At 36.5% G+C, this 72,089-nt stretch overlaps 4 protein-coding genes and 1 non-coding gene across 5 annotated transcripts; 3 read left to right on the forward strand and 2 right to left on the reverse strand.

Moving 5' to 3' along the window:
* The first annotated feature begins 705 nt into the window (after positions 1 to 705).
* LOC132600957 (small nucleolar RNA R71) lies at positions 706 to 811 on the forward strand. Its single transcript, XR_009567411.1, has one exon. It is a non-coding gene; the product is annotated as a small nucleolar RNA R71 (small nucleolar RNA).
* A 24,942-nt stretch (positions 812 to 25,753) lies between these two features.
* Positions 25,754 to 26,453, forward strand: LOC132644904 (ubiquitin-ribosomal protein eS31 fusion protein). The gene has a single exon (XM_060361568.1). The coding sequence runs from the start codon at positions 25,834 to 25,836 to the stop codon at positions 26,302 to 26,304; it is 471 nt and encodes a 156-aa protein (XP_060217551.1). The 5' UTR covers positions 25,754 to 25,833; the 3' UTR covers positions 26,305 to 26,453.
* Positions 26,454 to 37,787: 11,334 nt separating this feature from the next.
* On the reverse strand, positions 37,788 to 38,719 carry LOC132644230 (uncharacterized). The gene is made up of 2 exons (XM_060360807.1): positions 37,983 to 38,719; positions 37,788 to 37,803 (listed from the first exon to the last, which is right to left on the reverse strand). The coding sequence occupies exons 1-2, from the start codon at positions 38,717 to 38,719 to the stop codon at positions 37,788 to 37,790; spliced, it is 753 nt and encodes a 250-aa protein (XP_060216790.1).
* A 7,112-nt stretch (positions 38,720 to 45,831) lies between these two features.
* Positions 45,832 to 49,064, forward strand: LOC132644906 (uncharacterized). The gene is made up of 7 exons (XM_060361571.1): positions 45,832 to 46,181; positions 46,332 to 46,431; positions 47,753 to 47,848; positions 47,956 to 48,008; positions 48,246 to 48,294; positions 48,539 to 48,586; positions 48,783 to 49,064. Exons 1-7 carry the CDS (start codon positions 45,910 to 45,912, stop codon positions 48,873 to 48,875), a joined length of 711 nt encoding a protein of 236 aa, XP_060217554.1. The 5' UTR covers positions 45,832 to 45,909; the 3' UTR covers positions 48,876 to 49,064.
* A 633-nt stretch (positions 49,065 to 49,697) lies between these two features.
* On the reverse strand, positions 49,698 to 54,888 carry LOC132644905 (probable protein phosphatase 2C 2). Its single transcript, XM_060361569.1, has 4 exons — positions 54,545 to 54,888; positions 51,628 to 51,801; positions 51,308 to 51,543; positions 49,698 to 50,565 (listed from the first exon to the last, which is right to left on the reverse strand). The coding sequence occupies exons 1-4, from the start codon at positions 54,620 to 54,622 to the stop codon at positions 49,995 to 49,997; spliced, it is 1,059 nt and encodes a 352-aa protein (XP_060217552.1). The 5' UTR covers positions 54,623 to 54,888; the 3' UTR covers positions 49,698 to 49,994.
* Between the last annotated feature and the right edge of the window lie 17,201 nt (positions 54,889 to 72,089).

The raw sequence follows: 72,089 nt of genomic DNA on the forward strand, positions 1-72,089 counted from the left end.
CCAGATAAAGTCCTTTCAGACTTTGATTGATTAGCCAGAATCTTCTCAAGCATTGCTTCAACTTTTGAACTACTCTGCTCTGTCGACTGCCCTTTTGGTGGTATATAAGGATTGGAACTCTTGTTCCCAAAATTGTTGCTGTTGTTGTAGCTCCCTTGGTTCGCACCACCATAGTTATTGTTGTAGTTCCCAGAGTTGTTGTAAGCACCTTGACCTTGCTGAGGTCTCCATTGATTCTGATTTTGATAGCCACCTTGGTAATTCTGTCTTTGATAACTCCCTTGAGAGTTATTAACATAATTGGCATCTTCAACCTGCATGGGTGGCCCATCAAGGAATGGACCATCATGAGCATGGTACATCCCTTTTGGCAAAACTACATCATCCTCACAAACATTTGCTTTTTTGATCTGAGATTCATCGAACTTCTTCGTCAGCAAGGAAATATTTGTTGCAAGATCTGCCAATGTTTGCTGGGTATCCTGATTTTCCTTCACTATATTCTGGAGCATAGCACTACCATATGGTACCACTTCAGCATTGTTTGAGTGCCAAGCCTGATTATGAGTTGTCAGCTTGTTAAGTATGGTGGTCACTCGTCGAAAGGTCTTGTTCATAAAACACCCATCAGCTGCATTGTTAGCTACTGACTGTGTCACTGGATCTAACCCTATGTAGAACTTCTCCATCAATATATTTTCCGGAAAACCATGATTAGGGCTCTTCTGCAAATACTCTTTGAACCTCTCCCAGGCTTCATATAGTTGTTCCCCCGGTCGCTGCTTGAATTCATAAATCTTGTCGCGAATCTCAGCCTTCTTGCTAGGGGGGTACCACTTTGTAAGAAAAACAGCTACCATTTCTGCCCATCAAGTAATCGAATTTCGGGGCAGCTTCTCGAACCATGTTCTTGCCTCCCCAGCTAAGTAATACTTGAATAACCTCAACCGAATAACATCTTGTGGAACATTGTTCTGGATGTGATTAGCACACACATCCACAAAATTCTGCAAATGACGTTGAGGGTCATTCTCGGTAGAGTTCCGAAAGTATCCCTCAAGTTTCAACAGCTCGTATAAAGATGAGTCAATTTTCACTGTAGCAACTCCAAATCGAGGTTGAACAATAGCAGATGCATAGTCCTTCTCTTGAACAAGTTCAGCAAAAATATTCTCATCATCAGATTCATTCGCCTGATTGTTCAACCGATTCACTTGATTACCAGCACGCTGATTCTGCTGATTTTGATTCACGTTCACCTAGTTTACACAGAGTAGAAAACAAGGTGTGATGGGATAAGCAAAAGACTTTAATCAAAGCAAACCCTATTTAGTAATTTCAAAACCGTATTCCCCGGCAACGGCGCTAAAATTTGATACGCTCAAATTACACCTATTATTGGTATAACGCGGACGTTGTCAAATATAGTAACCCAACAAGGTTGGGGTCGAATCCCATAGGGAATATGGTGTGAAACGGTTACTAAAGTCGTAAATGCTAAGTTCTAGGTCTAATATCTTAATCCGATTATGATGGTAAAAGTTGGGTTTTGTCTATGACTAATTTCTAAACTATTGTTTTGGTGGAAATTTATGGTAAGAGAAACTAAGGTTGTGTCCCCGTTAGATAGAGTGTATGATCATGGGTATTGATCTTGATATACTTCTAATGGATCATTATATGAATGCACTTAATCTCTATGTGAATCTCTATTATTTTCCAATAAATAAAGATTATATTTTTCTATGATTTTCCCAAATATAAGAAAGTGATTATGAAGAACGATTAATCATGCCAAGTAAATTCCTCTTATTCCTGAGTGAATTTATTAAACAAAGTTTAAAGCTTTGAGTTCTTGTTAATTATTCTTACCAACCCTAATTATTTTTCGAAATAAATTAAGGTTTATGGCTTTAATCAATGTTTGCAACCATTAATTATGAATGAAGAATGAAGAATAATCAAACCCTAATAATCCATTATGTGTATATCAATCACAACACCCAATCACAAAACACCCATCATTGGGTTCACAACCCTAGTAAGGGAATTTAGCTACTCATGACAAAGAACAAGAAATAAGAAATTGAAGAATTCATAAATGCTTACTTTGGAATAAAAAGAAGGAATTGGTAATACTTGAATTGATGTTTGAATCTTCAAAAACTAGAGAGAAGTTTTTGTTCTAAGTCAAGAGACAAAAATATAATGAATGATGAATATTAAAACCCTACAATGACTATTTATAGGTTTTGAAATTACATAAGTTACAGATTTTGCACTTCAGTCCCGTCATGATGAAATACGGTCCGTAAATCACTTTACGGACCGTAAAATTGGTTTACGCCCCGTCGTCTTCTCAACTGTGTGGAACTTAACCTTCCAAAATACGGACCGTAAAGTGGTTTACGGTCCGTAAATTTCTTGGTCATCTTTCACTTTGCTAATCTCAGACTTTCTGCCAGACGCTTGAATGACTAAATACGTGATGGAATACGGACCGTAAACTGAAATACGGTCCGTAAACTGAGCTCGTAAATCACCATCTTCTCAGCTTGACTTTCTGTTTCTGAAATCCTTTAATACAACCACGGAATACGCCCCGTACTGTAGAATACGAGCCGTAAACCTCAATTTACGACCTGGTTCTGCACTTCAACTGCGATTGTGCCAAATCTGTTCCTTTACCTGAAAAACACTAAGAAACACGTAAAATCACATCGACTTGCTTAACAACAAGTAAAACTTATAGCCGAAAAGTATCGATTTTGGCGTAAAAATCACGCCACATCACTTAACACTTGTTAAGAGTATTCCTTAACCTTATAAGGGTTCCATGACCTCTCCGAGCTTACGTTAGTTTACTCACGACCCAAACTACGCGAAAATTTTCGAGGTGTAACATTCTCCCCCCCCCCCCCCTCCCCAAAAAAAACATTACTTCTCAAATGTTAAATCTCAGAGATCTTATGGAAGTTTCGGTAGAGCTTCCTCTGTAGCTATAGTACTACCAACCTGAAGGTTATAATGTCTCAATCTAGATCTCCTTTAGTAATGAAGACAAATGCTGATACTTGGATCTCGTATTTTTCTTAACTTCTCAAGTCATCTCTTCTACCTTCTGTCACGACCCGACTAGGGGGGGCCGCGACGAGCACCCGATGCTGTCCCACCCGGGCTCCCCCTTGACATACTTTCACATAACATCTAGGTGAGCCATAAATCAAATCATGCATTCTAGTCATCCATCATACTAGTCCCATTAGACGACAATATTTCTTATATCATCATAGGCATCTATGCCACATCAATGTACATAGGCCGACGAGGCCAACAAAATGATATACAAAATATAGGCCGACAAGGCCAAACACATCTAACCACATACACACATCTACGAGCCTCTAAGAAGAGTATAACATATCACATGAGCGGGACAGGACCCCGCTATGCCCATAATTATGTACACAAAAGAATAAGAACCCAAAAGCTACGGCTCCGAATGAAATGGAGCTCTGCTATGTAATCTCTGAGAAAGCAGCTAAGGATCAAGTCTGTCTCGCTGTGCACCTACGGGCATGACGCAACGTCCACAAATAAAAGGACGTCAGTATGGAGAATGTACTGAGTATGTAAAGCACGATCAATATCGATATAGAAGCATAATGAACAATCAATTAGCACAAGATGGGAAACAGTAATATCATCGTCACAGGCACTTACTTACCTCACATAGGAACCTTTCATTTCTAATGCGTATTTGTGTACATAGCTCCATATCCGTACCCGTAACCATTTACATATCCTTACTCACATTCGTATCGTTTACATCATATACATAATATATTCGTACTCATGTAGATGTCATATACGTAGCATATATATATACAAATATAGCATGCCCGACCACGAGGGTTCGGTGTTTCATACATACTTGGCCAACCAAGGCTCAAGGTCATACATACCTGGCCCTACCAAGGCATCAGGGTTATCTGTACCTTCTGCAGAAGTGCGCGCGTGTTTCATAATCATATACATACTCTATACATATTCATATACATACATTCTACCCGGCATCATAAGGTCGGGGTCTTATTATAGCCCTTCATAGGAACACGTACATACAATAGCCCGTAGGCACCTTTAACATCATATTATTCTCATCATCATTACTATCATTATCACTATTATAGTCATTCATCACGTCTATCTTTCTAGGCGTACTCGTCATACGAGGGATCTAGTACAATCATAGTGTATCGCGGATCGTGAGCTTACTAGCTCGGAAGATCAAATCACTTGAAGAAATCATAGTGTTGTAGAAGATTTAGACGTTTGGTCAAAGAACCATGCCTTATGAAAGAATGGTTAGCCTTACATACCTTTCCGATCAACTATTCTATACTTGCACGTCCTCCTCCGAAGCTCGCGTGTCTACCTTCATTAAGGTCATACTATCGTTAGAGTCGACAACTAGCATATATGACTAAAGCTAGAGAAAATCGGACAACATCTCCTTTATTTATACAACATTCCTCCATATCGTAATTTAACTCTCAAACGTCAACAATACATTCACAACACCATAACAATGACCATTAATCATTTACATTAGCCCCATTATCTAGATTTCTCAATTCGCTCCCAATTCACCCATATTTATGGTCATATCACCCGACTTCGTCCATTCATATACAATGCCTATTTTCATGATCTTAACATCATTTATAACACATTCATATCACAACACAACAAGAGTCACAATTCAATTCAAACTATTTTCTCAAAATGTCACTATTCATCATTCATGACCCCTTTTTCTATACTCATCTAATGTCCAAGCATTTTAACTCTCAAATACCTTAAACAACATATAAATACCATAAATCTTACCTTATATGTTGTAGGAACGAGCCTTGGTCGAAATACTCCACTTGAGCAAAAACCCTAGTTTTCCTTCAATGAGATTTCTTGACTTGAATGATCTTAATGGGTTTCCTTACACTTGATTCACTTGATTTGTGTTGTTGATGACTAATAATCCTTGAAATATTATGGAATAAATGTAGAGAGATGTTTTAGAGAGAAGGGGGTGTCATGTGGAAATGAAATAATAAACTTGGTCCCTTATTTAATAACCCAAAATCTGATCTTAAGTGAGCAGCACAGTGGTCGTAAACTTGGTTTACGGTCCGTATTCCAGTTTACGGACCGTCCTTCGTGGTCGTATTTAATCATAACAGAACCAGAAACTCAGGCTGAGACATGGTGATTTACGATCACGGTTTACGGGCCGTAAACCACTTTACGGTCCGTATTTCAGGTCGTATTTAACCATTTGATCATTTGGCAGAAAGTTGAAGTTTTAGAAGCCAAAATACGACATGGCAGTTTACGGGCCGTATACCACTTTACGGTCCGTATTTCATTTTACGTGCAACTGGCCAAAATGCAGATCTGCAACTTTCCACATTTTCAGAGCCTATAATTATTCATTATGGAGCATAACCTATCTCTTATTGTCATTGCCTTCGGAATCTTACTTAGGGTCGTCAAATATTATTTCTTACTCATGAAAATATCGGGTACTCGTACTCCTCACTAGTTCATTCACTTGCGTACCAACGGAAAATTTTCCGATGTGTAACACCTTCACATTCTTTCATCGTACTATTACCAAGGCTACATCTCTAGTTTTTAATCCACCATCCTATAACTTTGGTGATCTGAGAGGGTAGTAGGGACTTCCTCATACGATAATTGTTTTATACTCTAAATATTATCTATTGGTACAACTATGGGGGGATTTCTCAATACACTTGCGAAGCATATACATGTAAAAGAGTGAATATACAAATTTCAATTTTGAGGGTAAATCTAGTAGGTCCTTCGACTATCATTTTGCGAAGTCTAAGATATCCAAGGGTCATACTTACCTTCCTTATTACTTTTCGTAAACTTCTTCAGGATGAGATTCCAAATTTCAAACAATCTGACATTCTCCCATTCTTATAGAACTTCAAATGAGCCATATGGATATTTGAAGGATGACTAATACCATATGCAAATTCAATCCATACTAATTGATCATCCTAAGTTTCTTCAAGGTTCTAATTTACATGCTCATGACATATCCTTGTTATACCCCATTTTAACCGGGTTGATTTAGGAGTACAACATATTGGTGATTCCTATTTATTTTTGTTTTAAGGAGTCGCCACCTAATTAATTTAACGGTGAATTAGGACACCTAGAGGTTAACTAAGGCAAAGTTAAAACTAAACCTCAATTAATAGTCTACTTAACCAGTATGATTCTAGGTAAGGGCTCTATATTATCCTAAAGGGAAGGGGTTAGGCATCCTTTAGAATCCGTTAACTTACGGTTATCCGACCAAACTTAGGTTAATTAGTATAGACTAAACGCAAATATAATATTAAGAAAATAATTTGTAAATTATTCCTAAGGTTTTAAAAGAAGAAAAAAAGATGTAATAATGCTATTTAAAATGATACTTATAGATATTGCTGGGGCTTTAAATGAGAAATATTAGCTAGAACAAGACTGATAGAAAATATGATAATTTACATAGAAAGGAGATTTCAAAGGCCGTTTAGCAAAAGAAGATTTGAAATGCTAAATAACACTTAAAGATATGTTGATATGATTTTAAATACTAATACTATTTTTTAAATAAAACTTGCAAAAGATAGTTTGCATATGAGTAATAATTTTTAATAGAAGACTTAGCAAATTAAACTTTGAATAAAATAGTGTGATATGAATATGACTATGTAGAAAAATCTAGACTATTTTTTATAAATGGGAAGCAAAAGGAAGTGAGTTTTCTTTCTCTTTTAATTATCTTTTATTGACTATGCTTAATGCATGATTGATTCAAACTTGCAGATTTATTTATGAATATACTAGAGTTTATATTTAAGTATTAACAATGCTTTGAAATGTCTATGATAGTAAAATATGATTCCCTTTATTTGAAATATATAGTCATGCCATTTTGCAAATCTATTATTCCCAATAAAAATAAATATTAGACATTATAAATAATTTTAACATAAAAAAAGAGAATAAAACTTATGGAGTTAATTTTAGTCTTCCTAACTACCCACTATTAAAACTAAACCTAATAATTTCACTAAGGTTTATCTAAATTAAGAAAATAAAACAAAATAAAGAATTAGTCATGCAATACAAATTAAATGCACAAAAATAAAATAGAAGGGGCAAATAAGTTAAATGGGCTCAGCCCATTTAGGACTGCTGGACCAAGCTGCTGTTGGGCTTCAGCCCAGAAATTTCAGTGCATTGCTGTGGGTTGTCGCTGTTATATGGACCTCAGCCCATAATGTTTTGTATATGCTTGCTGCGGACAGGAGAAGGCTGGACAGAGAGAGGAGTCATGTTGGGCTTTTAGCCCAACACCGAATGCGGAGGGAAAACAAGTCCCGCGGACTCGTGTTCGATGATCATGCATAAACGAAAGAAAAGGATTAGTATCTAATCGACAAAGATGTAAAAAATATAAATTCAACAGGTCGGCCATGAAAAGAATAAAAATTCAAAACAGATGAGCGTATATTCTGTGTATATCTAATGTATTTCAGCGAAAGTATACCAGCAATATACACACGTATATACGATTCAAGCACGACAAATTACGATCTAAGCGAGATAATACTCAGACATGGAATAGAACCTCGGACAACCACGTATCACGCGTCTTAATTAAAATAGTTTCGGCGTATATAAATATCTGCAGTTTCGTAGCCTATGATAATACTTAAATCCGCATTTCAGTTTCATTACTTACAGGGGTAAACAAACAGAACACAAAGCATTTTATGTCATAAATGGGGAGACAGCAGTTATGAACAGACTGTTTTTTTTAATTCAAACAGAGCTGTACCAAAAAATGCCCAGGACTGAGAATATGGTCGTGTTCAAACTGATAAAAATCCAAAGTAAGGTAGGGGAATTCATGGGCATCTCATATAGTTCAAGAATATTAGGTGAAAAAGACTAGGCTGAGTTAGACTATCGATTATACCAAACAACATGCAACCTTAAACAGAAACAACATCGCATGCTTAATGACTGAACTGCCTCCATACTAAGTGAATAAGTTATAAACATGCTAACCAGTTACCAGCATGCACTAATTAATCAATAGATACACATGAGAACTAAAGGCTGAAACTGAAAGAAGAGGCATTGGAGATCACTATACGACAACAAATAGATCTCTTTTTCTACCAAGGCATATGCGTTTTTTCGCAATTTACACAGTTTATACATTAGCAGGCAAAATAATGTATCCATTTATATTTCTTGATTATGCCACAAAGAGATTGACTTCTAATACATAATGAAAAAGATGAACGAGAGTTTGACACTATTTTTATTTCTCACACAGCTTAAACAAATACATCTTAGGAGAACAATGTGACTTAAAGCTAGCATGACACTATTTTTATTTCTCACACAGCTTAAACAAATACATCTTAGGAGAACAATGTGACTTAAAGCTAGCACGAACAATCGTATTCAGTTTCTACTCATTATCCCTTCTAAACAAAACAAACTTACTCTGAAACTTAGGACCCCAAACTTACGTGGCTTCATATTTTGGATTAACATGGTAGTGAAGTTTAAAGCCTAAACACACAAAATAACTGTATAGTCAAATCAAACAACTTATGCTCATTATTAGATTTAAATAGGCAGAAGACAGAACGTAAGAGAATAACTAAATCCAGGCAACATAATTAGAGAAGATAATAAAACATGAACACCACAAAACTAAAAACAAATAACACAATGAAATTAAAACAGAATCGTAAAATTAAAGAAGATGGAGGGGAAATGGCTGACCTTCTTCGGGTGCAGCGAAATGGGTGCGAAGCCTTCGATATACTCTCGAACACTTCAAATCTACTTCAAAACACTAAAAAAAAAAAACCCGAATTTGTATACCCTTCGAATCTAGACAGATGCTAAGGACAAAACAGAACAAAATGGTGTGGATTTTGACTTGATATCCAGCAATACAGCTAAAGAATTAATCTCGTCTATGGGATTTCTTTTGATTTTCAGGGCTTTAATTTTCGGGGCCTTTTTTTTTTCAAATAAAACCTGTCCTTCTCCACGATTTTTGGGGTTCAGAAACTCGTTTTGTAAGGGGATCCCTCTGATTCCCGAACCGTCCCATAATTAACAGAAAACTATTATTTATATCCCGAATTAGGGTTTTCGTTTGTATATAAAAAACTAAAAAGAGGAGCGTTGGGGGGAGACGACGGACAGGCGTGGGGGGGACAAAGCGGAGTGGGGTTGGCAGTGGTAACGTGGGGAACAAAGGGGAGTGGGGCGGCAGAGCGTGGGGGACAAGGGTGAGTGGAGTGGCAGTGGCGTGGAGAGGAGAGACGAGGGAAAGAGAGAAGGGATCGAAGAAGGGAGAAAGGAGAAAGGGGTGCGCGGCGGGTGAAGGAGAAGGAGAAAGAGATTAGGGTTGAAAAAATATAAGGGGATGGGTATGGACCGGGTCGGGTAACTTGGGTAATGGGCTGGGCCAAATTAAAAGAATGGGCTGGTCCAAAATGTTGGTTAATTATTCGGGCTGGGGTGAATTAAGTTGGGCTGGTAAATTAAAATGGTGCTAGGTAAATTAAAATGTGGACTGGTTTCGTGAATTGGTCCGAAAATAGTATGAATTGCTTGGGCTACTGCGTTTAAATAAAAGACCTATTTAAATAACTTGTGTTAAAATATTACTTAATATAAGATATGCAATCATTAGTGCTTAAAATGGCGTTGTAATAGCCGTGCAATAATATTTCGAGAACCCACAGTAAACGAACACTATTATTTAATTATACGAAGATAAATGCAGTGTGTGTGCGTAAGCTGGTAAAATGCCGAAATGATAAAATTGTGAATTATAATAATAATAACAATAATAATAATAATAATAATGGCTAGTAAATGTAGTAGAGTAATGAAACGCCGGTATTGATAAGAGGCTAATAATTATAGTAAAAATAAATGTATATTTTTTAATATTTCTAAAAATATTAGAAGCGTAAATAGGTATTACGGAGGAGAGGCGGGACAAAATTGGGTGTCAACAATCCTTAGACGTCAAAAAGTGTGCTTTACTTACCCACTTATCTTAAGGCGGGAAAGAATACTGGAGTAATCTATGTTCTTTAGGTTTCTCTATATATACTGATCCTCATGTGCTAGTAGAGAACTGAACATCTTAATCGGGTAACTAAAGCAACTAGATAATCGAATAATTCCATGCTGATTATTTCTTGAATATTCTATGCCTGGAATTCTCATATCATCATCATACACATTTGTATCATCAAATAATCGCGTTCCTCCGAATAGTTCATTTTCATTTTAGTCTTTCTCAATTGATAACTCCACTTCTTTCCATCGACAAGATGTTACTAGATTCTGGCTTGAATACTTTTGCCTTTAAGGCTTCCCCGTACAATGCTTTCCTAGCTGTTTTGTGATGTTGAACTTTGTATCCACATAACTAGCTCGCGGTGGCTATTTCACTTAACTTTTATCTTAGTCTACTATCTACTTTGAAGACCATCATACTCAATCCTTCTTTAATTCTTCATTTTTGAACTTCCTATTACACTCTTATCTTGAAATTCTGAGTAATTTCCTCCTTAGTGTACTCCCTTTCAATCTTTACTTAGTCATGCACATGACTGACTGGTTATGTTTATCATCAAATCGTTCTTACATCTTATCATCCTTTATTATCATATTTCCATCTTTTAATAAGGCCTACTTCTGATCCAATACTTGTTTGTCTCATCTTCTCCCCTTAGGGTGTTAGCCCATTATTTTATATTTAACATCCCATTAGTTCTCCTTTTTCTTGTAAGTACATACTCTCAGCGACTCCGCAACTAATCTTAGTTGTGACTATTCATCGTCTGACTTTATCTAGTCAGTTAGACATATTTGTAATGAGTCATATATTCTCGTAGACGTACTGATCCTGGATAGGCCTAATCTTTCCTTAAAAGGATCTTCATAGTTTCTTTACTGTTCTTCCAAAATCACCTTTCTCCTATTACTCACTTTCCCATTTCATCATCGTGATGGTATTTAGCGCAAATTTTTATTCTTAAAATTTGCCTTGATTGTTAATATTTCTCCTTTTCTTTGCTACATAAGCACTCGGTGTTTAGACAAGCCTCTCTTAAACTACAACTTCATCTCATTAATGAAGGGCACGTCTTATATCAACTTACGACTTCAAACTCATTCATCTACCATCATACAACTAATTTCTTCAAAGCATCATTCATATCCTTCATTAGCTATTCAGCATTGTATTACTAACTAAATAATCTTGTGACAAAAGAGCTTTTGAAAGAGAATTTTTCTGTACCTTAGTCCTACCTTTGTCTTATATTCACATCTCCTTATACTCGTACTGCCATACAACATCCCTGCCAATGTATTTTATATGATAAAAGGCCCTTGTCGATATATGGTTAGTAACGTACATCGTTCTCTTATCTTTTCCACCCCTTTGTACTCTTAAATTATTAGCATATTTATACTCAAGGGTCATATTTAAATATATACTTATCCCCTTCCACTTCTTACTTTGAGAAGAAGTTACAACTCCCATCTAATCATACTGACGTCTCATTAATGAAACATTTTGAAAGGTTTAATCGACTCAAGTCTCGCCTCAATCCGGCCAACAATATAAGGAGTAACATATAACAATATAGAACCCGGATCAATCAATGCATACCCATCATAAGAAAATACTGACAATGTACCTGTAACAACATCGGGTGAAGACTCCAAGTCCTGTCGACCAGTCAATGCGTAAATACGGTTCTAAGGACTGCTCAAGCTAGACGCTTCCCCTCTACCTCTACCACGACCTGCTGATGTCTGAGTGTCTTGTCCCAGAGGGCGCACCGATGATGATGATCCGCCTGCCGATACGGTAGGCTGCACCATACTTCGTATGCCTAGAAATGAACACTCACTCATAATATGGCTTGGCTGACCACAGGCATAGCAAACATCCGAACCCAAACGACATGATCCAAAATGTGGCTCACCACATTGGTTGCACTGTGGAAAGGGCGGTCTCATCTGACCGGATTCACCTCTATTCTGGGAACCCGAAAGTCTGGAGCTCTGACCCGGTCCAGAATAATTAGAACGATCAAATCGCTTTCCTGCAAATCGAGGAGGTGCACTAGCCACTGAATGGCCTGAGTGCCTAGAATGCTATTGCCCCTGACCCCCTCCGAACTCACTGACGCCACCTGAAGATCTAGCCTTCTTACTATACCCTTTATGAGAATCACGCTCACCCCTTTGCGGCTGCTACTGTTCTTCCGAATTCTGGGCACAGGCCTGAATACGAGAGATATCTATTCCTTCCTGGAGTGAGGCGGTCAATCACTCCTTAATCAAATGCGGCACAACCCACTCACAAACCGATATACATGGTCTCCCATATCAGCTACCATGGCTCGGGCATACCCGACCAAAGAATTAAAGCGGAGGCTATACTCTCGAGCGCTCATATTCCCCTGTCTAAGATTCAAGAATCTGTAAGCTCGGGCCCGTCGAACCTCCGGTGGCAGATAATGTCCGAAGAAGGCATCCACAAACTCTTGCCATACTGGTGGAAGAGCATTGACTCCTCTAGAAGACATCTAAATCGTATACCAATGAACTGCAACATCTCGTAATCTATAGAAGGCCAATTCTACCGACTCCACATCCGAAGCATGCATTATCCGCAAGGCTCTCGATATTTCGTCTATAAAGCTCTACGGGTCCTCATCCGATTTTGACCCGAAGAATTCGAGTGGGTTCAAGCTAATAAAATCACGGGCTCTTGCACTGACCCCTCTATCACCATGACTAGCATCCAGCTGTTGAGCCTGAGCGGTGACTAACTGAGTCAGTAATTGGATAGCCTCTCTCATCTCCTGACCGGAGGTATCGGGTGGAGGAACTGGGGGTATTAGAGCTGGAGCTGAAGCTGAAGCCCCTTCATGCTCCTCTGAAACGGGTGGAGTATGAGAGGTCCGAGATGGAACCTCATTCTAAGACTCACCCTCCTCTATATCTACCGGCGGCTCCCGCTCAGTCTTCCTTTCGGCCACTGTCTTGCCCTTTTGGGCCGCTGTTTCTTTTCTCTTCATAGGCATCGCTGAAATCATAGCACACGATTAGGAAAAAGGGAATCTTGATAACATAGCTCTATCGGACGATCTAAGATGAGAAAGAAAGGTCAATCATTCCTAAATGCCCTGCAGCCTCTTGTTTATAAGTGTGACGCGTTTCACACCCATGAACAAGACTCTACTGGACACAGGTCGCAGACATACTCTAGGACGAACTGCTCTGATACCACTTTTGTCACAACCCAACTAGGGGGCCATGACGGGAACCCAGAGCTAACCTACCGAGCACCTCTAAACTTGATTCCCATAAACATTTCTAGGTGGACCACAAAGATAGCTTATGGGAATCATAACCTGTAAGGGCATATGTCACAAGATAACGACACATCTCTACATAACCATCAACAACTATGCCTATCACCACAAGCCAACAAGGCCGCCAAAATATTATATAACAATATGAACTGATAAGGTTATGGAACATCTAGCTACATATATATGTCTACAAGCCTCTATATAGAATACAGGAATCCATGAAGACAGGGTAGGACTCTTCCATGCCCAAGTATATATATATATATATATATATATATATATATATATATATATACGCAAGAGTAGTACCAATAAATTGCAGCTCCGAAGCAACTGGAGCTTTTTTGAAACTCTGCTGATGAAGCTCCTAGGGGTCAGATCCGTCTACCTACAGGCATGAACGCAACGTCCACAAGAAAAGACATCAGTACGAAGAGTGTACTGAGTATTTAAGGCATAAATAACAACATAACATAAGATAAAGATAACATGTACATCTGATTACCACATAAGGCGGATACCATGCATGCTTAGCTTTATAAAGAAAACATTTTTCATACATATATAACACAATCATTAGCTAGAGTCCGGGCCTCCTGCATCCGGAGTTGTTGACACCCAATTTTGTCCCGCCTCTCCTCCGAAATACCTATTTATCCTTCTAATATTTTGGAAAATTGAAAAATATATATCATATTTTTACTATAATTATTAGTCTCTTATCAATACCGGCATTTCATTATTCTATTACAGTTACTAGCCATCATTATCATTTATTATTATTATTATTATTATTATTATTATTATTATTATTATTATTATTATTATTATTATTATTATTATCATCATTTTCGGCATTTTACCAGCTTACGCACACGCGTTGCATTTATCTTTGCATAATTAAATAATAGTGTGTATTTACTGTCGGATTTTCAAAATATTATTGCACGGCTATTACAATTCCATTTTTTATCTGAGCATCAATAATTACATATTTTATATTAAGTAATATTTTAATACAAGTTATTTAAATAGGTCCTTTATTTAAATGTAGTATCCCAATCAACTCATATTATATTTGGACCAATTCACAAAACCAGTCCACATCTTAATTTACCTGGCCACATTTTAATTCAATCAACCCATCCTTTTTAATACACTAGCCCAAATCCATTAGCCCACATTTTAAGTACCCCAGCCTATATATTTTTAGCCCAACCCAACACACTATTTGAACTGACCCGGTCCATCCCAATGACCCGACCCGGGTCAGTTGAAACAAAAGAACCCTAGGGTTCTTTCATTTTCTTTTCCAGCCGCACCTCCTTCATCTCCCTCCTCTCTCTTTCTCCTTCTCTCCTCCATCTCCCTCACCTGCCATCCCCACTTCACCCTGTCTCCCCCACGCCACTGCCACCCCCACGCCTTCTTGTTCCCCATGCCATTGTCACCCCCACCTCGTTTTGTCCCCCACGCTCATCTCTCTCTCCTAATAAAACGAAAACCCTAACAAATCACCCTATAAATGGTGATCTCGGTTGATTCGTAAGAGGGGGAAAAAAAAAAAAAAAAAGGAGGAGGATTCTTCTGGATAGGCGAAACCCCCTGGAAATTGATTATTCGATTGAAAGAATCCCTAGGATTAAAACTGAAAACCCCCTGAAAACAACGCCGAATCACCATTTTTTCTCTCAAAAATACGAACTTTCAACTGTTCCAGTTTTCCTTTAAATTTTAGTTATAAATTATCTTGATATCATCTCAAAACATTACATTTTGTTTTACTACTGTGGTCTCTGTTTGGACCCGAGTGTGTACGAATTTGGGATTCGCAGTGTTCGAACTAGATCAAGGATTCGAGGCCTCACTTCGTTGCACCCACAAAAGGTCAGTATGTTTTGTTAATTATTTATCAAAACATCGCATAAATTCGCATTTTTCTTCTACTTATATATATAAACTATTATGTTTTGTAAACTTCATTTTATTATGCTACTCCCTTTAAAAAAAACTATTAGCAACATTTTAAGCTTTATCTAAACAACATCTCAAATTCTCTTTTATGCAAACTATCTTTTCATAAGTTTTCATTTCCAAAATAGCATTTTATTTAAAGCCGTAGTAATATTTATGAGTTTATTTAAAATAGCATTTAAAGTCCTCTTTTGTGCAAATTATTATATTTTATGTAAATCTTATTCCAACTAACATTATTGTCTTTTAAAAACTTCAGCAATATTTTAAAGTCATTTTCTAAATTTTATATTTAATCTTAATTAATTAACCTAAGTTGGTCGGATAACCGTAAGTTAACGGATTCTAAAGGATGCCTAACCCCTTCCCTTTAGGATAATATAGAGCCCTTACCTAGAATTACACTGGTTAAGCAGACTATTAATTGAGGTTTAGTTTTACCTTTCCCTTAGTTAATATTTAGGTGTCCTAATTCACCGTTAAATTAATTAGGTGGCGACTCCTTAAAACAAAATAAACAGGAATCACCAATACGTCATACCTCCCTAAATAAGCCCGGTTAAAATGAGGTGTGACAGCTTGGCGACTTCACTGGGGAACTTTAGGCTTTTAACCATAACAACTTAGGTTAATAAATAATTTGTTGCATGCTTTGTTTGTTCTGCTTTATTTTGCCTATATTGTTGCTTTCTATGCTTTTAAGTATTTTTTATTGTTCCATTCCTTATGTGCATTTTCTATGTAATATGTATATTACTGCTTTCCTTAAACTGTCATTTCGTTCATATTTCCTCCATTTCTGGAAAACTCACACTATCACACGTACACGCGAGGTGTGTTTTGCGCACCCGCAAATTTCTTCGTAGAATCCAAATTTTAGGAGAGTTGGCGTATGCGCGGGGTGCCCGAGTAACGGGGACCGCGTAGCCTTCTCACTCGAGCAGTCCGCTTGGGAACCTTGTGTCTAGTAAACCCACTCTTAGTCTACCTAGGGTAGAGCGGAACCAAACCTTGTAAGGACATGCATCATTTTAAACCTAGGAAACTTAATACCCTTGGTGTATTAAGTTCATTAGCCAGCCTTACCAAATGTCCAAATGAGTCTATGACTCTAAGTGACACTATTCACTATCTATGTGCATTATTTGAAGGACAAATGTGTGGAATATGTGGACCTAGTACTCTATAGATAAATATTTCAGGAAAAACTGACATTTTGTTGCAGGTTGTCGTGGAGCATCCAATTAATGCCGGGAGTTTGAAGATAACTAAAAGAAATTAGTGGAGATGAAGTGTTAGATATCTTAGATTAACTTTGAATTGTATTATTAAACTGGTATGTAATAAATTTTTATTATTCTCGTAAATTAGTTTTAGGAAGAGTTGTGGAATGATACATAAAAGACATGTTTGTCCTTCAAATGTTCATTAGGCCTACCTCGGGCATAAAGAGGTCCCTTGCATTTTAAGAACGCGATGTATCATGTGCAATAATGTGTTTATATGCAATAATATGTCCTTACTGTATACTGACTCATTTTCTTTTTTTTTTCTTTTTTGTTTTATCTTTTTTCTTTTTAAATTTATTTTCAAAACAAAAAGGTTGACTTGTGCTAAAGGGGAACTTGCGGAGCATTCATATTTCACACAGTCTAAAGCCAATAATCACCTGGTTAACTAAAAGGATTCGTTCTAAAATGGAGCAAATTTTGATCAATGCAACCACTTCATCTAAGTCATCTCTTAGTTTACCGATCACAAGTAATCCTACATGAACCAGAAACACATTCGGAGATCATTCCTCGTCTTGAGCAATAGTTGCTGAATTAAACCATATTGTACTTCAAAATCGGTCATTTTCTCAAACTCCATCACATATGACTCCATCCCATGGAGTTCGTTAGACTTTGCCTATGCCAGATTCTCAAACCAAGCAAGCTATTTTACCTCTTCTCGACCAGCTCATTTCAATTTAGGCAACCCGAGACGGGTTCGGCCTTTCTATTTTAAAATGTTTAATATCTTCGGTTTGTCCAACCATTTTAATTCATATAAGATACATAAAGATTTTTCATATGAGATTTTGGTCTCCCCACTGTTCAAATTCATATGTCTTAGTATCTTGAAACTGGGACAAAATTTTTGAAGTCGGCCAAATCACTTTCAAAACTTTCATTATAAGTTCTCACTCTTCAATCGTTTAGAACCAAGTGTCTTCAAGACTGGAAACTGGGACAAATTTTTAGAAATAGCATAAAAGTGGTCTTAAACGTTTAACGATGTTAATGGGTAGTTAGTTAAAAGAGATCAATAATTAATTCCATAAATTTCATTTTATTTTCTTTTTATATTAAAATGCTTTATAATATCCATAATAGACTTCTAGAATAATTGGTAGTATAAAATTCAGATTTTTCGAATTAAAAGGGTCATATTCTTATCTCAATTTCAAAATATCATTAATAGGCCTAAATTCAAACACATTTTTGTAACTCTTCAAATTTTTGAGTCAATCATACATATTATTCATTAAGCATAGTTGATAAAGATAATATAAAAAGAATTGATAAAGGAAATGTATTAGCCATTTTATATTCATATTCACACTTCTAAAATTCAAAATCAATTAATATCTCACTGCATAGTTTTGTTAATTATTTATCAAAACATCGCATAAATTCGCATTTTTCTTCTACTTATATATATAAACTATTATGTTTTGTAAACTTCATTTTATTATGCTACTCCCTTTAAAAAAAACTATTAGCAACATTTTAAGCTTTATCTAAACAACATCTAAAATTCTCTTTTATGCAAACTATCTTTTCATAAGTTTTCATTTCCAAAATAGCATTTTATTTAAAGTCGTAGTAATATTTATGAGTTTATTTAAAATAGCATTTAAAGTCCCCTTTTGTGCAAATTATTATATTTTATGTAAATCTTATTCCAACTAACATTATTGTCTTTTAAAAACTTCAGCAATATTTTAAAGTCATTTTCTAAATTTTATATTTAATCTTAATTAATTAACCTAAGTTGGTCGGATAACCGTAAGTTAACGGATTCTAAAGGATGCCTAACCCCTTCCCTTTAGGATAATATAGAGCCCTTACCTAGAATTACACTAGTTAAGCAGACTATTAATTGAGGTTTAGTTTTACCTTTCCCTTAGTTAATATTTAGGTGTCCTAATTCACCGTTAAATTAATTAGGTGGCGACTCCTTAAAACAAAATAAACAGGAATCACCAATACGTCATACCTCCCTAAATAAACCCGGTTAAAATGAGGTGTGACAGGAGTGACCATCTCACGTCGCCCACTAGTGGTGTTGTCCGGCCATATAGGCACGGTGTTATCATCGTTATCCATAACCGCCTACCGTAGTGGTGCTGCCCGACCATATAGGCACGGTGTTATTATCATTATCCATAGTCGCCCACCGTAGTGGTGCTGCTCAGCCATATAGGCACGGTGTGAGAAAATACTTACATATATATATATATAAAGCATGCATGAGAGCCCAATTAAAAGCTCCAACTCTATCAGAGTGACGTAAGGTCGGTGACCTCCAATTTATATTATGGAACAATGATCATCACTATATCTTACCTTGAAGGAACAATTATCATAAGGTGAGATCAACAACAATGAATAAAATCAAGAAAATCATGAAATAAACTCAATAATCTCATAATAGCATCAAAACCATAAGCTTTGGAATCTCCAAAAATGGAATCATCATCATCATCATTATCATCATGGAACATACTTATCTTTAGCATCATAAGAAACTCTAAGAATTATGAACTTCTAGCTTTTAGGAATAAGAATGTTATGGAAAACACGTATAGGTTTATAAGAAAGAATCATGCCTTTAGAAAGAAAGGGATAACCTTAACATACCTTTTTGGTCTCCTACTACTTAACCCTTATCCTCCCAAGCTCGTAGATCTATATTCAAGAGAATTCATACTATTGTTAGGCTTATCATCACATGCTTATCTTAAGCCTTCAAATTAAATCCTTTTAGAATCTACCGAAATTCGGGCAGCATCTCCCCTGTTCATATCCCTAGCCCGAAATCACAATACCAACAAAACAACAACAATAGCAACACTAATATCAATAATATCATCATCAACACCAATATACTCAATAAAACATCCCACACGATGTTTTCCCAATGTCTCAACCAATCACTAGCCTTTACGAAGCCTTAACAACTAACTCTTTATAATACCATTCATAATATCAAAAATAGAGAGTATCCTTACCTCAATCAAAGTTGGAAGAGCTTGAAATCTTATTTATCTTCAATAGATCCCTTCGTCCCATTAAGATTTGATGTTTAGAACAAGAGCTACAAAATCCTATACGCTTCCCGAGCCTCGTTGATGGCTAACTTTAACACTTTATGACCAAAGTTTGCATATGGACTTGTAGGAATATATATCTATGTTGTGGAATGGTCTATAGTTGGAAAAATGACCAAAAGGGTCCTTTTATACTTGCCGAGGTCGGTTCCACTGACCTAAAATTTCGCGCACTGTAGCTGCGCATTCGCACACTGTAGCTGCAGGTTCGTGGACTGCTCTACCGGCCTAACTTGTAACGTCCATAACTCCCTACTCCGATGTCATATCGACGAGCGGATTATTGCGTTGGAAACTAGACTCAATGAACTTCAATTTAGGATTTTGTTCTACCTCAAAACTCCTAATATACTAGGAGATATACTTCTGTAAAGTTGACCCAAAATTTCTGTCCAAAATTCTGCCAAATTTTCGACAAACTTATTTTTTTCGATTTGCTTGATCCCAAAACCTTTAGACAGTTGCTTAACACTTATTAAGAGTATTCATTCCTTAACCTTGTAATGGTTCCATGATCTTTCCAAGCTTACGTTAGTTTACTCACGACGGAAACGGCGCGAAAATTTTCGAGGTGTAACAATAGTATAGGGAGAAGAAGAGGGATCTACATATGATATTCATCGACATAGAAAATGCATACGAGACAGTATCATGGGGGATTCTATGGATATGCTTAGAGGCTAGAGGTGTACCTGTGGCGTACACTAGGGCGATCAATGACATGTATGATGGAGCCAAGACCAGAGTAAGACGAGGGGAGAAGATTCGAAGCACTTTCTAGTGACGATAAGGTTGAACCAGAGATTAACTTTTAGCCTATTTTTATCTGCATGTGTGATGGATGGACTGACGCGAAAAATTCAAGAGATGTCATGGTGTATGTTATTCGCGGATGACATAATTTTAATTGATGAAACTTGTATCGAAGTTAAGGCTAAGCTAGAGGCTTGGAAACAAACTCTAGAGTCCAAAGAGTTCAGGTTGAGTAGGATTAAGACAGAATACACGGAGTGCAAGTTTAGTAACGTAACATAGTTGGCGTGGAAGTGAGGCTTGGTACTCAGGCCATCCAAAAGAAAGGAAGTTTCAACTATCTTGGATCTATTATCCAAGGAGATAGAAAGATCAACGATGATATCACACATCGTATTGGGGCAGGGTAGATGAAATAGAGGCTCGCATCCGGGGTCTTATGTGATAAGAAAGTGCCACTAAAACTTATAGGCAAGTTCAACAGAGTGATGGTTAGACCGCCTATGTTATGTGAGGTGGAGTGTTGGTCAGTCAAGAACTCCCACGTTCAGAAGATAAAAGTTGTGAAAATAAGGATATTGCGATGGATGTGTGCGCATACTAGGAAAGATAGGATTAGTAATGAAAAGACCCGAGATAAGGTAGGAGTGACTTCAGTGGAGGATAAGATGCGGGAAGTGATGTTGAGATGGTTCGAGCATGTGTAGAGAGGATACACGAATGCCCCAATGCGGAGGTGTGAGAGGTTGGCTATGAACAGTTTTTGGAGAGACAAAGTTAGGCTGAGGAAGTATTGGGAAAAAGTGATTAGATAGGACATGACGCAGGTCCAGTATACCGAGGACATGACCTTACATGAGGTTATGGATAACAAGGATTAGAGTAGAAGGTTAGTAAGTAGGCTAGTGCTATCCTTTCATACCAGTAGTTGTAGTATTATTCTTGTAGTTCCTTATACTTTGATTTCTATTACTTGTACTATTTGTTATTTCTTGTACTTCGATTAATCGTATTATTTTGTGGTAGTTACGATTCCCTTTTTTTCAGTCAGCTTTATCATGCTTTTCATAGTATTTTGCCATGAATATTTATATATAATGCCTTGAACTGCTTGTTCTTGTGTCACGGGTCTAACAAATACAACCTCTCTACCCTATGGATTTTCCTTTTCTTGATTTTTTCAAATTTTTAATAATCTAATTGGTTGATTATATGAACTCACACTTTTTAATTTCCTACATTATTTCACCCCTACTCTCCTTCCATGTACGATAATTGTTATACTGTTGAACAAATCATTAGGGTTAGGCATAAAACACTGAAAATCAAATCAGAAATTTTGATAATTCGGCATTCAGAATTACAGTATCAGAATTACGGTATTCGAGAGTAAAGTTTCAAAATTACAGTATTCAGGTTCAGATTCGATACGAGATATTGATACCGTTCGATATTCGATATTTACGACATCGAATTATTTATTTAATAAACGTCACCCCTAGTTATAATCCATATATATAACAGGTCCATTAATTGACAATAGTCAGCTCAAAGAATCCCAACGAGCTATGACTCGATCTTTTGCAGTAGCAAAACGTGCTTGCACCTAAATATTGGAACATATACCTAGTTAAAGAGACCAAATATAAAGTTCATTAATTGAAGAGATGAACAATGCTATTATATGCTGAAACTGAGAATAGAAGTGCACACTCACACACAAAAAACATTCAATAATTGGAGGAATGATATTAAATTTATAATACAGCAAGTCTTCCGACTTCAATACGGTATAACATACTGTATTGAAGCAAGGTTTGATTAACCGATTATCGAACTGAACTTTTTTGGCTCGGTATTTAGTATCTATTTTCAACTATCAATTATCGAATTACCGAACTCGAACTTTAAAAATACCAAACCGAACAGCAAACGCCCACTCCTACAAATCATACAACTCACAAGTCCAGCAGCCAATTTGAGCACAATGAGTCCAAGCCTGATTGATGTAGACAAGAGCCTGATTTATTTGTTATTTTAGTCCATCTTAGATGTATGACAAGGAAGATATGTGCATACAGTCAATTTTCGATACACTAATCAAATTTTAGCCCTAATTAAAAAGTGATTAACGAAAAAAAGGATTAAACTTTAGTCACTTTTTAACGCCAAGATATTATTTGAACGATTCTAGCGAAAATATTATTTGAAAGATTCTACTTATAGATTAAAACACGAAAAAACCTTAAAAAACTTAGACTCAACTTGAAATACAAGGACTACAAAAAATTGTTCCTTGAGTTAAAACTAACACCGTTCAAACTTCTGAAAAAATTAATGAAATTTTAACGTTTATAAGTTCGAACTCCAAAATTTGTTTCAATTTTATCAATTTGAGTTTCATGACACGGTCCTATGATTTCACTTCTGAGAATTTTATAGCAAGACTTGTTTGAAGCGCGCAAGATATTGGTCTTGAGTTCAAAAAAGATAACATGAGTGAAATAATTCCTTTCATATTATTTTAGTATCTATTTCACTCCTAATACCTATTTAAAACTTACATCTTTTATAATTTCATAGTACCTATTTTAATACTTTATCGTTATTTACCTCATAATATCTATTTGGAACTCCATTAAAAATCCCAAGACACAGTCATGGAATTTCAACTTGTAGAAGTAATACTTGTTACTCATGATACCTATTTTAAAACATATAAGTTTATCACTGTTTCATCGAAAATACATATTTTAAATTTTATCATTACTTTACTTTTTGCACCTATTTTAAATTTTTATCATTATTTCACTCATGATACCTATTTCAAACTTTATGAAAAGTTCCTTAAGTTTGGACATTTATTAGTTTAAACTCCATAAATTGTCACAGAGTTTCAAATTCTAGAATTTTTTCAAACTCCAAAACATAGCTAGAATTCAATTTGTCATAGTTTCAAAATCCAGCATCATATGCTAGAGTTGTTTCGTATTTTAACTAGGAATATTTTTATCTAATTGTTATTTTTCAATTATATTTGAAACTTTGGCTAAAGTTTGATTACCAGCTCAAAAAGTGGCCATTCTACCTAATGTTTATCGGGCAATTTGCACGACTTTCCTTCATACGTACTAGTCTTTAATTTTTGCCCCTCAATTCGCTAGTCTTTAATTTTTGCCCTTCGCTTAAAAAGATGGTCGGAAATATCTCTAGGTTCTGGGTTCGAAACCCAGCAAAGTAAAAAATAATAATATTTTTTAGTGAAACTTACATAAATAGCTACCTTTTATTGGCTTCTAACTAGATATAACTATAAAAAGCAAAATTACCAAGCGTAACTACTTTTCTTTAAAAACGCGTGTATTTCTATTTTTTTTTTAAATAAAGAGAAATATAGTGAACAGTAAACACGCTTCAGTGAAATCAAGAGCTATTTATGGAACAGATTTTTTGAAATACAAGGAAATACAAAATCGGTTTTGAGTAAAAATGGGCTATATTTTTTGAACAGATTCTTCTTTTTCTTTTTAAATGGTAAGTTAAATTAAATCAACCATATTTCACGCATTCCATAACAACTCACGAATCTCTCTCAACTTTTATCACAATCAAAACTTTTTGAATTCAAAAACCACTAAAGATCTGAAAACTTCCAAACATAGAAAAATATATGCTGGAATACAATAAAATATGGTTGATTGTTTAAGAAATATAAAGTTGTAGTATGCGTATATATAATGGAATACAATGAAATATATCATAAACTATTTCATAAATTAGAAATACAAAATGCAAAAATACATTGAAATGCAGCGAAATACAAAAATCATGAAAACAAAGTGGAGTAAAAACAGGCTCTACACCAAAAAAAGAAGAAGATAAATACAGCGAAATAATACACTAAAATATACTGAAAAATAAGATATATTGTTTGTTGATACACAGAAATACACTAAAATATACTGAAATACACTGAAACATTTTATCAAACACTTGGTAGGCATGAAGCTCCACAACTCTCATCAATGGTGTTTTTACAACAACAACCTATTCTCTTGCTCGTAGATGATGCTATAATAGCTTATTGCTATAATCAATGCTATTCTTCATCACTCATAAGATAAGTAACATCACATGATTAGCAAACATAAGGAGTTTCCTCTTATTTCGGCCTATCCATGGAGATTAGCTAACGAATTGTTACGGCTGAGCTTCGGCCATTGGCTGGAGATCCTCCACTACTTTTCTTATTGCCACTGGTGTATTTTTGCCAGGAGTATCAATATCCGCCATTAAAATGGAGAGTTAGAGCTTGTTGAAGATACTCTAACAATGACTGAAAATATAAAAAAAAAATGAATCAAAAGTGAAGGTAAAGACGATGAAATTTATGAACAATTGAAGAGAAATACAACAAATAACATAACGAAAATTAGTTTCCCGTAGAGATTGGATAACTGATAAGGAAGAATAAGAAATCGTTATAATTATGGTGAAGAACAATGAGAGTAAAATACGGTTGTGAATTGAAGATATGAGAGAAAAATATTTGAAAAAAAAAAAGAGATTGTGGGTAAATGGGAGAGAGGTATCTTATTTTTAGGGAAATACACTGCAGTTACAAAAACAAGTTATAGATGGTAATTTGATAAATAATTAAGCTACCACAAATAATTAAAAAAAAATAGCTATTACTAATAAATAAGTCTTAGAGGTAGTTATGAGCTGTAAATTTTTCTATTTTCTATGAACCTATGCCGGAGACGACATACTTTGCCTTGTAAGACAAACTTTTAGTTATGCCTTATTTGCAAAAGCCTTGCCTTGCAATTTTTTTTTTTTTTTTTTGATTGAGCAAGGGTTCGAACCCAGAACTTTGGGGTATTTTTGGTCACCTTTTTAAGTGAAGGCCAAAAGTTAAAGACCAGCAATTTGAGGGACAAAAATTAAAGATCACCTCAAAAGAAGGACAATCTGCGCAAAAAAAAAAAATGATGCTTATCCTATAAGTCAACCTAAGCCCAAAATGCATATTCATCTCGGAAGGCCCAAGTTCCACAACAGGCCCAGCCCAATCACAGAGGAATGTGTATGTAAAACCCTACTGATAAAGTGGCACCCTTTTCATTCCATCACCAACAAAGAAACCCTAGAAGCCGCAGTGCAATCGATTTCTCTCCTCCAAAAGCGAAGATGCAGATCTTCGTGAAAACCCTAACGGGTAAAACAATCACCCTAGAAGTCGAATCTTCCGACACCATCGACAATGTCAAAGCCAAGATCCAAGACAAGGAAGGTATCCCACCAGACCAACAACGTTTGATTTTCGCAGGTAAGCAACTCGAAGATGGTCGTACACTTGCTGACTACAACATCCAGAAGGAATCAACACTCCATTTAGTGCTCCGTCTACGTGGTGGTGCTAAGAAGAGGAAGAAGAAGACTTACACTAAACCCAAAAAGATTAAGCATAAGAAGAAGAAGGTTAAGCTAGCTGTGTTGCAGTTTTATAAGGTTGATGATTCTGGTAAAGTTCAAAGGTTGAGAAAAGAGTGTCCTAATGCTGAATGTGGTGCTGGAACTTTTATGGCTAATCACTTTGACCGTCATTACTGCGGTAAGTGTGGGTTGACCTATGTTTACAACAAGGCTGGAGGCGATTAATCTCTCTCTATTTTATGATGGAGTCACTTTTCTATTTTTGTTGAACGGTTATTTAGAGTTTTTTTTGCTATATGGATTTTGCTTTTTGATGTATGTGGCAACCTTGGGATTGTTGAGTTATGCAACATTTTTTGCTTATTGTTCTAAAATTTTGTTTTAGATTATCAACTTGAGTTTTATATTCATAATTCTCTACTTTATGTGTGTATGTCAATATAGCAATAGCAACTGTGGTGCGGCTAACTAGATATTGTCTTTAGGAATTGAACATGCTTTTTGTATAGTAGTTTGAAACTTAACAATTTTAGTTGCAGTCCCTAATATACTCTGATGGTTTGAAAATGAACTTAAAAATCAAATTAGAAAAGTGAGGCGCTATGTGTTATGTGGGGATTGTCAAGACGAGGGGTGAATCCAGGATTTCTAGAACGTGGGTGCACTAGTAAAGAAAGGAGGAAAATGCATTAAGTGGGAATTGATCCTTGTTCCTCTTCGTGAATAACTAATCTTTTAACTACCATTAAGCCTCTTTGTAGCATGGGTGCCATTGGGTAATATAAGATCAATTCTAGAAAATATGTACATAAAATATCTAGTTTTGCCGAAAAACCATTGGTTTATGTGCCCCAATGTTATGGTATGTTTTGTTAAGCTCTAATTGGATCATAGCAATGGACAATTCCTAGATGCTTTCATCTGGTCTCTTGCGAGGATACTGCTTCATTTGTGAAAATTTGTCTGGTTTAGATCTTTTATTGAGTAGGGCGACATGAACAAAATTGCCAGTTAGGCTTTGCTATGTTTAGTTATCTTTGAATTCTAGAATGAATGAAGAATTGACTATTTGCTTATTGTCAAGCCAGTACAGGTGCCTGTGTGTTTTAGTTGCGTCACCTCACCCTAACCGTAATGCTTGCTTCTCAGTTTAGGTTTAGGGTTTTGTCAATTGTTGCCATTATTGCAATTTCTGAGGAGGTCTGTGAGGAATTTTGTTCAAGGTGATGGACATCTGTAATGACCGTTTTAGTTTCTTGTTAAACTGATTACTTAAAAACGGTCTATTATAGGTAGTTTCACAAGTCACCTAGCATCCAATTAAAACTAGTATCCAAAGTTCCGAGCTGTTTCAAAAGCAGCAGGGGGGGGGGGGTTGTTATACCAGTTTGAATCCCCTCTGGCATTTAAGTAGAGAACTGTAGAGGTGCGGGCCAATATCCATGAGTTTTGAATTTCTATTGCTGTTCTGTACAAAAAGAAAAGGAGAGCAACATCCTTGGCAGAGATTTGCGATTCACTTGGCAGGCTGCATAAAAAGTAACTGTAACCATTAATGAAGTGTTTTAAAGCATTTTCATGTGTCCAGATATACTACTCCTCCTAACTGTATAGGTGTAAGAGAGTAATTACAGTAAGGTAACCAGGCTTGAAATTAGGCCTCTTCGTAGATGAAGAAAAGTGGCACTAGACATGAAAAGATTATTTGGCGTTATAGCCTAAAGTTGCGCCATATCTGTGAAGGTTGTGTCGATTGCGTCATCAACATTATATTGGTTTCATTGTGTCAGTTTGAATTTGCGTATTAAAATTTGACATTGTTTCCAGTTGAGTTACTTTCACGTGACATGCCAAAACCGAAGGTTAAAATTTAAAGATGATCTCAAGACCAAAAAAAATGGAGTGAAGAAAATTAAACAAAGACGAGAGGAACACAACGGGGAAGATTATTTTTTCAAATTGCACACAATTATTAGAAAAAGAAAATTCAAGGATGGAAATAAGAGATTGGAGGAAAAAATCACAGATTGCTGGACTCCAAAACCATGGCGAGCTTTTTTCGGATCAATTTCTACATCGCATGTGTATCGTCGAACTTTATCAATTATCAGGATGGTTGTGTTATTTTAAGGAAGAACTTTGCAGGGCAAGTAATTCAAATGCCTCACTGAATGAGCTGTAGAACCATCTTATTTTCTTTTTGTGGATATGCGACTATGATTCCCCCTCATTGATTTTTGGCCAAACAAGCATTCAAGTAATTTAGCAAATGTTCGCCCTGCGACATTCAAGTAATTTAGCAAATGTTCGCACTGCGATTTTGACCAGAGCCTTTTTAAAGCTACTGTTCTTTGAACTATATGGGTTGCGCCACAAAAACCAGACGGAGAAAAGGTTCCCGATACTAAGAGCTTGTGAAATTCCTTAACAAACGCAAAACAGAAAGTAAATGTGTTACTCTTTAAGTGTTCGAGGCGGTGCTTACGGGCTGTTTCCTTTATTGAAGCGACTTCTTCCGCAATCCCGAATAGAAACTTGGGATTCAGGTGAAATTCAAGTGGATCAAAGCAGATACGGTTCTGTGGCTGCTCTTATGAATGTATGTTGACATTAGAAAGCGGAATATTCGTGCTAAATAGTTTTCCTGTCCCTCTACAAATGTAGCAAGTTACGTGGGATTCAGGTGAAATTCAAGTGGATCAAAGCAGATACGGTTCTGTGGCTGCTCTTATGAATGTATGTTGACATTAGAAAGCGGAATATTCGTGCTAAATAGTTTTCCTGTCCCTCTACAAATGTAGCAAATTACACGTAACGCCAAAGAGAACTGTCAAACTAGGGAGAAACATTGTAATGCAAATCTGTATATACAATGGGGAAAAGAACAGAAAGAGCAGCGAAAGAGAACAGTTTGGATCACATCTCAATTGCCATTTCTTGCCAAGGGAAATTGCTTCTTCTTGTAAAGCCAATGTGGAAAGATGGGCTGAGCAATGTGAGATGTAGCAGCGGGCATATGTCGTGTTTAAGGGCCAGTCTTGCTATAGTTGCGGTTGTCAGGCCTCTACTCCCAAAATTTCAGTGCCGAGAAAAGACTCTCAGTGCCAAGACCTAATCAGTAGAACAGTTCTGGACTTCTGGTATGGGAGTCCGGAGCCTAAAGGGTATAAAAATATACGGTTTTTACCAAAACGGAATGTCCAAAAATTATTATACCAAAAGGGGTATATCGTGGATCAGCCCACGATATACCCCAAAATATTTTTTCTGTGTCAGACCACCAATTCAACGGAAAAAAAAATTACTTGTATAACGTGGTTGTATAACGTGGATCAGTCCACGTTATACAAGTTATAATTGTATAACGTGGATCCCTCCACGTTATACAAGTTATATTTTTTTCCTTTGAAATGAAGAAGGTGATACAGAACCTTTGTTTAATTTCATTTTACTGGGTATGTTTATAGGAAAGAGACGAATTGTTTAACCATTTCAAGATGATCTGATACTCAAAATGGCATTACCTGATCTAATGAGGCAATTCTGGGACGCGTACCAGCTGTTTCATTAATTGCAAGGACAAAGTTTTCTGATCCAAACAGGATAGACAGTCTATAATAGACTATAGAATTGGAGTCTTCATGTATGGCAAAACTTTCAAGGATAAAATGAATATTACATATGTAAAGTTGGGAGTACCGGCTATAAAGGATTTTTGGTACCAGAAGAAGCTATAACAGGTTGCCCTAATGGTAAAGATAGAAGAGAGAATGGAGCCTGAAATAAATTATTTGAAACTTTTGCTTCAAACAATAATGAATTTGTTACCGAGTATGTGCAAAAATATAACTTGTATAACGTGGATCCCTCCACTTTATACAAGTAATTTTTTTTTGTTTTTCGTTGAATTGGTGGTTTGACACAAAAAATATTTTGGGGTATATCGTGGGCTGATCCACGATATACCCCTTTTGGTATAATAATTTTTGGACATTCCGTTTTGATAAAAATCGTGTATTTTTATACCCTTTAGGCTTCGGATTCTCTGGTATGGCATCATATCACCTTTTTTGAGGACTCTATAAATCCCGTCTCTTTAATGAGTTATTTACACTTACTGGCCTTGTTTATGCTGGTCTTTAATTGTCCCTCTAGGCAAACAACTTTTTTGTGGGCGTATAAGTTTATATTTCACGACATAATATGCACAAGTTATCCTTTGCTCCCTTAAAGAATTTATGCTCGCGCAGACATAAGTTTGATTTTGAAGGATAAAAATTAATAGCCATCCCATTTGAAGGCCAAACCAATTTCTTTTCTTTAATCTAGTGAGTATTTTTTTTCTTTTTAATTTAGTGAGATAAATTTCGCGCTTTAAGTAGTTGGATGGATTTTTCCTTTAGCATACAAATTTAGCCTCTTAGTTAACGGAGACGAATTTAAACAATAACCTAAAAGAACCCATTGGTGCAGATGTCCCAGTTTGGATTATTTGCTACCCCGCATACAAAAAAGAAGACCAAAGACGCTGTTGGCTGTTGCTCTAGAGTCCACTTCCTATTTACCAGCTAATGTAATTATTACTCACCCGAAAGCAATTGCGTACACACTATACCGTGAGTGGTAAATGGTGTTAAATCATTTTTGGCAAAAAAGAGGGTCCGGAACCATAATAGCCCTATAAAAATCCTTTTGAACCAAAATATCTCAACTAAAAAAAAAAAAAGTTACAAAAATACCTATAGCGCAGTATTTTACTGCGCTATAGCAGTAACGGAGACGGAGCCGTTAACCGCTATAGCACATTAATTTACTGCGCTATAGTGTAATTACACAGGTCATATAGCGCAGTAAATTACTGCGCTATAGTGCGTTTGTTTTTTTTCTTTTTTCCAACTCTTTTAGTTAACCCTTCTTCCATTGTCCTTTTAACGTATTTTGACCATAGATTAATCATGCTTCGCGACCCCGAAACATCAATATTTTAAATAGAACCCTACTTATTTTTGTGCGATTAATAAGATAGGATCAATACATCAAGGATACGCAAAAGTTCGGATGGGCATTTTAGTGGCTGAAAAGTGCTCGAACGCCATTTTCGTTTGAAGGTTCGGTGACATTATCTTGAAGTTCTTTGCGAATACTTAAATTTGTTCATCAATAATTAATCAAAAGTTTCTCAAAATGACAGCATCCATACAAAAAAAAAAAACTTAATTAAATTGCACCATTCATTCATAACCCTGAGTAGATGAAAATACTTAACATACTAATATTCTTCAAAATAACAGCATAATCATAAATTAAACTTAAAACTAAAATCACAACATTCTTAATCATCATCAGAGTACAAGTCCTCAATATCGTCCTCAGAAAAATATTGGCGATTTCTTAAGACACATTTTTTTTCAGTAGCAGTTAGTTCTCTACCAGTTGATGATGCTTGTTCTTCGGCCAACTTTAGCATGTAAAATCTACAACGTCTTGCCAGCATTCTGTTGTTTTCCTTTCTAATTCTTTGCATGGAAAACTCGCAACTTTCTGGACCTACTTGAGGCATGGTTAAGGAGTACCTTGTTGGGATTGGAGCGTTGAGATTTTCCAAGTCACGAACAAGACGTTCTGATTCGGCAAGCCGATGTGACCATTCTCGACGTAAACCGCAATAATATTCCCGCGGATCTGAATATTTCACACTGCAGAAATCATCATTACGCTCTATAAGAAGGTGGGGATTTAGCTCATCTAGTTTGAAATCACTGGTATCGCTCGAAAAACTACTATGATTTGAACTTTCATCATCACTGCTATTTGGTTCTTTTGGAAGGAGTAAAGACCAACGTGATTTTCTACTGCTTGACATTGAATAATATGGTGTAGTCTATTAAGAAAAGAAAGGGCTATTTATATAGTTGCAAACCCCCAAGAACCCTCCGGCGGGGGGGGGGGGGGGGGGGGGGGGGTCTTAATGACCCTACCTACTTACCTTCTTGTAAGAAAAATATTAATCTTCATCGGACATTTCACAGTCCGAATCCCACTTGGATCTAAATCTTGTGCTACCATGTATACCATATTCTACCCTATGGTAACGTATTTGCATCCGATTGTTCTCTTCGCGAAAACGATTAAGAGCCAAATTAAACTCTTTTGGAGTTTCGCGAGGCATTAACATAGCACGTTTTTTTGGGCGTTTAAGCCCTACTGACGCTAACTTGTGCTCCAGTGCTTCAGCTTCCCTAACACGCCAATCCCACTCCTCTCTCATTTTATTATTATATTCTCGATTGAATCTGTCGTTAGGGTTATTTGAGTAATGAAAATCATCATCACTTAGTTCCCATGTCCTACCCATTGCTTCAAAGATGTTTGCTGGAGTGAACGATATAACACGATTAATATCTCTAAATTGATCAAAAAATGACATCTTAACTCAATTTTGTGTGGAATGTTGCGTTTGTAACAGTTAGTCGTCAAATTACATTATATAAAGTTTGATTCGAACTATTTTGGCAGGTGAGGTGATGGTTGTTCAGCCGCATAGCGCAGTTAAATCATGCGTTATATAGTATAACGCATGATTTTACAGCGTTATTATGACACAACGCCTCAATAACGCATTAATTTACTACGTTATAGTACTATAACGCAGTAAATTAATGTGTTATTCGTTTCTCCACCCATTATTTGATTCGACGTAACACTGCAAAACACTGTAATTGCATGCATGCGTTAGTCCTATTAATACCGAGTTTTAACTAGTTTTATCATTCTGTATAAGGCAAAAAAAGCATAAAATTTTCAGTTTCAACTAGTTTTATCATTCTGTATTCCTCCTCAGTTATTCAAAATATGACAGATGTTCCAAGAATTAAAGTTTCTTTATTCTGGGACGGACAAATTTTATTCGAGGAAAATAATTTGCGCTACGATTCTCCCCCAAAATATCATGTTAAGTTTCCACTTGACTTAAAATTCTCAAAACTACTCCAAGCCTTGTATAATAGACTACAAGTTAGTAGAAGTGATTTTGATCTAAGTATAATTGGAAAATATCCAGTGTCATTTACGCCGCAAGGTGTAACTAGTTATGGACAGTGGTACATTCAAGACGATGATTCTTTGACTGATTATTTGAAGGCGTCGTATGATTATAAGCGATGCATAACTTTAAACGTCCTTGAAATGTATATCGAAAAGGTGCTGAAGGCAAACGACTTGAATTCATGGTTAGGGCTCCTCAGGAAGCCCGAAATAGCCCTCGTCGGGAAGCCCCGTCTATAATTCAGGCCGAAGTCACTCAAGCGGAACCTACTTATCAACACAATTACCCTGATATGAGTACCTATGAAAGCATCTTGACTAGCAAAATGCCTCTGGATAGATTAAGTCAGCAATTTGACGGGCAGTGGTAAATATTCATTTTTTACATTATTATTATTATTATTATTATTATTATTATTATTATTATTATTATTATTATTATTATTATTATTATTATTATTATTATTATTATTATTATTATTATTATTATTATTATTATTATTATTATTATGTGTAGTGGCACTTGAATACTGCTAATGATGTCGATTATATTATTTAGGGGCTATACACCTGATATGGATCATATCAGACGGTCTCCTCAATCGGGATGGAGGAATCAGGTTGGAACATCCTCAACCTATCCAACAACTCAAAGCGATGGACCTTCTTCAAGTTTCGGTGCAGTTGATTACTATCGGTACGTCTATTTTTTTAACATCAATAGTGCTATTTGATGTGTAGTAGTTAAAACATCCTAATTTCTAATATAGGGAGAATGTGGTGGTTGCACCAAATTATAGGCAAAGGACTGCTATGGATGGTCCGGATTATCCGAATTATATAGTGACATCACCCAGCGATAGTGAGGAAATACCTAATGCGGAGGAAAGTGACGATGAGCAAAGTGACGATGAGATTGAGGTTGGAATTAATCCTCAACATCAATTAGAATTGTTGCAAGACATGATGGACAGTCCGGCACACGTGGAGGAACTGAATTCACAGCAACCATTTGAACAGCAAGAGTCGACTCCGTTTCAGCCGCAAAGCCAATTTCAACAGCAAGAGTCGACGCCAATTCAGTGGCATTCCGATGAGATCCCCTATCTTGATCATCTTCAAGATCGCCCAGATGCCTTTGTCTTTACTAAGGATGATGATCATGTTCGGCGAAGTTTGTGGAAAGAGCCAGTGGATCTTTTAAAACAGAAGGTTCATATTGAAAAAGGGATGATTTTCAGCTCAAAAAAATCATTGCAAAGGGCTGTTAAGATTTATTGCATCCAGGGGATGAGGGAGTTTAAAGTTGACGATTCCACACGAAAAGTTTGGCGATTGGTCTGTAAGCGAAAATATCAAGGCTGCGAATGGATGCTTCGTGGTAAGGAGACTGCTGAAAAGATGTGGACTATTTCAAAGTTCTACACAAAGCACAGTTGTGATATGGGTGACCTCCCAGATGATCATTGCAATCTAGATACTAATTTGATTGCGCGTGTATTAGTTGCCGACATTGGAAAAAACCCAAGGTATCCCCTTCGCCTAAGTTTATTTTATTTTTGTTGTTAATATAATGTTCGTCGTTGTTACATGCTGATATTTGAACTTTTTCAGGTACCCTATTAAAGATTGTATTATAGCCGTCCTGAAAGTATATAGCAAAACTGTTACTAGGAGGAAGGCGTATCTTGGGCGTAGGCGTGCACATGAGATAGTCTACGGCAATTGGGAGGGCTCTTTCAAGAAGTTGCCGAGATACATGGCGGCTCTACAACATTTCAATCATGGTACTGTTGTTGAATGGAAGCTCAAATCGAAACCTGGTGTGCCCGGTAATATTTTTGATTTTGTGTTTTGGGCATTTAAACCATGCATTGATGGTTTTGCTCATTGTCGGCCTGTAATATCAATAGATGGAACACATGTGTATGGGAAGTATGACATAAAGCTGCTAATAGCAGTTGGAATGGATGCAAATGGAGCTATATTCCCTCTAGCTTTTGCAATTGCAGCTAATGAGAGCATTTGTACGTGGGGTATGTTTTTGGACTACTTAAGGCAACACGTTATTAAGGATCGCATGGGAATCTGTGTGATATCAGACAGAAATGCTGGCATATTGCACAATATGTTCAATTTCCAGGGGTGGCAGCCACCCTTTGCCTACCATCGTTATTGTTTAAGGCATTTGAAGGCAAACTTCCAAAAGGCATATCGAATCCCAGCACTTTGCAATTGGATGTGGGCGGCTGCAACAGAGCATCAGGAGAAGAAGTTTAACCTGCAGATGGACATTATTAGGCGGGCGAATGAGGAAGCCTTCCACTGGTTGAATGCAATTGATAAAGACAAATGGACATTACACCAGGATGAAGGTAGGCGATGGGGTATGCTGACAACAAATAGCTCTGAGTCATTCAATGGTTTGTTAAAATCTACACGCGGACTACCTGTCACCGCAATGGTGAGAATGACATTTAAGCAGGTTGTGGAGCGGTTCGTCACTTGATCAAAAAAAGCCAAAGCATATGCAGCAGAAGGTCTAAGATGGTTGCCAAAACCGTCAACACTGTTCGAGCACCACAAATATAAGGCTCAGAAACATGACCGGATGGAGTACAACCCTGCAGAGCGCATATTTGAACTCACAACAAGTGTACACCAAGGTAAAGGAGGTAACGTCCATACAATTTGTGAGATTCCAAGAACATGCACATGCGGCAAGTGACAATCATATCACATGCCATGTTCTCATGCCTTCAAGTGTTTCATCACAATGGGAAAGAACGCCTCCTCGTACATGGCTGAGGAATATACAGTTGAAAATTATACAAGAACGTATGCTGGAAGGTTCTACCCACTTGGCGGTGAGAGTTATTGGCCACCGGATCCATTTTCAATGGTCGCAAATAAAGCATTTATCCGTAAATTCAGAAAGAATGCATACTCGTGTATTCATAATGAAATGGATGTTCCACCGGGGAGATACACTCGAAAATGCTCATTTTGCAATTATGTTGGTCATGATAAGCGCAAGTGTCCCTTATGACATGGTGGTCAAACTACATCTCGCGGTGGAAGTACCTCTCGTAGTGGAGGAAACTTTCGTGGTGGAAGTACCTCTAGTGGTGGTGGCACGTCTAGCGGTGGTGGGGGAAGATCAACTCAAGGGCATTAATTGATGAATGTTTTTTAAGATTTTTTCTTACTTTGATGATTATATGATTATGTTGTTATTTTGAAGAATATTAGTATGTTAAGTATTTTCATCTACTCAAGGTTATAAATGAATGGTGCAATTTAATTAAGTTTTTTTTTTGTATGGATGCTGTCATTTTGAGAAACTTTTGATTAATTATTGATGAACAAATTTAAGTATTTGCAAAGAACTTCAAGATAATGTCGCCGAACCTTCAAATGAAAATGGCATTCGAGCACTTTTCAGCCACTAAAACGCTCATCCGAACTTTTGCGTATCCTTGATGTATTGATCCTATCTTATTAATCGCACAAAAATAAGTAGGGTTCTATATAAAATATTGATGTTTCGGGGTCACGAAGCATGATTAATCTATGGTCAAAATACGTTAAAAGGACAATGGAAGAAGGGTTAACTAAAAGAGTTGGAAAAAAGAAAAAAACAAACGCACTATAGCGCAGTAATTTACTGCGCTATATGACCTGTGTAAATACACTATAGCGCAGTAAATTAATGCGCTATAGCGGTTAACGGCTCCGTCTCCGTTACTGCTATAGCGCAGTAAAATACTGCGCTATAGATATTTTTGTAACTCTTTTTTTTGTTGGGGTATTTTGATTCAAAAGAATTTTTATAGGGCTATTATGGTTAAAACGATGGTGACTGACACGTGGCATGTTATATCATCTGCACACTGCAGTCTACTACAACTGCAAGTGAAGAATCGTAACAGACTGAACCATATACGTACCACTATCACGTCCTGCAACCCTCTCACGACTCTTAAAAATGCTCCCGCCCACGCGCCACTAATCTTCACGCGCCTCTACGTTTCACGTTAAAATCTAACAAATTCCCATTCTCCCACACGCTAATAATGGCCGACCTCAACCTCTTCTTACCACGAATTAATTGTTTTAATCACACGTAATATTACATACAAAAAATAGCTATGTTAAGGAAACAAAAGGCAGCGAATTTAATTAGTTTCTAATGACAGTTTTTCGATTAACTTGATAAGCATCATCCATCATATCATATACTCCATTAGCGAGTTAACTTCAACGTTTATTGCATCCAAATTTAGAGCACCGTATGGTGTATAGTGGTCAAAGGAACAGAGCAGTGAGAGTACATAAAAATTAAATTACGAAAACGACAAAACTTATAAGGAATTAGTATCAACTCATTATTAGTTATGAGTCGATTATACGCTTCTCCAAACAGAGTAAAACAAAACAAAATACTGCAATAATAAGATCAACAACTTAATATTCTCAAACTCAACTACATCAGAATTTCAGTAGCTTTGTATTTCCACTAAAAATCTTCATTATTAACATGAAAAACGAAAAAAGTACACACACAAGCGGAGCGCCAGAAACAACAGAAAAGTGACAGTACTACATTAATGACAATGCCTTAGCTAGCACTATTGAAAATGACTAATCAGATTTTTAAACTCTCAATGAACAACATAACTAGACAGAAATATGGAATAATGAAACAAGTAGTAACAAGTTTTAATTAAGTACTTAATGACCTCCTGGATATACGACCATCTTTGCAATGCAATTAGAATTTCTTCTTCCACTTTATCTTGCTCTTGTTTTTCTTCTTCTTATTCTTCACATGGAATTCCTCAAGAGGCTCGGGATACCACTTATCATCCATCCCTTCCAAAATCTTAGAACTAATCATAAAACACAGATAAGGATCCACAGTAGCATATTTCACTTTCTCGGGATTCAACTGATCTCTCCACCAACAACTCCAAGGTGGGAACCACACTAACGGCCTTACAGGCCTAGTCACATCCCAATGTTTTCCCAGTACAGCCTTAGCCATACGATCAAGGCTATAACGACCTAGATCCAAATCATCCCTATCCAAACCTTTCAGTGCTAATTTGTTGAGATCAACAGGGTTAGCAAACTCAATACCAAAATCAACTTCAAGCCTATTAATAACAGCACGCATTTTTACTCCAACAGCCATAACCCTAGGATCGTTAAAGAAGTCTTTCATAGCCTTTGGAACAGGATCATCATTAGGGAAAGGGAGACGGTAAAGGAAGCATTGAGAACCAGTGCAAACCTGGAGTAGGTCGTAGGGTTTTTCATGGCCATTTTTTTGGTCCCAGTTGTAGTGATACCTATCTGGATCACGATCAGCGAAAACTGATACGAGAATACAACCATGTTTGTTGTTGGGAGAGCCCTTGTTGAGCAGCTCTTTGAACCATTTAGTGGTGGTTCGGTTGCAGCCACTGACAATAGTGAGGATACGGTGTTCACCTACGTACACATTGTACGCATGGTAGTTCCATTGAGTGTCGTTGTATTTGTTTTCTGGGTCTACCTTTTTCAGGTCGACTAGAGAGATTTCCAGAACCATTTTTTGGGATAAAAACCGTACAGAGAGAGGGAGAGAAGGAGTAGTGGAGAAGAGTGTGACTGATGGGGTGTGAGTATGAACAGCTATCAAGTCTGGGTACGTACTTATAGCTGTTTCAGAGGGCAAACTCGGAATATTCGGAAAGTTTGATTTCTTGGGCGATACTCTAATGTAACAATATATAGAGTATTTTGTCAATTTCAAATACAGTTTATCTTTTTTTCTTCTTTTTGTTTGCATTTGAAATGTACGAGTCCGGAATCAAAATGCCCCAAAAAAAATTATTTTGAACCAAAATATCCCAACAAAAAAAAGTTATCAAAGTACCTTTAGCGCAGTAAAATACTGCGCTATAGCACTTCACGGAGACGGAGCCGTTAAGTGCTATAACGCGATATTTTACTGCGCTATACAAAAATTTCTCACCTATAACGCAGTAAAATACTGCGCTATAGGAGTCTGTCATTTTCAATAACATCATATTTTCACTCCTCTTTATGTAGTTTATCTTTTTTACGTAGTTTAACCGTATATTAATCATGCTTTGAGATTCCGGAACTTCAATATTTTATATAGAACTCTAGTTATATTTGTACAATTAATAAAATAGGCTCAACACATCAAGAATACGCAATACTTTGGATTGTCATTTTAGTGATTGAAAAGTGCTCGAAGTCCTTTTTTATTTGAAGACTTGTAGTTATTAGCTTTAAGTTATTTATCTTTTAGGGTTTCGTCTTAGTTTTAAATTAATGCTTAACTTTATTTCGAATGTGTCACGTTTTTTTTTATTATCAATTTAGGATGTGAAACTATAAACAATAATAAAGACTAAGATAATATTTATAATTATGCGAAAAATATATAATATTTACGATAAATTGTACAACACAAATGTATATACACTATCGAGGATGGGTCCCACATGTAGTATGCCGGAGACTATCCCTAGGCCTAAGGCTCATACCATCCCACCGCCCTCGCCATCGTCTCCATCGCCCTTTTTCCTCTTAATAACCGGGCGCTACAAGTCATGATCATCTCCTCTCCCCCTAGCCCTTGCGCCCTTAACTAGAACGTGCTTCTTCTTGGGATCTAGTCCCGCTGGCACGCTCAGAACCTCAGGCTGAGCTGGGTCTGGAAACTCGATCTCTTCCTCGTCGAGAGTCGCCACCGCAGGCGCCGAAGGATGAACCTGAAAAGTATATAAATATTAATACCATTTCTTATTTATATTGAATACATTAACGTTATTTATTTAATCAAACCTGTGTGTCAACGGGCGCCTGAGTAGGCTCCTGAGATGGGTCTGTAGGCTCCTGAGATGGTTGTGGACTTGTGGTGGTGAATCTGATGTAGTCTCCTGGACGAGATGCTGTTCGAAGTCCAAGTAAATGTTATAAAAATTAAATAAATATTTACTTTATATTGAATAAAATTAGTTTTAAGTAAAAAACTTACATGCGCCTCGGTAGTCTCATGAGAAGACACCTCTGCCTCGGCAAGCTGATGAGAATGCGCCGGAATGGGCAGCTCCTGTGGACCCACTGGCGCCGAATCTTAAAATATGAAAAAAAATGAAATAATAAGTACTTTAAATGATCAAATATGTATATTAACTATTGACCTTATATTGAATAAAACTAATTTTAATTAAAAGCTTACATGTGGCTCGATAGTCACATGGGAAGACATCGCTGGCACGGCAGGCCCATGAGAAAGTGCCTGAGTGAGTGGCTCTGGTGGACCCGCTGGTGCCGAATCCTAAAATATAAAATAGTACTAAATAATGAGTAACATATATATATTTAAAATAAATAATTTAAATGAATAAATAAGTATTTTAAATACTAACCGGGATCAAAAACTCATCGAAGTCAAGAATCCGGGCTCCCTCTAAATTCCTCACAGGCCGCTCATCAGCTAATGAAGCGCGTAACGCCGCCCAATCAACGTTATCACGCTTCTCCATGTATGCATTCTGGATCGGCTGTGATGAAGACCCGGGTATCTCAGCAAGTAAGAGCGCCGGCGTAAACGTAGGTGAGTCTCCAGGTGAGCTGCCACCGGCCTGGAACGGCTACGGATGGACTAGACCGTGAACGCCCTCTGGAATGGGATGGGCCTCATTCGCCTCATCTACCAGATGGTGTCCTCCACCACCAGGTCTTCTAGCAGCAGCGCCGCGTCCTCTACGCGCACGGCGTCCTCTGCCAGCACGGCCTCCTCCTCTGGGAGCACCCGGTGCTGCCTGATACTCAGCCTCCGGAACAGGCTCCGCCATGCACCTAATCTCGCCTGCCTGCCGGATACCATCCTCGGATATCCCATCTTCGCGGCAAGCCCCACAAGCCCAGGGTAAGGCATATGCTCTAACCCCAAGATGCGTAAACGTTGTACACCAGCTGCATTTGTGTTTAACAGAAACAAAAAAGTTTATTTTTAAAACGTAACAATTAATGCAATTAGATAAATCTAAATACGATAAACTTACCAATGCCTCGTACTTCCTCGCGAGTGCTGAGTATCCTACATTCCTAGGGGGACGCAAAGCTGGGTTGCCGATCAATCGGCGTGTGATCTGATGATACCAGCGCATGTAATGCTCAATGAGAGTCAAATGGCCGACCACCGCTAAAGTGCCCAACCTGTTCTCCCAACGGTGGAGCTGGACATCCATGAAAGCCAAAAAATCATCATCAACGGCAGCCCGATCGTCCCGCTGGTAGTGTCGGAGCTCATGACGTACATCAGGGGGTATACTCTGTGTATGCCCAAACTGTCGTAAGACACGCTCGGGCATGTGATCCTCTACGATGTCCAGGTGTATCAATGGACACCGCGACCTCCAAACCCCCTGACCTGTCCTACAGAAGGGGGGCAAACCATCTAATATAGTAGCGTACGACGTCCATATAAATAGCTGCATAACGTATAAATACAAATCAATGATCACCAAGTAGAAAAGACGTTTAATTAAATTATTAATGTAAATTTAAATAGTTTTACCGCATCGTCCGTCATGTGATCAAGCTGGTCCCGGAATGCAAGAATATTGTGGTGCGTATCTACATCCCGGTCAAAACCCGCTGTCCACCTCCTCGCATAAGGCATGTCAATCTCGAGGTGATGCCTAGGTACGGGCTGAAAAGGCAGCATCCTCTCCCACGCCCATAACTGTAAGCGATATTAGAAAATACGATTTTTTAGTCGTCCTTTCAAGAGGTTTGTTGACATTAAAGGAACGCACACTTAAAATATTACCTGGAGAAGAGCAAAAAATCCACACACATCTCTGACAGCACCAATAGACGCTCGGCACAGGCATCTGTAAAGATACGCCAAAACAGCACCGCCCCAGCTATAGTCTCCCAAGCGGTCCAGATGTTCCAAGAAAACCAAGTAACGTAAACTGACAAAGGCACCCGATGAATTCGAGAACAAGATGCCCCCGAATATAATAAGCAGGTACAAACGGGCATGACGATCAACATTGTCCTGTGGGGTGCCGTCCACAACCGGATCCAGACCCTCTAAATAAGTGCAGAGTGCACTAAGCTGAACCCTACTCTGTCCCGATATCTAGGCTGCGGCATTAGGCACGAAGTGGGTGAGCCTAGTCAACTCTGTCACCCACGTCTGACCAGGAGGAGGCTCGTACCGAGTGTACAGTGGCTCTCCATCTACTCGCAATCCAAAGAGGACCTCCACATCCTGAAGTGTAATCGTGGCCTCACCAGTGCGAAGATGGAAGGTATGTGTCTCTGGCCTCCACCGCTCAACCATGGCTGTGATGAGCGCCCAATCATGCTGTACCCGACCAACGGACATGCAACGGTAGATGCCGCCCCGAAACAATATCTCCAACACCCGAGGGTGTGGGGGGTGCTCGCGTAAAAGAGCCCACGCTCTCTGCAGCCTACGGGGACGGAGCCTAGTAGATATCCCTATAGTATCAGCCCATAATAACTCTGACCTATGATTGTCTTGCAAAGACAATACTGATCGATCAGCGGGCCCCGGGTGAATAGCGGGCCCCGGGTGAGCATCGGGCGCTGGGGGAACATTGGGCCCAAGGGGAACATTCGGATCCATGAAAGATTCCGGTCTGTACAAACTAAATTAGTCATTATTCTTGAAATGAAAGATAAATTATATTAACTAATTAATAATTTGTAGGGAATATGTGAATTATGTAGTATTATATCTTGTGAATAATTAACATGGGATATGCAGTAAATTTAATATGTGATAGTAAGGACACATATGTGATGACAAAGATTTTTAAGTTAATTACTTTTGAATTATGTGATGGCAAAGACTTGTTAAGTTAATTAGTTTGGGAATAGAAATTCAGCAGTAATGTTTGTTTGGAACTCTATTTTGAATATGTGATGTATTTTTAGTTGACCAAATAGCCAACACAACTACGATAAAATTAAACTAAAAGAGTATATTCGTCGACCACATATTTTCCTACAAACTTTACATTTTTTTCGTTAGATTATGTATTTATGAAAAGAAGAACTTTAACTATTCTTTTTAAGATAATCGTTTTTTATTTAACATATATATTCATGCTTTTAAAATTATATAGATTAACATTTCATAATCATTTACAACTTGTTTGGATGGTTGTTACCTATTGTATTATATTATGTTGTTAATTTAAATAAAATGTTTGCTTTGATTACTACTTTAATTTTATTGTTATGTAACGTCGAAAGGTCCTATTTTATGTAACCACTGATTTGGTCCTATACAATACAACACAATACGATAAATGTCAAAACAATACATAACAATCATCCAAACAAAGTGTTAACAACATAATAATTCATTACCAATCAACTTCTTTCAATTCATAAAGAATATTTAACAAATACTCAATTAACAAAATAATAATTCATTAACAATTCATAAATAATTAACAAATTAACAACTCATAAACATATAACAAATTAACAATTCATAAGCATTTAACAAATTAACAATTCATAAACATTTAACAAATAATGAATTAAAAAAAAAAACGGAACAGTGACATAAGCCACTGCCCAGCCCGATCAAACAAAAAAAAACGATTTTTTTTTGGAAATTAACGACGATTAAATGTTAAACATGCATGCAATATAATGTATATAACAAAATAATAACAAAAGTTCATAGTAGAAAACCTTAATCGAAGATTTTTTGTAGAGTTATTTTAATCGAGTTGTACGCCGCTTTTTCTCAAAATTTGAATTTAGAATCTTGCTCCTTGACTTGAATATACCGAGAATCTAAACTTTCCGGACGAAATTTAATAGAAAACGACTTTTTTTGGATGTGGGGACCACCTTGGCTCGCCTCCAATGGCGTTTTCAATTTTTTTTTTTGCCACTGGAGGGACCAGTGGTGGAACCCGATGGGGTTTTAGTGGGGTGATATAGCGCAGTATTTTACTGCGCTATAGGTGAGAGACAAAGTCCTATAGCGCAGTATTTTACTGCGTTATAGGTGAGAGAAATTTTTGTATAGCGCAGTAAAATACTGCGTTATAGCACTTAACGACTTCGTCTCCGTGAAGTGCTATAGCGCAGTATTTTACTGCGCTAAAGGTACTTTGGTAACTTTTTTTTTTGTTGGGGTATTTTGGTTCAAAATATTTTTTTTGAGGGCATTTTGGTTCCGGACTCAAAATGTACTTCCCCACTATCCGTGATATATTCTACTTATTACAAAAGTTTTAAGTTTTTATATATCGACAAGTGTCAGAAAATGTTACAATATCAATGCAGGTTAATTAGATATAGCCGGTTATCAATCTATATTAATATTCAAGCTATCTTATTAGGTTTGATATGGAAAGTTAATCGTCATTATAGGTTATCTTCACATCAAATTTTATATATTGTGCACTTATAGCATGTTATCACTCTATATTTGAAGTTACCTTATTATACTTGTTATGAAAACTGAAAAGTAATGTAGTATAAGTTGTTAGAGGTCAACTTAACATGTATATATAAAAATCTTTATATTTTTAGTGCACCGAACTGAAACTTAATTTTATTATTATATTCCTCTTTTCCAATTTGTTTGATAATAATATTTTAATTCAAAACGTAACATTTAAATACATGAGGATAGGCATAAATCTCAATTTCAATCAAAAGAATAAGTTGAATGAAAAGTATGAAAATTTTATATTGAACCTTGTCATAAATTTTATTGATAATTTTAAAAAGAAATAACGTCCTAATGCATAAAAAAAAATTAAACGAGTTAGCCACGAACTGAATTATTCTCTTTATACAGAAGGACATATCTTAATTAATAAAATTAATCGTTGTTACAAAAATTAATCACAATAATCACCTCTGCGTCCTATAGTTACCAGGTCACTGTACCTTTCCTGTCAAACTTTTTCCACGTTCCAAACTCCATATTGAATTTTTGTCCCTTTCGCTAAAACTATTCGCTAGTACCGGGGGTTATTTTGAAAAAAGAAATTTAACAGCACGGCAAAAATCGAACTAAATTGACATAGAATTGATATTAACATTAATTTTTTTATATACCGAAGTAAAAATAATTGCCAATGTTTTATTTAACTAGTCATTAAACCTAAAAAAATTGAACGTAATAAGTTCTCTATATTACGGATATTCACCTTTCCGATAAGGAAAACTTTCACTAATAGAACCTGTTTGGATGGGCTTAAAAAAACCAGCTTATAAGCTGTAAGCCAAAAAAAAAAATTATAAGTTGGGATAGCCTCATTTTTTTTTTGCTTATAAGTTATTTTCAGCTGTTTTTTTTAAGCTAAGCCAAATAGACTCAATTATTTTTTTGACTTATTTTAAACACAAAATAACTTATAAACTGATCAGTCAAATACTCAAAAAACTGAAAACAACTTATCGACAAGTATAAGCAAAGCCAAACGGGCTCATATTCACCTTTCTAATGAGAAAAACTTTCCTGAAATATGTGATAAGAAAGGTATGCAGCACAAGATAAATAGTATGCACAATACTTCCAAATTAAAAAAAGGCCGTCATATTACGTGAAGCAAAAGAAGCAATATCTGATTGGTCAACAAAAGAAATAATTAAAAGAAAAAACGATTTGAAACGTCTAAAAGGCGTGAATGATAGTAGTACTATGTGGTGGAGGAGTGGTCCCAATCACAAATCGTGTGCCATATGGCGATGCCTATCTTTTGTTCTTCAACTCTCCTCCAAATGTCTGCAACCGCCGCCATGTCCGCCGCTGTAACTACTGTTTCCGCCGCCCACATACTCAACCTCAATCACTCCATTGTTTCGCTTAATGCCAATAGAAAGTTAATTAGTGCATCCTCCTCCTCCTTCATTAGCAGATATTCATTCAACCGTGACGTTTCTAGAACCTTCCACAGGAGGATCTCTTATCCGATTAGACCTCTCTCTCCTGTCATGGAATGGCAAGATTGCACGTAATACTTGTTTAGAGCTGAGCTTTTGTCCTTATTTTGTGATTCACTTGCCAAATATTGTTGTTATGGAGTGCTATTTTGGTCTATTTTTGCAATCGAATTGTGAGAGTTTTCAATTTTAGTTTAACTTTGAATTTTTGATGAATGCAGGGTGAAAAGGGAAGTAGATGTGCCCATTTCAGTTGCTTATAAGTGCTATTCTGATCGTGAGGCTATTCCTGAATGGATGCCTTTTATTTCAACTGTAAAGGTACGTAGTAATGCCATTCAAATATTCTCAATTATTTATCAACGGGAACTGCCTTCTCTTTGCAATTTAATAGCTAAGACAGCATAAATACTCTGTTGCTGATTTTATGATTGTATTTGACCGGATGCAGAATTTTAAATATCACTACTGTATATTAGTAGACTTAGAGCCCGTTTGGATTGGCTTATAAGTTGTCTATAAGCTGTTTTTAGTTTTTTTGAGTGTTTGGCTGGCCAGCTTAAAGCCATTTTGTGCTTAAAATAAGCCCAAAAAAATAATTGGGTCAGTTTGGCTTAGCTTATCTAAAGTAGCTTATAAGCTGAAAACAGCTTATAAGCCAAAAAAAATAAGTTGGCTTATCCCAACTTATTTTTTTTTTGGCTTATAAGCTGTTTTTTTTATAAGTTGGCCTGTTTGGATGGGCTTAAAAAACAGCTTATAAGCCAAAAAAAAATAAGTTGGGGTAGGCCAACTTATTTTTTTTAGATAACTTATCTAAATTACTTTAGATAAGCTAAGCCAAACTGACCCAATTATTTTTTTGGGCTTATTTTAAGTACAAAATGGCTTTAAGCTGGTCAGTCAAACACTCAAAAAAGCTGAAAACAACTTATAAGCTGTTTTCAGCAACTTATAAGCCAATCCAAACGGGCTCAAGCTTGTGAAAGAAAATGTTAAAGAGTAATGGTTTGAAAGTGTTACAGTAATATAGCTGAATATTGGTGTGTTAGAGAAAACATCATATCAAAGTCTAAAATTACAATGTTGAATGACCTAAACTTTTTGAATATATTAGGCCAAGTATGTTAGGTCACGAGTTCGAGCCGTGGAAATAGCCTCTTGCAGAAATGCAAGGTAAGGCTGCGTACAACAGACCCTTGTGGTCCGGCCCTTCCCCGGACCCCGCGCATAGCGGGAGCTTAGTGCACCGGGCTGTCCTTATGCTAAACATTTTGGGACTTCGAAATATTACCTTCTCTTTCACAATTTCTCCTAGGATGTTATCAAGTATTTTCGCCATATTGCTGAGTAGTGCGTACTGGTGTCATGTGTCCTAAATTATTACTCGTTGTCATCTAGACTATCTCTTCATCCGTCTCTCAGTGTGTGCTTCACTAATGAGTATCATTGGTGGATTCTTGGTTTGCACTTTGGATATGAAAAAACCATTCACCAAAAAAACTTGAAATCAAATGCAGATATATTGACAATTTAGAGGGTCTACATTCTAGTTCTTGATTATTTCAGACATCCATTACACCGCTCATGTCACCGTCTGAATCTCATTCTAAGGGAACTTGATGTTAGACTCTCTTGCCAGATTTTGGAGGATAAGCCTGACTTATCAAGATGGTCACTGAAGTATAAAGCTTTTGGGCAGAATATTGAATATTCATGGCTTGCTCGAAATATGCAGGTAATATCCCCCTTCAGTAAGCACTTCCCTGATTATGTTTCTTTGATTCTAAACCTCAGCTTTCATGCAGAATGTGGTATTGCTAAGTATTTTATTCTGTTTTACAGCCTACCCTAAACCAGAAGATCCACTGGAGATCTCTGGAGGGCCTTCCTAACAGGTAATATGCATCCTAGTTTACTTTTGGTTGTATCTAAAAAACACATTTAACTGTGAAATGTATCATTATACTGGTTTCTGGTCTGAAATTTCAGTTAGGCGGTTAGCAGCAACAAAATAGCTTGAAATATAGTGTTTGACTGTTTTCTCATCAATTCTATGGACAAAAGGTTATTCATTCTCAGTATATTCAATCTTAGTCATCAGTTTTATGATGAATTCCTTATTCAAATTGCAGGGGAGCTGTACGATTTTTCCCCAAAGGTTCATCATCCTGCCTCATAGAAGTGAGAGTACTTTTACTAACAACTTTGTCCTTCCCTTTAGACTCCAACGTATCCTTCGTAAACATTAATTTCTAGAGCTAATACTTATGGGATAATCTCAGAAGCAAACGTTTTGCACCTTTTCTTCTCCTTGTTTCTCCGGCAATAAGGCAACCACACAAAAATGAGAATGTGTTGACAGAAATTGCTGTAACCTTTGGGTCTTTGACTGCTCAAAATTGACTGGTGCTTCTCCTTTTTTCAGCTAACAGTTTCATATGAAGTGCCTCAACTGTTGGTTCCAGTTGCGTCGGTAAGCACTCTTAACTCCTATCTTAGAAGTTGTAAATCACATTAGTTTTTTCTGAAAGTATGCAATCGTCTGAACCTTGCTTGGGCAGTTATTTCTTTGCGTATATAGAGTTACACGAATAATGAGATTGCAGGTTTATTATGATAGCAGATTATGATTTTCAAGTTTCACTAATACTTTTTCATCTATTGTCCAGGCATTGAAACCACTTCTTGAAAACCTGCTGGAACGAGGGTTGGAACGCTTTGCAAGATTTGCTAAGAGCTACTCAGCTGACACGCCTAAATGATGTATAAACTAAATTCATGCCAGTAATGGCTCCGTCTCACTTTTTACGTTGGGGGAAGCACATATAATGTAAAAAGAATTGTACAATTATGGGGGGCTTTCAAAGGTGCAAAAAATGAAGTCTGAATTCTTAGATATTGTACCGAATATAAAACCATTGAAAAATTAACTGTACTTTTGAGGAGACAAAGCGGCAGTTAGGCTCTTTGAAGCTGGGAAATATGCCCACAACCATGCTCAGTCATATGCTGGGAGAGTATTCCCAGAGCCAGGGCAAGGAGGCGCTACAGCATCCATTGACCCTATGGCGGCCAATGGATCATCCTGCTGCAATCTATGGCTTGTCAGTTAGGCGCATGCATTCTTATCATGGTCTTACAGATCATCTAGCTGCATGATCATTCACAGTTTGTTGAGTTAATTTCAGACTTCTACTCTTGATAGCTTCCCATTCAGATCGTATTACAGCAGACTGAACCCACCAAGGTTGTCCAAGAAACTTCCTGACATGGATAAAGAGACTCCAATATTTTATTTGATTGTGCAACTTCCGAATGTGCTTCTGCCCTTGCATAAATGATGCACCTTTTTCAGCTGGTTCAAAGCAATGGCGTGCATAGAGTGAACACCCATTGGGTGTGTCAAAGATGTAGGGCTTCATAACTTAAAAGAGTCCAAAGACGCGGGTTTCGTTGTCACCAATTTATTACACAATGGGAGAAGGAACCCAATTAGTTCTTCAACGAGAACAGCTAAGGGAAGGTACTCGAAGTAGGAACACCGGTTTGTTATTTAATGAGAACGGCATTTTCTACACCAGTCCTAGTTAAAAATCCATTTCTCCCTAGCACCAATCAATAAGGGAGAGGTTTGTTTTAACGAGCAAAAAGTACCCAAGTGTTCATTCTGTACAACTAATATAATGAGTTACATAAACACGGCCATATGCTAACAGCAGCTATAATAAAACTACAAGTCAGTGTAGCTCCCACTCACCAACCAATTGTATGTACACACATCCACCCAAATACAACAGCAAGAAAAGAGAATATCACTATCAAAACCATAGCTGCTTTTTATTCTGCCCAAATGAGGCAGCTGCAAACAGCTTGTACCGCGATCAATTGCTCCCATTGTTGTCTAACCAGCTCTGCAAGCTATACAAGGCTTCTGCAGAGAAGCTGCAGGTCCTTAATCTCCTTTGACGCATTGGTGATGGCTCGTGATGATCAGGGGAAGTAAAGCAAATAATAATTACAGTAAGATTGTCAAATGTATTGAGCCGCAAGGCCTCCATGACAAGGTCCTTAGCACATTGTTCAGGATCATCATGCCTTCTTAGCCCCCGACGCACTAGCGTAACTGCTTGTTGACTTGACATGACATCCCAGATTCCATCACAACCAATTATAAGGAATTCGTCATCCTCCGCCAGAACTATCTGTCGAAATTCTGGCTCTGCAATCAGAGGAGAGGCAGAGCCACGAGGCAGCTTCATGTCCCAGTCCCCCAAGGCCCTGGTCACTGATAGTATACCATTCAGATAACCATCATCGATAAATCCACCCAACTCTTCAACACGCCTCCTCTCTGATGGATAATTTGGTCTATGGTCTTGAGACATGTCGATTGCCTCTCCATTACGGCAAAGGACTGCTCGGCAGTCTCCCGCATTTGCCACCATTAATAGCCTAAAACACAACAGAGTGTCATTTACATAACAAGAATACAAATATATGCACAAAGCTATGCAATTGTTTCATTGAACGACCAAGTCAACTCTAATGCCCACACCCTTTCACTCCCCCAGCAACTTTGCTGTAAAATCGACATTTACGGTACAAAACTTGCTGAAGCAAAGTTTAGCAAATTCATATACACGGACCATTTCTTCTCTCATTTATCAAGCATCCCTAGGTAAGGCGTAAGTAACTCATGACATGTACTTGGAGGGTAGTTGGACAATTCAATATCATTAGCTGTGCAAAGAGTGTCCAAAAATAAAGTGGGATCTGGGGAAGGTAGAGTGTACGCAGACCTTACCCCTACCATGGGAGGTAGAGAGGCTGTTTCCGATAAACCCTCGGCTCAAAGAAAGAATGAAAGGTAAACCAAATTAGTCCGGAAAAACAAATAACATAAGTGAAGAAGCCAATGCAAAATACTAAATAAAACATAACAAAGCAGTGTGAAAATGGAACAATAACGTAGTACCACCAACTCATATGACAATCGCAGTACCCGGCACAACAGCATAACAGAAATTAAAGGACAAGAAATTACAAGAGCAAAAAAAAAAAAAAAAAAGGGACATAAAAGGCACGGAAGGAGAGAGAAAAAGCGACATAATTATATGTGTGAGTACACCATGACCATTTTTCTACAGGAAGGAGAAATTGTTAATAGGTGCATCACAATGAATCACAACCTTACCTTCCCAACACAAGAGCTGTCAGTGCAGTGGTTCCAGAAGAACTGCTAACATTGCACTCATCAGCTAAAGCAAGGTCCGCCAGAAGAAACCCTTTCCTAAGAGAGCTCTCCACCCCTTCTAGAAATGCATCATCAACTTCTGAAGTCTCTGGGAAATTGGTATCTCTGAAGAATAATCTGAATGCATTTTTTCTCACATAAGCTGCAGCTTCCGGTCCTCCATGACCATCAAATACCTATATATAAAACTAAATGTTAGACAAGCTTGGCCTTGAAATGCACAGGGCCAAACAAGGCATATGAGAATAACTAACAGTTACCCCATAGAAAGCACTGGGCTCCGGAAGCCTCATGAGTGTGCCAAGATGTGCAGAAAGATCGTCTATCCTTATATGCTCGTCTTCCATGAACCTACGTGGGCCAGTGTCAGCAAAGCTACCTGAGCGAATGCTAGGAACAAACTGCAATATTGTTGTCTCTGGGCATTTGACATCCTGAAAGAAAGGTCTGTCAGACTAAATCTAAGACACCACCAAGAAAAAGAAAAACTGACACCAATTAGAATTAATAATTTTGGAAAAGCAGAGTGAATCTTGAGCAAAAGCCACATAAGCTGAATATACTCAACTTGGAAAAACAAAAGCCCCAAATAATTGAAGGGGTTTGGCACATGAATTATTCTCGCGTCTTTAAGTTAGTAAGTTAGACAAAAGACATTTAACTGGTCAACGTCTTTTTTCACAAGTGAGGTGACAGAGCAGTTATGTAGCATGATTTATCAGGTTAACTACTTCTAATGATACGTTTGCTTTTGAAAATCAAACAACTTCATCCCAAACATCTGAATTCTCAAACTCTCTGAAGTGTTGGAAAGTTTGTCAAGACAGAAGCTTAAAATGCTTTGGCATGAGTATTAACCAAACATGAAAAAGAACTGAAAAGGTTACAAATTTAGGAGAAAACGCCTCATTTTTCATTAAGTTTTCTAACTTCTTCCAAACCATCAGCTCTAATTACCACTACATGGGTGGTGTTAGTTAATCATGGATCTTTTTTTTTTTTTTTTGAAAATGGTAACTAAGTTAATCATGGAGCTTTTGAAACGTGGAAATGGAACAAATTTGATTTCCATGCCTAACTTGATATGCTAAGGTAGGCTTATAAAGATCATCCATCTATATACTTAAAGTACCTTGATCAAATTACTAGTTTTTCTTAAGTTAGAGATAAGTTTAGAGGACTAAAGTAGTATACTTACTAAGAAAAGATAATTGGAATCTCATTTTCTCTTAGTCGAGTTGGGTAAAGACTTGCTACTAACAGCTTAAACCCCCCACCCCCACCCCAACACCCACCTCCAAAAGAGAGAGAGAGAGAGAGAAGTGAATCTGTCCCTCCTTGTTCCAGTTTTCAATCGTCTCTGTCACCCTCTTTCTTCAAACACAGCCACATGCCAGCCAAATCAAGTTACCACAACTTACATCAGACAAGAAGCGTAGCTAGTTTATTTGGTTGGGAGGACTCAACTAGTTCTCAACTATACTCGGACCGCCTTACTAAATGCTATAAACAGTACTTTGCAAAAGCCAATTAAGCTCTGTATTTCCTCTCTACATTGGTCAGTGCCCTTTTTCCAGCATACAGTAAATGCTTCCAATGAGGCTGGTTAAACAGATACACCTATAGATTCATCGTACATGTGAAAGTGGATGCATCTTCTTTCACCACCAAGAGATATTTTACACCCTTTGTGTAAATGGGATCCTCCAGAATTTTATGTGGAATATTTTTGTCTGAGCATCACACTTATTATTAACTATACTTAGCACTAGCCATTAACTATAAAACCATCTAGCTTATCTCATTTTCTTGAACCCGTTTATGGCAAGAAAAGACGAGGTAAATAAGGGACCTTAAACCATTTCCCTTAGATGGTTTCCCATCATGGAACCTACCCTGGCAACTATAAAACTCTCAAAGCTTAACAAAAAGCACTTGCAGAAAATTTCCTTTTGCTGACTAGTTCTCTCTTCAGACCTAACTTAAACCGTTTCTGCTCCGGTAATGATACTTGTCCAATACTTATGAACTCCTATGGTTTATCATAATTGACGAGACTCAAAATTAGATAACACCAATAGCTTCAAACAGGCACATGTCATTAAAAAATACATTCACGGGGTCATGCTTAGAACATCAGTCCAGCCATTGTGATGCAGCAAATACGCTTAGGGATGGCAATGGGGCGGTGCAGGACAGGTTTAAATATGCGCAGATGCGGTGCCGTGCGGGTCTAAATAAAAAATAATTATTCTATGAGGGTGCGGTGAGGGTGTGGGTGTTGCAGTTCTAATTCACTACCGGTCGTTGCACTTCTAATTCACGTTCAAGTTTGTTCTTTCACCTACTTGCAGAAAGGTTCCGTTTTTTAGCATCTAGCAAGACAGCTTTAATAACGTTGAATCTTATTAATTGGGGAAAAGTTGTATCTATTTTGCCTGGTTTGGGCTTGTTTTGTTTCCATATTTAACACATTGTTAATTAGAACAAATTAGGGGGTTCCCTTTAATTACGGATATTCAGAATCTCATACTAGCACTTCTTTGTATATTGTCATAAAATTTCTACTAATTAAAAGACTTACCATGTACCAAACAATTTCCTAGATAGACCCCTTTTCTTTCACAACTTTGAAAAGAAATGATAGTCACATAAAAAGTTCCTAAGGTAGAACAAGATAGGCCATGAAATGCAAACCCAGATTCTCCATGTCATTCTTAACACAAGCAAAATTCATCCATATCTATACGGGTTTACGCGGGTCGGGCTGGTGCTGGTTAAAAACATCAAATTATACTACGTGGGCCGGTACGGGTTGAAACCTGCACCACTTGCCATCCCTAAATAAGCTTATATAAGTGGAGAAACCCTAAAATTCATATGTTTGATTGATTAGATCCTGGTAATTGTGGAAAAACCATATAACATACTACATGAGCTAATATATAAAGGTGTCATCTTTTTCTTTTCTGTTAACCTCAGAGATGAAATCAAGATCTAATAACGCAATTAGACATATCCAGCGTTGCCCTAATCGTCCAAAGATGAGAAAGGACCTGAAAAATACTAGAAAACAAAATATGAAGATCCATAAAACAAACACAAGCCTAGAAAACAATTCAATCAGCCAAATAAAGAAAAGAAAAGAATTAAACAAGATAAGGGAAAAAGACTTACCAAATCAGAACAGCAAGGGACATCCAACACAGGGATATTATGTTGAACTTGAACCATAACCTCAGCTTCAGCTCCCATAATTAGCAAATTACAACAAAATCGGGAGAAAAAAAAAAAAACCGGAATTGGGGGATGGAAATTGAAAACACTGAGATAATTTAATTCTGTTGATGGGTTTGTCTAAGGATTCTTATTTTTTTAGGACTTTCTTGAGAGTTGAATAGAGGAACAAATGAAACCAAAATTTGATAAGTTTGGACTCAATTGCTGTGTATAGAAATGAAAGGGAAACAGCTGTTAGCTGTAAAAAAAAAAGTCGTGGGGACGGTGGACGCGTGTACTCTGCACACAAATGGTTTTCTTGACAATTAAGGGGTAGGTCTTGATCTTTTTGGGATATATAACCCAATTAGTATAGACATTTTCTTTTACCAAATTATAAATTTAGTAATTCAAACCCCCCAAAAAAAGTATTGTGTATTCATATTTAACTATAACTAACTAAATAAAGGAGAGGTCATATATTCTTTTCGATTTCACGCTTCAAAATATGTATTGCTTAAAATAGTAACACATTTATTAGTTAAAATAGTAACGTGTCTAACTTTCTTTTGTCCTCTCTCTCCTTCTTCCTTTCTTTGTTGTTGGATTGAACGGATGCAAGTATGGTTGGAATTGGTTGAAAACACCTAGACATTTTAGGAATATTAGAGGCGATTTGAAGTTAAAAAATTAAACCTCAAAGCGTTGTTGCAACATGTGTATATGTATATTGTGTATATCACACATATATTTTCATAGACCTCATTACGACATGTTATCCTGTTGTATATCGTATATATCAATGTATGTACCACACAATTGTTCATGCATATACACAAACTACGTGACATACAAGAGATAACGAATATATAGTGAAATATACATTCATATATGTGATATACATGGGACACAGTGCAGGATACACAAACGGAGTCGTCTTCAACCTCAGAGTTTTCAATTTAAAATTCATCTTAATTCCACCTCAAATCGTCTCCAAAACACCTCCAAGATTGATATTCAAGATCCTTCAAATGTTTCCAATAAAATCCGATGCCATCAATCAAAATCAGAATCCTTATTGCATGAGAGATGAAGATATGACAACCTTCTATGATGAATGTGTCCTTCTCATCATTAATTCCTATTTTCAAGAAAATTCATTGAGAAATACACCTACTGTAGTGTTTGAAATTCTTAATCACAAAAAGTATATTATTAATTATAACCTAAAGATTTGGGTAATGATAAGGGATTTGGGGAGCAGATTTGGATAAATTTGGGAAAAGTAATAGAATAAAAATTTTAGAAGAGAGAAACATAATTTGAAATTTTAAAGCATTTTACAGATGAAGTTTTAGGTTATGAAATACCAATTTTTAGCTAGAAACATGGATATGAGTTACAGAATGCAAATTTCGTTAACATGAGTTATGTTATGTCATTCAATGGACCTAATTGTCATACAATGTCAAATTTCCTTCTTCATTTTCTCTCATTAGGCACAACCTGATCAATTTCGATTTACATTTAATTCTCAAAGCTCGAAGCAACACTTATGAAAAACTTTTATTCACCCTGCAATAATCTTTAGTGATCTAAATGAAATGTAAGCTTTTGACTTAATATTGTCTTTTTATTCATGCATTATAGTTATAGTTATAAGAGTATTCGACTAAATTATCCTTATATTCTTTGATTATCTCAATTAATTTTTATTAATTGGGACGATCGATAAATCTAAAAGAAAAGTAATACATGATTGTTTTTTTAATTAAATATTTTGACATATTCAATTTGTCAAATATTAGAGACCGTTAGATAGTACTCATTCACTATCATGTTGTTTATAGTATTTTGTCATGGTTTCTTCATTTTCATTATTTCTTTATCCGACCTGCCTTGATGTGTGTTTTCTTGAGCCAAGGGTCTATCAGAAACATCTCTCTACCTCCCACGGTAAGGGTAACGTCTGCGTACACTCTACCCTCCCTAGACCCACTTGTGGGACTACACTAGGTATGTTGTTGTTATTGCCGGATTAAATTAATTTACACCTCAAACATGCACATATAGATTCAAAAATAACAATTTGACCTTTAGAAAATGTAGAGCCAGGATTTGAACTTTGTGGTTCGGAATGATGTTGAACCTACTAATAGTTGAGTTACTTGTAACGACCCATGAGGTTGTTTTGATTGTTTTGACAGTTTGACCCCTGTTGACTAATTCCCTAGCTTCATTAGAGTGTATTTGACTTGTGGGGATGGTCGGCGTGATTCCCGAGGTAATCAGATGTGATTTGGGTGAGAAATTGGGATTTTTGAAAGTTCATAAGTGTTTGGTTGATCAAAAGTCAACATCGGAGGTAAATGAGTCTTTTTGGGATTTTCGTCGATTCCATTTGGTCCAAAATGTCGATTATGACTCGGTAGAGTAGTTGGTTCGCTTCCCGAGGGACTCATGGGTATTTTGGTCACTTGGTTGGAAAATTAGTATTAAGGTGTTTGGGGTTTACCGGGTCAAGATGACCTCTTTTGGAAATTCTGAGTGCGCAACTAAGTTCGTAACATGCGTTTTAGTTAAGATGCATATTTGGTTTGTATCCGGGAGGTTTCAGATGAGTCTCGGGATTTCGGGATGAAGGAGTGAAAAACTAATTTTTTCTGGTTCAGTGTTTTCTAGTTTTCTCTATGCGTTCGCGAGCTTGGGTGGACCTAGAAGGGTCGTATTTGCGAGAATGGTGTCGCGTTCGTGTAGTGTTTCAAGGGGTCTGGGCCGGCTGGTTCACCATCGCGTTCGTGAAGCTTGGGCGGGGCCAGCTCTGGCGTTTGCGATTCTGTATCGTGTTTCGAAAAGTAAAGTTTATCTGGGTAGATTTTGAAACCCCAAATCGTGATTTGACTCCCCATTCACATATGTATCATTTGGGAGCTCAGTTTAAGGGGATTTGGCAAGATACATCCATTGAATAAGTTCCTAATCTTCATATTTTGGATTATATCACGGATTATTATGGGCTTTCATGCTAGGAATCATGATTAAGATTGGGGAAAGAAGAGATTTATGAACCCTAGGCTTATACTAAGATTTTCTTCAATTGAGTGTGGAATTGGTGTTGGTTTTTGGGGTATAGACTCTATAAATCATGGGTAAATAATTTTGGGTTAAATTCCCTGTTTTGTCCTTTAAGGCTCGGAATCCTATTTTGGGCGACTTTTCAGGTTTAGATTTAAAGAATAGCTTTACAGGTATTATTGGATTCGTATGACTTCATTGAACAATAATTTAACCCTATTGAACCCGATTTTGCAATAAAATTACGGTTTTGACCTTCAGGGTTTAGAACGGGATTTTTGGTTGACTTTCTAGACCCATATCTTCTGTATGGAAATATGGTTATCGATTGACTCGTAACCTTACGTATAATCTGTTTTTGAAAAGATTGGGATCGATCGAAGGCTCTACAAAAGGGCAAGTCTTTGTTGCCACTATCAGACTCCTATTTCAGGCATGTTGAGACTGTGAACCTTAACTTAAAAGTCATGATTGGTTAAATTGGACTAATAAGAGGGAAATGGGATAACTAAAGGGAGTCTCGACACTTGTGAGGTGAAGAACACTTGGATCAGGTGCCGGTGCCATGTTATGGTTATTTGCATAATTTAAATTGTATGGTTCGTCTGAATGCCATGTTTTGAGCACTAGCTAATAGTGTGTGTGTATATATATATTCCTGTTTTACATCGTATGTATCAATATATATACCACATAATTATTCATGCACACACAAACTACGTGACATACAAGAGATAACGAATATATAGTGACATATACATTGATATATATATATATATATATATATATATATATATATATATGTGTGTGTGTGTGTGTGTGTGTGTGTGTGTGATATACACTAGGGTTGTGCATATTAACGGTTAAACCAATAACCCGAACCGATTATTGCGTTATTGGGTTAATGGTTCGGGTTAATGGATTACTGGTTCGGGTATCGGGTGGTGCCCTGTGGTTATTGGCTTATTGGGTCGGGTTACGGTTTGGCCATTTTTGTTAACGGGTGAACTGATAACCCGATAATCATTTAATTTATTATAATTCTACCCTTTAATATATAAAGTCACTTGACTAGATTTAGGGTTACTTGATTTCCACTTCATAAACAGTCTCTCTCTCAAGTCTCAAGCGGCGATTTCACTTGACAAAGGGGTACTTATGCATTTTTCAGTTGCTGGTTTTTTGGTGCTGTCATTGTGCTGCATTTTCATGAGGTGCTATTTTTGCTGTCAGTTTTTAGTGCTACAATACATTTCAATGAAGTGGTGATGTGGTGTTGCGATCAGTTTTTTGTGCACCGATCTAGCTAATGCAAGTGATGATGTTATGTTGTTGTACAAAGTGTTCAAGCCCTTTTTTTTATGGGTTCTTTGTTCTTGAATTTTTTTTTTTTGTGTGAAATCTTAACGGTTAAACCGATAACCGAACCGATAACAAACAACAACCGATTAACCGATAACCCATTAACTAATATCTTAACGGTTCTTTAACGGTTTAACATGTCTACAAACCGATAACCAATAAATTAAACCGATAACTTTGAAACCCGAACTGAACCGACCGATATGCATCCCTAATATACACAGGATACACAAATGGAGTAGTCTTCAACCTCAGAATTTTCAATTTGAAATTCAGCTTAATTCCACCTCAAATCATCTCCAAAACACCTCCAAGATTGATATTCAAGATCCATCAAATGTTTCCAATAAAATTTGATACCATCAATAAAAATCAGAATCCTTATTGCATGATAGATGAAGATATGACAACCATCTTTGATAAATGTATCGTTCCCATTATTAATTCCGTTTTTTAAGAAAAAAATCATTGAGAAATACACCTATTGTAGTGTTTGAAATTCTTAAAAACACGAAAAGTATATTATTAATTACAAGAAATATACTTATTCTAATTTATACATTTACAGACTATTATTTTGATGGGCGGCTATACAGTGTAAAAAGGGCAGCCCGGTACACTAAGCTCCCGCTATGCGCGGGGTCCGGGGAAGGGCCGGACCACAAGGGTCTATTGTACGCAGTCTTACCTTGCATTTCTGCAAGAGGCTGTTTCCACAGCTTGAACCCGTGACATCCCGGTCACATGGCAGCAACTTTACCAGTTACGCCAAGGTTATACAGTGTAAGAATTTCATAAATAAAAGGTACTCCCTCTATTCTAATTTATATGATGCATTTTGTTTTTAGTTTATTAAAAAAAAGATATCTTTTATATTTAGAACAATTTAACCTTTAGCTTCTAATTTTTTAGGAGATAATTTATAACTATGCAAATATTTATATAACTATAACTTAGATCAAGACTCATTCTTGGTCCGTCGCGGGAGGAAAAGGAAGCTTCGCATGCCGGATATTTCAATGTTCCTTCTACGGCTTTGTTTGACTTTTCAAGCCTCTCAACCATCCTCCACCTTATTCTGACTTGGTCAAAGCAATTTGTCACCTTCGTGTATTTATGAGTGACTACTACTCTTCCTCGTTAATTAACCTGGGATTACAATGGTGTAACAGTCCAAGAGATCACTAGACATCTTAATTCACTAAACTTTTATCAAGTATTAAATTCTTAACTCGTAATTTTAAACACACATGGCACAATATGTCTAATGCTGAGTATTTAATCAAGTTTAAATTCTCAAATTCAATTTTAACCGCCATTGTTTTGTTGTCAGATCAACTTGTCAATTTCCGTATACTTTGTTTAACATTATAGAATTTGGAGACGAGTTTCCTCCAACAAAGGGGAATTGAGGGAATTTTTTTCACTGGGCATTGTGTTTCATTCGATAGAACTGACGAATAATATTGATCATGAACATCAGGTTGAGCCACACTTTATCTTCTTAAGACATAACATACATGTGACTTTTATGCACCTGATGGTATTTTTATCCGCGTTTGGCATTGTTTTATGCAGTAACCGAAGCACTTACAAGCAGCATGTTAGGATGTCATAGTCAACGAATATGAGAAATATACTCCATTTTGTCATAGTTTATGAAGTAAACTTTTGTTTTTATTTCGTTTTAAAAAAAGTTAGTTATACTTCGAAACTATTTGATCTTATCATTTACTCCCTCCCTTCCCTTTTACCCATATATTAAAAATGTTTTTTTTTTCATTTACTTGTCCATTTTGGTAAATTAAGAAAGATTTTTTATTCTAATTTACCCTTATCATTGAATAACTACTTTTTAAATTTATTGGAGTATTAGTTGTCAGTGATTTTCAAAATATAGTTAATATGAAATACTTAACAAAAATATCTTAAAAGAAGTGCAAAGTTAGTAAAAGATGACGGAGGGAGTAGTGCATTTTACCCACACGACTGGTTAATTAATCACGACTTAGCTACTTGATGTAAGCGTACACATTTTATGAGCTAGTGAAGAAAGGGAGTACATGTGGAACTTTCTCCATCTTTCATTTTAGTTGTTGTCTTGTTGATATTAAGGGAAAATTTAGTACTTTACATAATTTAGCTTATGTGTCAAAAATCTTACCTTTCATTTATGTAAACTAATAACCATAACGCCATAACGGAGACAGAGATAAGCATTTAGAGCCCGTTTAGATTAGCTGAAAAAAAATAAGCTTTTAAGCATAAATGCTTAAAGTACTTTTTAACTGTTGAAAGTTGTTTTATAAATAAATAGTTATGTGTTTGGATAAAAGTGCTTAAAGGATTTTTAGAAGTAAGAGTAATATTGGAATTGACAGAAAATATAAGGGATAGAAGGGTAAAGTTGTTGGTCAAACCAAAGTGACTTTTAAGCCAAAAATAAGTTGGAGTTGAACAACTTCTTGGTTTTAGCTTATTTTAATCACTTTTTAACTTAATTTAAGTCATTTTTTATTTTTATCAAACACTCAAATAAGTTAAAAATGACTTATAAACTGATTTAACCACTTTATAAGCCGATTCAAACGGGCTCTTACTATTGTGACTCCTCATGGCTTTTTTACTATTGTGACTTCTTGTCAGCGTCGTTTTCATATAGTAGTAGTTAATTTCTTCTGCAAAGGCATATATCCCTCTTTGTAGAGAACTGTACAATACATAATGAAAGTAGACGATCGAGGTCCAATATTTAAGCAACATTTAGAGTATGGCTCTTGTTTCCCTTCTTTTTTCAATCTCACGATAATTTATAAATGAAATATTCGTGTATGTAAGGGTACTATAAATAAGCAGGTTGTGCACAAACATGTAAGTGGATACTATAAATAAGCAGGTTGTGCACAAACATGCATGCATTATTACTACTATATAAAAGTGTCAATAGGGTTTTTTTCAGTCCTCACATCCTCACAACACTATAGTCCCTATAGGAATCTTACACGTGGCATTGTCCTTGCATATATTTTTTTTCATTTTTGTCTCATTAATTACTAAAAGCCACTTCACACCAGGGCTTTCATAATTGGTGTGTTGTGTAACTTTTTTAGAAATCTCTTCTTGATGCTTATTAGATTATTCCTCTAATCCATATTATGGTGATTTTAATTTTTATATTTTGTTTAAAATAAAAAGTTATTTATACAACTAAGCAAGTATAATTTTTTTATTTTAAAATTACACTTATTTTCAATAAGTGAATTGCTACATAAGTAAGAAATATTAAATTGATAGTATTTAATTAAATATATTTTAATTTAGGGGTGTGAATTTTTAAACGGTGTACCCAAACTAAAAATAGCATATAATTTGAACTAGGGAAGTACCTTTTAAATTATTTGTTCTTAGACTGGTACAATTTAGGTAATTTTAGCGCCAAATTTTCCTTTTTAACTGAAGCATTTATTAGGTCTTACTTTATATTTAAACATATCTCACATCATATATTCCTCATAGACATTTCTTCTCTATTATTTTAAACTTCCAAATTTTTGCTTCTTTAGTGAGATGACATATGCTTACGAATACAAAAAGTAAAATTTATTGACTGACGTTGTATAGTATTGAAGATGAAGGTAGCATTATCAGTCAAAATTGAACTATCTTTATAATCTTCTTGTTTGATTAACTAGGAGCTAATCCTTTTAAGCATAAAGTATATATGTAACGACCAAACTTATAGTCTTTCCGGCATTTTCGCCCTTTTTCGAGCTTGGTTAACTCACTTTTGACCCTAGGGAATAGTTAGCACGCTTCCCGAGGTGTCTAGATCGGAGTCGGGTAACTTTTTGTGAAATATGGGCTTAAAGTGAAAAAGAGTTGACCCAAAGTTGACTTTTTGGGTAAACGGGCTTTTTTTGGAAATCCGTCGATTCCGAGAGGTCCGGATAGTCGTTTAGAACTTAGGTGTATATCTGGTTCAGTTCCCAACGCACTCGGATGCATTTTGGGACTTGGGTTGAGAAATTGAAATTAAGGTATCGGGAGTTGACTCGGTCGATGAGACCTCTATTGAGAATACCGAGGCCACGAGTGAGTTCGTAGCGTGTTTTTATGTGTGTCTATGTATGTGGTATGTGAGCAGATGGCCTCGGGAATTAGTCGGAAATCGGATTGAAATGTGAAACTTGGTGTAAATTTCTGGTGTCTGGTGCCCGCTTTGGCGGCAACAGCACCGCGGCAGCCGTACTGCTGGAGCGGTCACAGCGTCGCCAAAGCGGGTGACGGGCAGTGAGTATATTTAATGAAGTGTTAAAAGCCCTTAGTGTATCATTTAATACCATTACGAAATAGAGCTCTTCGGAACTGTTCTTGGAGAATTTTGGTGGAGATTCCTTGTGATATGTTCTCCTAATCCTCTTGCTAATTCACTTCTCCTAATCATCATAGATTCCTCTTTCCTTAGTAATTCCTTAGTAATGGAAGATAAAAGTGGAGTTAATGAATGTTCCATTTAGGCTTATTAATGATGAAATTCATGGAGTTTATGCTAGATTTTGATGAATCTAAGGTTGTTAATCATATATCTTCCATCATTAGAGTTGAATTCTTGAATCAAAGAGTTAGGGTTTATACCTAAAATTGGGGGTTTTACTTGAAATCTGGAATTAAGGGAATCCATGAGTTAAATTAGCAATTAATTGTTGGGTTATGATCACCTTGTGCTTAATTTGATATTTTGCTCCCGAATTTTTCAGTTTGACCTTGTGGGCCTCGTTTCCCTAAATTCTAGGGTTGGTTTGACCTAAATTGAATGATAGCAATATTAGTATCATTCGTCATGATTTCTAATCGAGATTTCGAATATGCCTAGACTTTATTGATCTTGAGGCTCAGCGGAAGGGGAAGGCAAAAGAGTGATTTGTCGGTGTTTGTTATTCGGCCTTCCAGATAGGTTATGGCTTACCTTTGGTGAGACTTCGTATAGCGAAGCATATATTTAGATTATATTGTCGATAGAAGTGATTGAAACAATATATGTTCTCAATAATAATGAATTACATGTACAATGGAGTATTTATAGTACATAAATACATACAAAAGACTAAGCTACCCTTGAGTATAATACACAATATTTATCACCTCCCCTCAAGCGATGCGTGATTTGGACGAACACCGAGCTTGTCACGTAACAGAAGCACCCTTGGTGAAGGAAGAGCCTTCGTCAATAAATCAGCATATTGATCATTGGAAGGAACATAATGGACTTGCAAATCTCCAGAGGCAACCTTTTCCCGTACAAAGTGAATATCTATTTCAATTTGCTTGGTACGAGCATGTTGTACATGATTATAAGAGAGATAGATGCTACTCACATTGTCACAGTAAATAGTAGAAGTGGATGACATGGGTATGTGAAGATCACGAAGCAGTGAATACATCCAAGTAACTTCGGCAGCAGCATGGGTGACTGCCCTATACTCAGCTTCAGCACCAGATCTAGATACACCATTTTGCTTCTTGGATGACCAAGAAGCAAGATTAGGGCCAAGAAAGAGACAAAATACTGAGGTTGAACGTCGAGTGGATAGACAACCTGCCCAATCAGCATCACTATAACACTTAAGATGATCAACAGAAGTACTACAAATAAATAACCCATGAGATAGTGAGCTATTTAAATAACGTAAAATACGTTTTACAGCAGTGAAGTGAACAACCAGAAGGGAATGCATGAACTGGGAAACTTGATTGACAGCAAAATCAATGTCAGGACGAGTAAACGTTAAGTATTTTAAACCACCAACAAGACTACGATAAAGTGCAGGATCTGAGAAAGAAGGAGAGCTTGTAGTATGCAATAAGGTTTTAAGAGAAATAGGAGTAAAAACAGGTTTTGAAGAAAGAAGATTTGCATGGCGAAGAAGATTTTCATGACGAAGTAAGTCTTAAACATACTTGGATTGACAAAGAAAATAACCACCTTGACGTCGTGCAACAGAAAAACCAAGAAAATAATTAATTAGCCTCAAATCATTCATAGAAAATTCAGATTTAAGAATGCGAATTAAGGAAGAAAGCAAGGAGGAAGAAGACGCAGTGAGAAGACTGTCGTCAACATATAGTAGTAAAATAGCAATATCATTAGTAGTTTTGTAAACAAATAGAGAGCAATCAGATTTACTATTTTTGAACCCATGACGAAGAAGAAAAGAGGTGAAACGATGAAACCATGCTCTTGGAGCTTGTTTTAAGCCATATAGAGCTTTGTTCAACCGACAAACATGGTTTGAATAGTTTAGGTGATCATAGCCAGAAGGCTATTTCATATATACCAGTTCATTAAGAGTGCCATGTAAAAAGGCATTCTTAACATCTAGTTGGTAAACTAACTAACCCTTAGACGCCGCAAGCGCAAGAACAGTACGGATGGTGACTGGTTTCACCACTGGACTAAACGTTTGATCATAATCTAGTCCACATTGTTGTTTATATCCTTGAGCTACTAAACGAGCTTTAAAACGCTCAAGAGAACCATCTGATTTTTGTTTAACCTTATAGACCCAACAGCAACTAATTATATTCGCATTTGGAGGAGGTAACACTAAATCCTATGTTTTGTTAGCCATCAGAGCATTATACTCTTCTGTCATTGCTCGTCTCCAATTAAGATCCATTGCAGCTTCCTTAAAGGATGTTGGTTCAGATGGGAGTGAAGAAGTGTGTGAAAGAAGAGAACGAAGTATACGTGGCTTAAGACTGCCAGTTTGAGCACGTGTTATCATGTGATGTTGGTTGGATAAAGAAGGCTGTGAATGAAGGGAAGAGAGAAGGGGAGATTGATGTGAAGCGGATAAAGGTGAAGATGGAACAAACATAGAATCTAAGGAGTGTGCAGCGGAATTAAAGTGACTTGAGTGAGAAGGGCTTTGTCCAGAATGAGAAGATAAGGTTTCCAAGTGACGTGAAGGAGAGTTTGAGAATATTGGATAGTTAGGAGAGATAGGATTCATTTGAGATTGAGATACCAGAGAAGAATTAGGAGTTTGACATAGGATGGGAGACTGAATATTAGGATTAGTTAATTGACAAGGTGAGGAGATATGCTTTAAAGAATTTGGAGGAATTGATTTGCTTGGACTTTGCTGAAATCTGCTAGTGGATAAAAATTGTGTAGAAGTTGAATTCATGTGGGGAACGACTAAGAAAGGAGAGAAACGTGGAAGTGGATAGGAGCTGAAATTTGAAGGAGCTTGAAACAGGGAGCTGGAAGGAGTTACGGGTGAGGTAGATGATTTAAGATAAGTATAAGGAAAGAAGCTCTCTTTAAATCGAACGTGTCTAGAGATATAGACTTTGTTCGTAGCTGGATCAAAACATCTAAATCCCTTATAATTTGACGGATAACCAACAAAATATACAATGCTTTGACCGAGGACTTAATTTATGTGGACAGTAGCCACTAAGATTAGGATAACAAGAGCAACCAAACACCCGTAAATGATCATAGGTAGGAGACTTGCCAAAAAGAAGTTCAAAAGGAGTCCGAAAATTAATTTTAGAAGAGGGCAGAATATTTGAAAGATGGAAGTGTGAAGAGCTTCAACCCAAAATATAGGAGGAAGAGATGCTTGAAAAAGTATAGAACGAATCATATAGGCAATGGTACGATGCATACGTTCCACTTTGCCATTTTGTTGATGAGTATGCGGACATGATATTCGTAGAGAAATACCACTGTCATTTAGAAAGGAACGAAAGGATCCAAGCCGAACATATTTTGCCTCCCCATCACCTTGCAACATTTTAATTTTTGTTGAAAATTGATTTAAGACATAAGCATGAAAATCTTTAAATTTTTGAAATGCTTCAGATTTTCGTTTTATGGGAAAAGCCCAAACGAACTTAGTAAAATCAGCAACAAAAAGAATATAATAACGAAAACCAGTACACGAGGCAACCGGAGAGGTCCAAATATCACTAGGTATTAATTCAAAGGCAAAAGTAGTACAAGATCGAGATTCCATAAAAGGAAGTTTATGGTGCTTGCCAAGTTGGCAAGCGTTACATAGTGAATCTAAACCATTTAAAGATGAACAACAAAATTCATTTTCTCTAACTAATTGAGCTAGAACTGCACGACTTGGATGACCTAAACGTTGATGCCAGAGAGTCAAAGGTAGACGAACTGCAACAAAGGCTTTGGGAGCAACGCCACCAATAGACGAGGAAAAAAGGGAATATAGTGGGCCAGGACTATTGCACCTGAGAAGAGTTTTCTTCGTCTTGATGTCCTTAACAGAAAAACCAAGGGCATCAAAATCAATAGAGCAATAGCTATCTGATGCAAACTTTTGAACACTAAGTAAATTAGTAGAGAGATTAGGAACAATAAGAACATTATTAAGAGAAAAATTAGAAGGCAGAGTAGAGATAGTACCATGACCAGTAAATGAGATGGAAGTTGAGAGCCGTTACCAACAACAACTCTATCAGAACCATTGTACGGAGATACAGAGGAAAGAGCACCTGCATTTGGAGACATGTGGGAAATGACGCCCGTATCAACCACCCATTGCGCATCACCAAGAGAAATAAAAGAATTAGGAGAAGTGGAAGATTGAAGATTAGAGAAGTATGCCCTAGAATTCAGAGATGGACATTCACGGGCAGAATGATTGGGTTGACAACAAAGTTGACACTGGATAACCATATGCATTCGTACGGAGTTGGAAAAGTGAGGAAGAAAAGTTGAAGGTGCTGGACCTAAGATAGATGAAGTTTGTGGGCGAGGAGCATATTGTGAAGATGGAGAAAAGTTCTTGCGAGATCCTTGATTTTGACGACCCCTTCCACGACCATCAGAAGAGTTTCGACCACCATAGTGATTTTTACCACGTCCACGACTATAAGAAGAAGATTGTTTCTTAGCAACAAATGCCGTAGAGGAAGAGTCCGAATTTGATAGGGAAAAATTATTTAACTGGGATTTATGGAGGAAAAGAAGAGATCGAGTTTCAACAAAAGATGGAAGCGGAACTCTAGTAGAAATAGAGGTACATACAGACACGTAGTCTGGAGGAAGACCAGATAAGATTTGAAGGACAAGATCAGTATCGGAAATAGGATTACCAATAGAGCTTAAGGTGTCGGCAATTGATTTCAAACAATGAACATAGTCGTTGATGGAGAGATTGCCTTTTTTTAGATTATGAAATTACACCTTCAGTTGAAGAGTCCGTGAGCTCACTTGATCACGAAAGAGGCGTTCAATTTCAAGCCATGCCTCTCGAGCAGTTAGTGAGCGATTTGGACGCAGAATTGCTTGAAGAATCTCTTGGGATATGGTCGCCTGAATCCATGATAATACTATGGAATCAAGTTGAATCCACTGTTGAAAAACAGGATTAGCAGCAGAAGTGTCATCTTCTTTAGTAATGATGTCTTTCGGGCAAAGCAAACAACCATCAATAAATCCATAAACCCCATGTCCCTTAAATACTGGTAAAAAGAGTTCTCTCCACAGCATGTAGTTGGAATAGTCAAGAACTGTAGGGACTAAGTTTTTGATGTTAGAGATAGAGATGGCAGAGTATGAAGGAGGCGAAGATAGCGAAGTATCAATGGAAGAAACGGATGAAGAAGTAGCAGACTGAGAGGAAGGAGAGGAAGCCATGAGATCCGTATAGATGAGAGAGACCTAAAAGACCTAAGCTTCTGATACCATGAAACAATATATGTTCTCAATAATAATGAATTACATGTACAGTGGAGTATTTATAGTACATAAATACATACAAAAGACTAAGCTACCCTTGAGTATAATACACAATATTTATCAGTGATGAATAATATTGATCATGAACATCAGGTTAAGTCACACTTTAGCTTCTTAAGACATAACATACATATAACTTTTATGCACCTGATTGTATTTTTATCTGCTTTTGGCATTGTTGTATTCAGTAACCAAAGCACTTAAAAGCAGCATGTTAGGATATCATGGTCTTAACAAATATGAGAAATACTCCTCTCTATTGTAATTTATGCGATACACTTTTGTTTTTAGTTCGTTTAGAAAAAGTTGTCATATGTTTATAATTAGAAACTATTTGATCTTATCATTTACTCCCTCCCTTCCCTTTTACCCCTATATTTAAAAAAAAAAATCTTTCTAATTTACCCTTATCATTGAATAACTATTTTTCAAAACTTGTCAAAGATTTTAAAAATATGGTTAATATGAAAAACTTAACAAAAATATCTAAAAAGAAGTGCAAAGTTAATACTGAACTAGTAAAAGATAACGGACGGTGTAGTTCATTTTACCACATGACTTGTTAATTAATTACGACTTAGCTTCTGGATGTAAACGTAGACATTTTATGAGCTAGGGAAGAAAAGGAGTACATGTGGAACTTTCTCCATCTTTCATCTTAGTTGTTGTCTTGTTGATATTAAGGGAAAATTTAGTACTTTACATAATTTAGCTTATGTGTCAAAAATCTTACCTTTCAATTACTTAAACTAAATACCCATAACGCCATAACGGAGAGAGAGTAGCATAAGCATTTACTATTGTAACTACTCAGGGCTTTTTTACTATTGTGACGACTTGTCAGAGTCGTTTTCATATAGTAGTAGTTAATTTCTTCTACAAAGGCATGGATCCTCTATGTAGAGAACTATACAATTTATAATGAAAGTAGACGAGGTCCAATATTAAAGCAACATTTAGAGTATGGCTCTTGTTTCCCCTTATTACCTTTTCTTTTTCAAATCTCACGATAATTTATAGATGAAATATTCGTGTATGTAAAGGTACTAAAAATAAGCAGGTTGTGCTTGCACAAACATGTAAGTGGATTAGAATGCATTATATATCATTCAGCACTATCGTTGCAAGAGACAAAAAAATTCGGATAAACCGCTCTCTTTTTCTTTTTGTACATTTTATTTAATTCTTTTTTTTCGACTAGTGCATAAAGAGCCAAAGTCAAGATTTGAACTTTAATTATGAGTTCTGAATTCCAGGACAACGACCTTAACCGTTGATAAATAGATTCTTACTATAAATTTCGTGCATATATTTCTTAACACGTGTGTAAAATTTGTGCTGAAGTTAGTGATTTTGCCGAACCGCCCATAAATTCAAACCTAGCTCTTCTCATCATTTGTGAACCTTGTCTTGAAGTAAATAATGCCAAAGGAGTGATGTGAAACTACAGTATTTCAGGACCACAAGAACTTCATGCTTTCTGTCTGCAATGATTACTTTACTAATATGGAAGCTTACAGCAGTTAATTAGTAGTAGTAGTGCCTTAGCGAATATACTAACATCAGGTCTGATTAGAGATTGAGAGCAGCACATTGATTTGTCCTTTCGAATTTGGTGAAGCTGAAATGGTTTAGTCAATCGACAGATAAACATAAGACGAATCTGATCAGGATTCGACTCTAGGGAGAATCTTACTTTCTTAGTCACTAGTACTATTTAATTATCTCTACTTAACGTTTATCAGACGTATCAACTAAATGTGGAATGTTTATGATAAAGTGAGAGGGGGGGGGGGGGGGGGGGGCGAGTAGTATTAATCTGTGACCAAAGTGGAAAAAGTAACTGTAGGCATTTGGCACAGCTAATTAATTTGTGACCAAAGTGGAAAAAATACTGGGGACCAGAGAAAAAAGTGAGAGTTATGGGGTAGAACATGGAGTAGCCGAAGGGGCTAGGAGAGGGGTATGGCTTTTTTCAAGTTAATGGCCATTCATCCACCAACATACCCACTCAAAGGCTTCTGGTTTCCGTTTTACCTTTATTTCAGGGGCAGAGTCACTGCATGCGCGGCCTCCACATTCTTAAAAAGGTCAATGTCTCCTGTCTAAATGGGCCTGTTTCCTGTAACACAATAGTAGTATTTGGAAGGATTAGATCCACTCTAACTAGCGTAAATTTAACTTTTTCATTTCTGCTGCTTTGATCTTCTTGTTTATAAAGCTATGTACTCCTTCAGTATCAAATTATTTATCATGATTACTAAAAATAATTATTCTAAATTATTTGTCATTTTATAAGTTTAACTCATAATTAATTATTTTTTCTCTATTTACATTTAGTAGAATTTTATCATTAAAGGAAATAATATATAAATAAAGTAAACATTTAATAAAAAAATTTATAACTTAAATATAAATAAAGATAAAGTAGGTCAAATACCTCTTAAATTAATAATATTTATCAAGTGACGTGTAAAATAAAAAAACTACAAATAATTTGAGATAGAGGAGACACATCCGAGACACGTCCTTTCGAGTGGTTTTGCCCAAAACCACTTTGCCCAAATTTTAATTAAATATTGTATCCACGTACGTACGACAGTAATATTTTTTAGTTCTCCTTCCGTTTTAACTTATGTGGGGGTGTTTGAATTTTGAGAGGATTATCACTTTGAAGTTTGATCAGGATATATTCTCATATGTAAATACTTTGAATTATTAATTATTATGGCTTATATTAATTTTTATGTAATTTTTAAATATGTAAATTTTATTTCATATTGAGAAGTTTGACTTTTAAAATTCAATTCAAACAAGACACATAAACTATGACAGAGGGAGTATGTTATTTCATCCATTCAATTTATGTATCTTACGTTCCTTTGTAGTACTTAGGTTTAAAAAAGAATAACACACACTTTTAAATTTGAAAATAATTAACTTTACGCTTAATTTCGTTTACTTTATCTTTAATGAGAAATATTTATAATCACACAAATTTTAAGACTTGTTTAAGGCCCCAAATTTCAAAAGTTTTATAACCATACAAATGCTATGACATATTTTAAACTACAATCAGAAGTCTTTATTTCTTTCCTAAACTCTGTATCGATTTAAATTATATACTCCCTCCATTTCAATTTCTTTGTCTTAGTTACTATTTGGATAGTCAAAGGATATCTTACTTTCACCATAACGTTTTCAAATACCTTCTAAATATTTTGAATTGTTGTAACTTTTTCAAATACCTTCTAAATATTTTGAATTGTTAACTATTGCGACTTATAA

This window comes from Lycium barbarum, chromosome 6, assembly GCF_019175385.1.
Source record: "Lycium barbarum isolate Lr01 chromosome 6, ASM1917538v2, whole genome shotgun sequence".
NCBI classification, from domain to species: Eukaryota; Viridiplantae; Streptophyta; class Magnoliopsida; order Solanales; family Solanaceae; genus Lycium; species Lycium barbarum.

Excerpts from the sequence above, each read along its gene's own strand:
- LOC132644906 (XM_060361571.1), top strand. The coding sequence starts at position 45,910 with ATGGCGATGCCTATCTTTTGTTCTTCAACTCTCCTCCAAATGTCTGCA. Across the intron at positions 46,182-46,331 it reads ATGGAATGGCAAGATTGCAC|GGTGAAAAGGGAAGTAGATG; the intron begins GTAATACTTGTT and ends TGATGAATGCAG. Across the intron at positions 48,009-48,245 it reads CTGGAGGGCCTTCCTAACAG|GGGAGCTGTACGATTTTTCC; the intron begins GTAATATGCATC and ends TTCAAATTGCAG.
- LOC132644905 (XM_060361569.1), bottom strand. The coding sequence starts at position 54,622 with ATGGGAGCTGAAGCTGAGGTTATGGTTCAAGTTCAACATAATATCCCT. Across the intron at positions 51,802-54,544 it reads TCCCTTGCTGTTCTGATTTG|GATGTCAAATGCCCAGAGAC; the intron begins GTAAGTCTTTTT and ends CCTTTCTTTCAG. Across the intron at positions 50,566-51,307 it reads ACAGCTCTTGTGTTGGGAAG|GCTATTAATGGTGGCAAATG; the intron begins GTAAGGTTGTGA and ends GTTGTGTTTTAG.
- LOC132644904 (XM_060361568.1), top strand. The coding sequence starts at position 25,834 with ATGCAGATCTTCGTGAAAACCCTAACGGGTAAAACAATCACCCTAGAA.
- LOC132644230 (XM_060360807.1), bottom strand. The coding sequence starts at position 38,719 with ATGGTTCTGGAAATCTCTCTAGTCGACCTGAAAAAGGTAGACCCAGAA.